The sequence below is a fragment of the Dermacentor andersoni genome, chromosome 10, assembly GCF_023375885.2.
Source record: "Dermacentor andersoni chromosome 10, qqDerAnde1_hic_scaffold, whole genome shotgun sequence".
Lineage (NCBI taxonomy): Eukaryota > Metazoa > Arthropoda > Arachnida > Ixodida > Ixodidae > Dermacentor > Dermacentor andersoni.
The window spans coordinates 27,750,916-27,823,004 of NC_092823.1; positions in this window are offsets into that span (position 1 = coordinate 27,750,916).

The window sequence follows — 72,089 nt, forward strand, 5'->3', positions numbered from 1 at the left end:
TGACTACTGGCGCGGCCCAAACGCAAGTAGGGCGCGGCGGAAATACTACGCAGTTTTCTAACTGCTTACATTTAGCTGTATTGTAACATATTGCAATTTAAGAATTGTAGCCGGCCAGCTTCAAAGACATGTCCACTTGAAATGAATTTCTGGGATGACACTACTTTCGAGAAAATATTTTCGAAAGTGTGAAACAACATATACAGCCACGCCAGGCCACATATGAAATTTTATTTACACGCTCGAAGTTGTTACGTGCCTTCTAGGGTGCGTTCTCGCGCAAGAATCTACTAAATTGGTTCAGTATTAGCCGATGTATAAACATTTCAGTGCCGCGAAACCATAATTTCAGGAGGCGAGCACCACTGCCAAGAGAAACACTGTCTGCACTTGCCCCGTCTAGCCTTCGCAAGCGAAATTCCTTCCCTGCTTTCTCTGATACGGGAGCTCGAGGATGGCGTGAAGCATAAGCCTTAATTTTTTCCCTCGCTTTCTTGTTGCGTGGCCCACTTCTGCTTACGGTGTCGCGCGCGAGCTCTTGTGCTTGTCTCGTTTCGCGCAGCGCACGATTTTGCACGCTGTGCACGAGAACGCCTCACTAGCGGTATAAGTCAGTGCTACGCGAATACTGAGGAAGACACAAGCGGATCCCAAAACATTATTTCGTGCTGGAACAAGCTACAAAAAATACGTAGTTTCGGTGTGGGCGCGCGCGACTGCACGACGTGGGAACCAGCAGACGAAGCGGAACTACATTTCTCCCGCTGCGGTGCGCCGTAAAAGGAAAACACGCGGACATTCGGTCTCTTTGTTTTATTAGTTCTGTCAACTTTTTTCGTTTATTGTAGCAACACACTACACAAATAGCAGATGTTGCCTCGAACAATTATCTAAGTGACGTGTCACTATGAGTGACGTCCCAGCAGAGGCACATGTGCGTAGGCGCACCTGCACATAAGTACACCTCAGCACTGAGGCTCGGAGCGCGGCGCCCTCGATGAGAAGGGCAAAAGGCGTTCGGTTTGAAATTTCAGCTCTTTGCGTGGCGTATATCCAAGTAATCCTTAGCAGACAGGAACGTTAGCGCGAATTATATACAAGGCACATGTCAGCTCAATATGGTCAGACCTGGTGAGAGGCCATTTATTGCCACCGCTATAGCGATAGCGCACGCCGTTGGAGCCCATTAAAGTCAGAAGTAACTGAACCGCAAGTTCAGGCGCAGCATCTTATTTTAGCGCGTCGTCGGCTCCGAAACCGGTAGTGGCGTCAGAGTGAACAGATATCCAAATGTAAACTACGCGGCCTCGTGACGTTCAGTGGACGTTTCTGTTCATGCATTTCTAGCACTTTAAAGCAATAGGAAAAATTGAGAGAAGATACAAGGATGACAAGGCAGGTACACGGATAAGAAGTGCCATATGATTGCTGAAGGTTTTTGCAGCGAAGCTGTTTACCTATACCCTCCAAGGAAATTTTCGTGTCGTAAGGAAAAAATTCCCAAATGTGGGCCAATACCGGAGGTAGGGCAATGCCTGGCCCACCCGCGGTGGAGGTGAAGCGGGCGTGAAGCATCCCCATACGTGGGGCTATCCCGAAGATAGTGCAATACGGGCCCGAGCAAAGGCGGAGGTGAAGCAGGCGTTAAGCACGAATCCCGCTATAGGTACATGTACTGTGTAATTTAGCCGTAAAAGAATATGTGTATCTATATTTTCAGTTCATGATAAATCTATGTGTATTACGACTCATAAAATATTAACGCCTTCTTGCTACGAATGAGTTCGTCTGTCCTCAATGCTTTCCATGTATCAGGGAGGTTCGGGTTCCCGTCAAGTGACTAATGTCGCTTTGATCCCGAGCCTGCCCTCATCATTGAGATGAAAATAAACTCATCTGATTTGATTTTATAGTGCAATTCCCGGTCGACCTGTAGAGGTGAAGCAAGCGTTAAGCCCTCCCCATAGGTGGGCCTATCCCGAACATAGTGCAAGGCCAGGACGATCCGTGGCGTAGGTGAAGCAAGCGTTAAGCACTCCCCATACGTGGGCCTATCCCGAAGATGGTGCTATGCCGGGCCGACCTGCGGCAGAGGTGAAGCAGGCGTCAAGCACTCCGCACGCATGGGAGAATCCCAGAGGTAGTGCTATGCCGGGCCGACCCGCGGCGGAAGTGAAGGAGGCGTCAAGCACTCCCTATACGTGGGCCAATCCCTAAGTTGCGCAATACCGGCGCGACCCGCGGTGTTTGTGCGCCTTCGGTGTACGCGAAGGAGCAAAAATACCCCGTAGTGTAATTTGTCTCTCAAGCGTGTGTGTAATAAAAAGAAATGTCTTTGCAATGTGGCTCAGTTGCGAAACATCACACTTCTGGGTTACATATCATAATACAGAAGCAGATTACACCGAAGGAGGGTAGACTGTTGAGAAGCTTCCAAACGTACACGTTGCATAGTCTTTAATCAAGAAACCGAAAGCAATATTGGAGCGTCGGTAAATGCAATGAAGGCAACCGACTTTCCATCTTTTCAATCAGCGATCATTCTGGTGAACCGCTGCCAGCGTCTGAATGCGCCTTGTCATTGAACAATATATTTTGCGTCAACTTTACGATAAAAAAAAACGCTGTGCATGTTGCACTCCTGCGCCGTGAATACCGCTCGATGCTTTCTATTATCTATAGACCTGCTGGAAATATAAAGTTAATTCCTGAATAACATCTCTATCATGTCGCACTCACAACATTAATTCGAATTCGTCTCCCTTGAACAAACATTTTAAGCACTCATATCCTGGCGGAATGTAACCACTGGAGTGGAAAGTCGGGAAAGTGGTCCAGCAAGAAGTCTTCCGATTTCAACTATGGACCGGTTTCGCTAACAAGCACCCCTGCAAACTTTTGGGACATACTTTGCATTCGCGTATACTAGCATATTTAGAATCCAATTAAATTTTTGCATCGGCTCAATACAGTTTTAGGCGTACATATTCCCGTTTAATTACAGTTGCTTCTATTTACTCATCATATGCATGACATGATAAACATTCTGAAGTCGACTGACTTTTTTGAACTTAACGAAAGCTTCTTTATAAATCAATCACGCCTCACTGATGCTTAAACTCTGCTCACTCAATTTTGGCCCTAACGTACAAGCATACCTTGAATACTTCGTAACAAAAACTTTCACTACTTTACAGTCGCAGGTAAGGACTAAACTCAAATTAACGTAGTGTCGGGAGTATCTAAAGTTTCAGTTTTAGGTCCGCTTTTGCTTTTATGCGTGATAATAATTTATCTGTCTGTCTCTCTTCTTCTGTATATATGTATGCCGACGACTTTGTGATGTACACCACGACTTTAAAGATTTATTGCAGGCGGAATCGAATAACGTCAGAACTTAGTGCGATAAATGGCTCATGGACCTAAATACTAACAAATCCAAACTAGTTACTGCCTTCCAGCAGCGTGAAAGCTTTTCAATGTATAAACGAGGTGACATGAAATATGAGCATCTTACATCAACGGATACCTTGGCTTACTATTAGCAACAATCTAACCTGAAGTACTTATGTTCGTGTGATCAGCAACAGTGCTAACCGTGAATTGCGGTACCTATGGCGTTTTTTCAATAAAGCCCCGCCTTCACTCAGATGGATTCTATACGAAACACTTGTGCGCTGAAAATGAGAAAACGCCGCCGCCATCTGGGATCTTCTTTACGCAACTCTAATTAAACACTTTAAGCATGGTAACCTCTATGTTAACCTATAATTGCAATAACCTTTAACATAAAGGCTACTCAAATACTAAAAGAACTTGGTCTTTGTGGTGTGGAACACCGTTTTCCACCGCTCTCATTTTACGAGTATTTTTGCGTTTTGGGAGTCATCACTCCCGAGACCTTCGACCAAGAAGGGGAGTCAGCTAGACGTCCGGAGGAGACAGACGTCACAAACTCAAGCACACCGAGGAAGCGCAATCATCTCATGGGCGACACAAGCAGCTAGGAGACGCTGCTGTACTACTCTGATTCAGAATAAGCTGTGTCTGGTTACGGTGTCTACTTGAGAGTTGTAAGACAAAAAGGAAAGAGGAAAATCGTCAGTGATTCCTCGTCTTCATCAAGGACGATGGCGATGGCAAAGAACAATGATACGGCTCATACGATCCTCTTCTTGCCCGACACGCCGACCGTCGACGTGAATCAGCTAAACAGGCAAGCAATATCTGTGACAATAGAAGCTCTTGTTCCGAATGATATTACAGATATGAAAATTAAGACCAGTTAGAACATCCCCGCCTTCGGGATTATCTGACTGAGCTATGGCGAATGCTCGGTGGCCATAGTCGGAAGTTTGAATTCTGGTATAAGTTTTTTTATGATGGTGAGCTTGAAATTCACCTGCTCCAGTGCACAACTTCTGCAGGCTTGGAGTGACGCCTGTCACTAGCAAGAGACGCCGAGAGTGAGTGGGGCTATATTAATCCAGGTACAACCAAATTAGGAAGGCCCACAAAGCTTCAACAAGACACTCCCTCACCAGATCAGCAACTGTCCTCCCTGGGACAGTATTTGGCCACCCCCTCCCAAGTGGCTCAATGAATTACCCAATGGCCCTCCGTCCCCAGCAGCTGCGGAGCACCTGACCAAGCATGCGGTCAGCTCTGTAACGCAGCAGAGGGAGCTAAGAATCTCTGGATGCGGACAGGCCACCAATGGAAACTGTCCTTTGCAACGTTTAGCACCCGAACCTTCTCGAGGGAGGCTAGCTTAGCAGGACTCTTTGAGGAATTATCAGACTGTTTGGGATAGGATCGGCCTTAGTGAGATTAAAAGAACAGCTGAGGCTTATCGAGAATATCGGACATGTCCTCTGCTATAGAGGTCTCCTAGATAAGAAGCAATACGGGGTAGGATTCATAATCCATAAGGACATAGCGGGCAACATTGACGATTTCTACAGCATTATTAAGAGGGTACCTGTGCTCGTAATAAAACAATAAGCGGTATAGACTAAAGGTAGTACAAGACTACCCTACAAAATCCAGTCACAATGATGAGGAAGTAGATCAGTTTTATGAAGATTTGAATTAGCGATTAGAAAAGTGCAAACTCAATATACTGTAGTAATGGACGACTTCAATGCAAAAGTGGGGAAAAGCAGGCTGGTGAACAAGCAATTGGCAACTACGGCATCAATTCTAGGAACACTAGAGCAGAGATGCTGGTGGAATTCACAGAAAGGAATAAGCTTCGAATAATAAACACCGTTTTCAGGAAGTGTAGCAACAAAAGGGACCTAGAAAAGCCCTAATGGTGAAACAAGAAATGAAATTGACTTAATACTTTCTGCTGGTCCCAGCAAAGTGCAGGATGTAGAAGTGATAGGTAGGGTAAAGTGCAGTGATCATAGGTTAGTGAGGGCTAGGATTCACCTCAACTTGAAGAGAGAAAGAGCAAAACTGGTCAAGAAGAAACAGGTCAATCTTGAGGCAGTAAGGTTAAAAGCAGGCAAATTGAGGCTGGTACATGCCAACAAATATGCAGCCTTAGAACAGAGGTGGTGATGACAAAGAGCTAATAAATGAAAGTGTAACTAGGTTGGTTTCGTCATCATCATCAGCCTATCCATGTCCACTGCAGGACGAAGGCGTCTTCCTTCGATCTCCAATTACCCCTGTCCTGCGCCAACCGATTCCAAATAGCACTCGCAAATTTCCTAATTTCTTCACTCGATCTACTCTTCTGCGGTCCTCTCCTGCACTTCCCTTCTCTTGGTACCCATTCTGTTACCCTAATGGCCCGATGGTTATCCAGTCTGCGCATTACATGACCTGCCCAGCGCCATTTTTTTCCCTTAATGTCTATTAGAATATCGTCTATGCCCGTTTTCTCTCTGATCCAAACTGCTCTCTTTCTGTCTCTTAATGTTATGACTAGCATTCTTCGTTCCATAGCCTTTTGCGGGGTGCTTAACTTGTTCTGAAGCTTGTTTGTCAGTGTTTGGCACAAGGAAAACGCAATCGAGGACGACAGAAGACTAGGTGGAGCGATGAAATTAGGAAATTCGCGGGCATAATGCGAATCGGTTGGCGCAGGACAGGGGTAATTGGAAATCGTAGGGAGAGGCCTTCGTCCTGCAGTGGACATAAAACATTATGATGATGATGATGATGAGAACGTTCTCGTGGTCCACAACAAGAACAGAGTAGCGCTCTATATATTGAGTAGAATGTGCTGCGAAAGACTGATGTTCGCAACATCTTACCATAGGACAGCGATACTTCATCAGGTGTGATTTATGATGTCGATGAGTCAATCAACTACAACGACCTGCCTATTTTGGTTGGAGCCGCCATACCAGATTTGTTTATTATCAAAATCTGTCACCTAGGGGGATCACGTTCTGTGAAGGTAACCTTCTAGGGAACAAGCTCTCCGTCACACGTGAAAGTTGGTTTTTTGCGTCATCCAGTGTGTCCTTTCTTTCCTAGACCATTTCAGTGCCATAACTGTTTGATGGTCGGGTGTGTCAGCGGTATATGCAAAAATGCGACAGTGTGCCCAAAATGCTTTGAGCAGCACAGCGCTGCTCAGAGCCGTGCGACTAACATCAAGTGTGCGAATTGCTCTGGACCCTATGAAGCATCGCCAAAGGACTACCCGAAACACAAGAAAAGCTGAAAGTTTTAAACCAAATGGTGAGAAACAACTCAATGCATAGGGAGGCCGCCGCCAAAGTACGACGGTGTAGTGCCCGCCGCAGACAATCTTGGTCTGCTATAAATACTGATACCGTCATAAAATAGACACTTCTTCCAGCGGCTGGTGCTCCCAAGGCGATCCACCACACTGACAACACGATGTCTGGAGAAACACTGAATTCCTGTACAGCAAACGTCTAGCCTGCGCTACCGACAATACGTTTTCCAGCAGAACAAAGATCGACGGTAGACTACCGACGCCAGAATAATGGCGCAGATCACGTGCGAGGTCAAGGCAAGCAAGTAATCGAAATAATCAAGCCTCTAATCAAAGTGATTCGCGTGTTGACCAATGAAATGCGGACGCCATCTTCTCGCGGTACACTACAAGTACGCGACGGTCTGGATGCGGTCCTTGCTAGTCTCGAATAGCAAGCACAATGGCTCTACCACCTCAGCCATTCCTCAGACAAGTGAAGGAAGCGTCTAATAGGCAATGAAATGCCCGAGAACTGAAATCCCGTGTTGCAGGTTTTCGCCATTACGTTTTTGCCAACCAATTCCCCACTATTGTCGTCTATGAACCGAGCCTACAGAAACCCTTCCGGCTCTCAGGATATAAAACTTATGTGTTATTGATTTGTAACGGCGTTAGCAAGGTGATAATCTACATAAGGCGAGAAGTGACTTATGTTGTTCATCCAGTGTGGTTTCAAGACAGTAATAAGTATGCCTGCTTGACCGTGAAAAAACACAAACGCGTTTAATCTTGCGGGCGCTTACCTCTTTCCATCAAGTCGTTTCGACAGACAGGCTGAGGGACATTTCATATACGAATCCTGCTGCAGTCTATGGATTGTTGTTGGGGTCTTTAACGCACATCATTCGGTTGGGGGAAGCATCAAGGTAAATTCCATTGATTGCTTTAAGGGCTACCATGAACGTTGATGTGCGAACGACAGCAGACCCTAATTTCTACGTGGCCCGACGTACAGTAGTTGTTCATACTTTGATTTTGTCTCGCGATGCCTCACTCGCTGCGACCATTGGTTCGCAGATACGAAACCCACGGAAGCGACCACATTGCTAGCCACCTGAAGATAAAGGGCCTAGCCAAACCGGTTTCATCGAACTTTAAGCAAACAATAAATTGGTCCGGGTTTACCTCACCTATGGAAGCCTATGCCACAAAGGCTTTTCTTCTACACCGGAAATTCAAATCACCAGGGGCATGCAGGATGCTATGCGTTGATTTCAGCCATTGGAAATATTGATGTGATATTTAGACGGAGATACAGAGCCTTCGCGCAATACGCCGGCGAGCAGATTGACGGTACGACGCACTAAATCTTTTTCCGACCCTTACAGAGGCAAGACACATTCAAAACAAAATTCAGCGTCGCCTTCCTGTAGAGCCAAATCAAAGCTGGAAATCATTTTGTGAGTCTGTAGATATGCGCAAACCTCTTTCGGTTGTCTGGAGAACAGTTAGCGGACTTCGAATAAGCTCCTGAAGAGCGCCCTCCATTTAAATATCTAGCCTTCCATCAAGGATGTTGGAAAGGCGCCGTAGCCGTAGATTACTGTGCAAGGGTAAAGGGCCCGACGTTGCAGCCTTGCACACCTATTCCTACTGTCCCTCTGGCTCCTGAGATCCACGTATAGACGCTCCTTTCTCCATGGAAGAACTGGAGGCCACACTCACTCGATGCATCTTCGTCACCAGGAGCCGACAGCATTACATACTCTGCGCTTGCAAACCTTGGCCAAGAGGTCAGAGATTCACTTCTTGGCCTGTACTAAACATCATGGCGTGACGGCCTGGTCTCTACAACGTGCAAATCCAGCCGCCTTGTTCCACGCCTCAAACCTGGCAAATCTCAATTAGAATTGTTATCTTACTCTCCGATAGCAATGGTCACTGTGTGGGCAAGGTAATGGAGATAGTAATCTTTGCATGGTAAGAATGGTGCTTGGGATTTTACAGCGTCTATCCAGAGATAACGGCTGGCTTTCGGCGCAGACGCTCTTGAATGGATAGGGTTATTGACCTTGTAACGCATGTACACCACCAGAAACATCTGAAACGGATCACTGCGGCCGTATTACTTGATGATAAAGGTACTTAGGACAATCTAGGTCATCATGCAATTCTAGATGGCTTAAACGCCGTAGAGATTGGTGGGCGCACCCTTCGCTATATACGCAACGATTTTAATGGAAGATTTTTCTTTATTTTGACTGAAGACGGACCAACGCTATCGAGCTATACCAGTCGTGGTTTACCGCAAGGCAGAGTACTCAGCCCTAACGTGTTCAACCTGGTGCTCGTTGGTCTCGCCGATTGATTACCGCGAACCGTAAAGCTCTCCGTATATGCAGACGACATTTGTATATGGGCTTCAAGACTGACACGTGTGGAAGTCCATGCACGAGTTCAGAAGGCTCCAACCGCCCTGTCAGCATAACCAGTTAGGCAAGACCTTAAGCATTCACAAGAAATATGAGCACTCATTGCTTTTACTCTCAAAGTGATGGTCCCATAATATGCTTTACGGATTAATGACGAAACTGTGGCACGCAGACGAACGCGCCTACTTCTTACCGCAGTCATTGATAGAGACTTGTCTTGGGACCCTCACGTCTCATACATGACCAAGCGTTTCGCTTCCATTGTGGACCTACTCACATTCTTCGGCGGGAAGTATTTGGCCGCAACAGTACCACCAATGTTACAACTACATAAAGCACTATTTGTGGGCTTCTTGTGGTACAGCTTAACTATACTAGGAACATTTTACACTATAAATATCCGCAGACTCCAGAGTGCTAGCCCAAGCACTCAGAACTGCTCTTGGTCTCCCAAAAACTACATCGTCGACTGCTACAGTGGCCATTGCCAGATACGCTTCTTTGACGTTCTAAACTGCTACAGATGTCCCGAAATCACACATCCGACACCTGATTCGCATTGCCTCAAACTATCTTGCTCGCTTGCCAGCAAAGAGGGCACATTCAACGTTTGAAAAAATATTGTAAGACATAACTCCTACTTGCTAGCACAATTCACAGCTGCTACATTATTATCAGACCCATTGTGGTGTCTGCACCGGCCGCAAATGCAGTTGACAATTCCGGGCATCAAAAATATAGCTGGGGCGCCGTTGCAAGCTTTGAAGCAAGCAACTATGGAACACATTAACAACGTGCACAAATTGCAAATCTGTTTATTCTACCCCATGCAAACCAAACCCAGTGGTTAGGTTTGCATGGGGCAGGCTTAGACAAGTAGGTTCAAGAGCGATGGTCGATAATATGCGAGAAAAAGGAAAGGGACGCGAAAAACGATCGTATTATAATATGAGGATTTATTATAAGGCACTATAGGCACAGTCTAGTTGCACCAGCAGTACACGAATCCTGATCGCGCGCACAACCGATCCAACAGCGCTTTCTTCGTTCTCCTCTTTCTTACAATGGCCCCCGGGAGAGAAGAGGAGCCATCCTGGCTACTTATGGCGTTGGTAGGATGAGGGGGTTATAGTAGGGCTTAAGTCGGTTTACATGAACCGTGTCGCGCCCGCGTTGTCTAAGGTGGGGTGATGGCGTCACAGGTTCTACAACGTAGGTGACAGCGGAGGTACGGTCTATGACGCGGTAAGGGCCATCATAGCGTGCAAGGAGTTTGGTCTAAAGGCGAGGGCTGTGAGGCGGGACCCATAACCGCAAAAGGAAACCAGCCGGGAAAACTGTTGTAAGCGCGCTTCTGGTCACGCCGCAGCTTTTGAAGACCTTGAGCAGTGGTCGTAAGGGTTCGCGCGAGCTGCCTTCAGTCCTCGGCGTAATTGGCAGCTTCAGACACGGGAGTGCATCAAAAGCGTCGGGTCGGTATGGCAGCACTGTGTCCATAGTACACGAGGGCTCTCGTCCATACAACAGAAAAAAGGGCGAAAAGCCAGTGGTAGCTTGTGTGGCCCTATTATAGGCATACGTGACGAACGGCAAAACACTGTCCCAGTTACTGTGCTCCGATGCGAGGTACATAGTCAAAATGTCACCGAGTGTGCGGTTGAACCTCTCTGTCAAGCCGTTCGTTTGCGGGCGGTAGGCTGTAGACTTGCGGTGAACGATGCTGCATGCAGCGAGAAGTGCTTGGATTACATCGGATAGGAATACACGTCCCCTGTCGCTGAGCTGTTCGCGTGGTGCGCCGTGTCGAAGAACGAAGCTCCGCAAGATGAAAAACGCAACTTCGCACGCAGAGGCAGCCGGGAGTGCGTACGCACTGGCGCACGAAGTAATACATGCCGTACCAGTAGAAACGCTGCCTTAGTCGAGTATACGTTATGAGGAGCAGTAAGAAAATAAGCGCATAAAATGAGAATGCATGTGTCGTGGTATCACAAGGAGCAATTTCCGACCATCGGGCAAATAATTTCTGCGGTGAAGGACGTTGTCGCGTACAGCAAAGTGAGCGGCTTGGCGACGAAGTGTTCGAGAAGAGGGTGTGACGGATGCGTCGTGGAGGAAATTCAGTACAGTTGAAAGCAGGGGATCCTTACACTGCTTGTCCGGCATATCAGTGACGTTGAAGGCTGACATGGATGCGAAGAGAGGGGAAACTGAAGCCACATCAGAAGGTAGCGGCGATCGGGAATGCGCATCGGCGTCACAGTGCTTTGTGCCCGGTCGGTAGAGAACGCTGATGTCATATTCTTGTAAGCGAAGTGCCCATTGGCCTAGGCAACCTGACGAATTCTTCAACGAGGACTGCTAGCAAAGGGAATGGTGGCCGGCGACAATGTCAAGAGGGCGACCATGTAGGTATCGGCGAAATTTGACGAAAGCCCAAATAATGACCAAGCACTCTTTTTCTGTAACAGAGTAGTTGGCTTTTGCCGTCTTTATGGTGCGGCTCGAATACGCGACGACGTGCTCGTCACAGCTGTCTTTCCGTTGTGCGAGGACTGCACCAAATCCGATACCGCTGGCGTCCGTGTGTACCTCTGTAGGCGCTGTGGGATCGTAGTGTCGATGAATCGGTGGCGAAGTAAGTAGGCGACGTAGTTGCTTGAAGGCTGCGTCACGCGAAGTTGACCACGCGGAGATGTCGTTGATAGCGGCAAGCAAATTGTTCAGTGGCGCGATGATAGTTGCAAAATTGTGCACAAAACGCCGACAGTAAGAGCAGAGCCTTATAACACTGCGGAGCGCCTTAAGAGTATTGGGCATCGGAATGTTGGGCATCGGTCAGGAAACGCACCGTCCTTCGATACAACGTGTCCCAATAGTGTTAACTTGCGAGCAGGAACACGGCACGTTGTGATGTTGAGTTGGAGGCCAGCAGAGATAAGGCAGGTCAGTACCTCACGCAAGCTAACGAGGTGCGTCGGGAAATCTGGCGAAAACACTCCGATATCGTCAAGGTAGCACAGACATGTTTTCCACTTGTAGTTACGAAGGATGGTGTCCATCATACGCTTCAAATTAGCGGGCGCGTTGCAGAGCCCCAATGGTATTACGTTAAATTCGTAGAGCCATCGGGCTTGATGAAAGCTGTCCCCTCAGAGTCATCATCTGCAATCGGCACTTGCCAATAGCCGAAGAGAAGATCCAAAGATGAGAAGTACTCCGCGCCTTGTGAGGAGTCGAAGGCCTCATCTATCCGAGGAAGCGGATAGGCATCTTTACGATTGATCTTATTGAGTGGATGGTAATCCACACAGAAGCGTATTGACCCGTCCTTCTTGCGTACTAATACTACAGGAGACGCTCAAGGACAGTGGGAAGGGCGAATGATGCCACGGTGGAGCATATCGTCGACTTGCTCGTTAATAATCTGTCGCTCGGCTGCCGACACGCGGTAGGGTCGCTGGCGTAAAGGAGGATGGGAACCACTGTGGACGCTGTGAGTGACGGTTGCCGTACGCCCCAGAGATGGTTGTTCGCAGTCAAACGGCGAGCGAAAATTCTGAACAAGCCCGAGGACTTTCTGGCGATATGGAAGCGTCAGATCGGCGTCTACAACAGATTCAAGGAAGTCTGACGACGACGACGACAATGATTATGATGACGTGCACAGCACGGGAGAAGTGAGGGAACTATAAATTCAAACAGCGCTTAAACGACAGGACCAGAATGAGGAGGAGACAAACGCGCCGTGTTTGTCTCCTCCTCATTCTGGTCCTGTCGTTTAAGCGCTGTTTGAATTTATAGTTACCATGCAACACCAACTCGCCCAATCCGCTGCCCTTCAGAAGTGAGGGAATCGAGCTCTTGACAGGCCGGGTCATCGGAAGCATCGAGAACGTGAAGCGAGTGAAGAGGCTAAACACGCCCTAGTGATTCGCTGCGCAGTAAGGTCACAGGGTAGTGAGACGGGTTACACACTAGGATAGAGGATAATCCAAATACAGTGGTGAGGACAGCAAATGGGAGAGGTAGGGCTTTGCGACGTAGAAAAATAGGCGACGATGTAAAACAACGCTGTAGCTTTTGGCGCTGTAGAGCAAGAGAATGGCACAAGCACAGACATTTCGGGTGGTATGTCCGTATCAGACACAACGTTGAGCTTGGAGGCTTTATCATCAGAAGGATCAGGCAGCGGGGCATCGGCAAGTGGGTAAAGCGTCACTTCGGCCCGGGCACAATCGATGATTGCACGATGGTGATACAAGAAGTCCTAGCCGACAATGATGTCATGTGAACACGAAGACAATACGAAAAATTAAACAACATAAACAATGCTGTCGATGACCACCCTTGCAGTACATTCAACAAGCGGGGCTGTATGCTGCGCAGTCGCAGTGCATATAAACATACCAGACAACGACGTTGTGACCTTGCGGAGGTTACGACAAAGCTTTTCGTCGATAACAGAAACCGTAGCCCCAGTATCGATAAGTGCGATTGCGGCGGTTCCTTCGACCAAAACGTCCGATAAATTGCTTGGCGACTGTGCAGGCCTTGTAGAAGTCGTGAAGCTTGCATTTCATGCCTGCGGAACTGTAGCAACTAGTTTCCCTCGCTTGGTGACTGGCGGCGACGTAAGGGGGAAAGCGAGCGACGACGTGGTGATGGCGAACGATGGGTGCCGACAGGGCGTCGAGGAGGCGGCGAGAACAATGGGTTGGGAAGCATCGCATGCCCGGTTGCATCGTGGGGAATAGCCATATACAGGCGTTGCGACAGCAGCATTAACAGGTGGCATGCGACGATGGCAGAAGCGCGCGACATGGCCGGCTACTCCCCAAGCGAAGTATATGGGCCGGTTGTGGCGTTTGCGCCAAGTGGTCTGAACCTCCTGTCCTGTATCGCATTTATATGAGCAATTCAGTGACATTTTGTAGACGTTTTAACGTGTTGTTTGTGACTGTTTTCTGAAGTAGACTGTCGACACACATCTCAATTTGATATTAGCCTCTGTCAAATCATGTCTTATTCTTTCCTACAATGATTACCTTGTTCTATTGCTGCTTCTTTTGTATAATACTGTAAACTGTGGATTTCGCGTAGTTGTTTATGATTTGTAATGTTTATTTGTTTGTTTGTTTTCGCTTATGTATTGTTTTGTCGGTTCTAAATTAGTGCCTGTGCCTTCTGCTGCTGCCCTCAGACCGGGTTTTAAGGCCAGTCAAGTTGCTGCGAGCAACTTTTTCCTTAAATCCCCCCATAAATTGTACGTTTATGGAAATAAAGGCATTTGTATATTTGTAACTGGGCGTCGAGAGGGAAGGCGGGAGGAGGTGCAGCTGCATTGGATTGGCGCAGGAAACGCGAATGTCGGCGGCGCAGGTCCCGCGGTGACTTCGGCATAGGTCAGAAGTGCAGCCACGGGAGGGAAGGGTTGAAATAAATGTAACGACTCGGCAAGATCCTCTTGAATGACGTGCAAAATGGGAGAAGCCAGAGATGCGTCAGGCTGGGGAGGTCTATACTTGAGGGGCAGCATAGATAGTCGGCGCACCACGTCCTCATGAAAGAAATTCTTAATCTCAACTGAAAACGATTATGCTGGCGTTGAGCTGGAGCGAAGCGTGAGGCACGAGAGAGAGTCGCCAGGTGCAACACTTGAGCGGTGAGCTCAAAGTCCTTTTGTCGACGCAGCTCATCCAAGCTCTGGCAAAAAGTCACGACAGCAGCGATAGAAGTGGGGTTTCGCGCCAGGAGCATTTGAAATGCGTCGTACTCAACGACCTTGAGGATATGATTCACCTTGTCCTCTTCACATATGGTGGAATCGACGCGGGCGGAAATATCTACGGCATCCTTTATGTAGCTGGTGTAAGTGTCGCCGAGCTGTTGTGCGTGCTGGTGGAGGCGCTGTTCAGCACGGAGTTTTTGCAAGGCCGAGCGACCGAAGACTTCCCCGAATGCTGTTTTCAAAGCGGAACAGGCTTGTAGTTCCCGTTGATGACGGTGGAACCAGAGGTTCGCAACGTCAGCAAGGTAGAAGATGATGGTGCGTGTTTCGTCCGGTAATCCCACTTGTGATCACTGACGCGCTCATAGGTAGAGAGCCAATCTTCCACGTCAGTCTCACCTGATCCGCTAACAACGGGAGGGTCCCGCTGCCGCTGGACGGCGCCGCACATGATTGGAGTGGCGGATACTGCAACCAAATTTTTGGGAGCCTCGTTCATGGTAGCGGCAGGAGCAGTTGTCAAAGTTCGGCTCCGAAGTTCCAGGGTGAGGATGATTATAAGACACTATAGGCACAGTCTATTTGCAAAGCAGTACACAAACGCTAATCGCGCACAAAGCCGAGAAAGGAGCGTTTCCTTCATCCTCCTCTTCACTACCGTATGAACGAGCAATTCAAAAACAGCTCAAGGAGAGCTTCGACAGGTACACCTTCGCATCAAATGGACAGGTCAAGCACTTACGCATACTTGCTCCGAAGGGACAAGCTCCATTGTTAGGGATGCAATACACCAGTGCAAATACGATCGTAAAGCTCTCTCCAACATAGCGTCAAAACTTCGCAAGCAGAAACTTTCTCACGCAAAGACAATTTGTAATTACCCCATCTTAGGCAAATATACTTTCTTTTTCTAAATATGTTTGCTCACGAAGCAAGCACCATATTGCTTCTGCAGGTCAGAAAGTCTTGTGCGAGCCCAGCACAGACGATGCCCACTCCGTACATGTGTCCGAGCTACGGCGCATCACGATTGTTAAACAGACGCAAGATGCAACTGAGTATCTCCTTGAATCCAAAGACAGTAAGTTGGAGGACTTGCAAGCTGTACACTCTAAACCTGGGGATGTGAAGGTTTCTGGGGAACCGTGTTTCGTTTCCATAAAAAGTATTGATGTGTCATTGCTGCATCCGTCGAATCCGACAAAAGCAATTGTTTGTAACATTAGGCGCACTTGGCCGGGCTCTGGCCTGCCTGACAGATCTACTGATGGCTTTAAGGACGCAGTAGGTCCTTAATGTTCTTGTGCGCTCATGTGTGGTTCGACCATTGGCAATGATGCTGCAACCACACATCACAATATTCGGGACATAAGAATGCAAGCAATGACTTGCTCAACGGCATGCAGTGCAATTACTCTAGCTTTATCTAAAAATGCCAGGGCCAGCCTACAGCCGACAACACTAGAGGGCTGATTTTATGCATATAAGGAGACATTACTTCCGGGGGCGATATGATCGCGGATTGGCCAGAGCACTCTAACGAAGAAGGTTGATGTCTAGTTCGATTGATGTGGGAACGGGTAACTTAAATAAACTATAACGCTGCATTATGGCTTCTGTCGCACGTTTGACATCCGATATGGTGACATATACACTTCATTGCATTTATTCAGATAAAAAGTGTGGTGACAGCCTATTGGGAACAGCGGCAGTCTTCTTTTTTTCTTTAAAAAACTTCTTACAAGGGAGCTTCTGTGATGTTTCAAGTCTGCGCGTCCCGTCATCGAAGTGGGTCAGCCGTGCGAGGAAGATGACGACCAGACGCTGCAGCGGTTGCACGAGCGCACCGAATAAGTAATTCGAAGAGCAAGAACAAGCCAGCAGAGCGAGAACGAGGAAAAAGAAACCGGGGAGACGTGGAACAACAAGCCTGCGTGGAGGAAGGACATTGGCAGTGCTCAAGGCGCAAGAGTCAAGTCGTCGAGCCTCAGGCCAGTACTTCGTGCCTTCTACTAGACCAGGACGAACTTCCAGGGACGTGTCGCTGTGTTCTTATGAACTCCGTTCTCCTGATCGCACACAGGGAGGTGCCGAGCGACGTCCGGATAAAGAAGCCCATGCACCAGGAGCAGAAGTGAAGCCATTGGACTTCCTGTCCGGCATAGACGCATCTACCGTGCCAAGACCACCTGCCTATGTTCCCAACGTAGCAACCGGACTTACTCCTGCATCACAGGCAGCTCCACTACAATCCGTGAAGCTGTGGCCCCTTCTGACTTTCATAATTTCGTTGGGGATTTAATTCTTTTTTGTTTGTTTGATTAGATTGTAGCGTCTCTTTTTATTCGTGTGCAGGACCTTCTTTAATGAACGCCACGCGGTGTGCTAACGAATGAGTTCGTCACAGCGTGCCGCGAGTACCGAATTATTAATTGAATGAAACTCATCACACAACCAATCAAGCCTGCTTGCCGACCGTTCCATCAAACCGGGATAGACTTATTTGGGCCGTTTCCCACGTCAACATCCCGTAATAAGTGGATCATCGTATTTACCGATTACATTAGCCGCTACGCCGAAACGAAAGTTCCTAAGGTAGCGAAGCCGAAGTTCCCAATTCTTCGTCGACAGTATCCAGCTACGACATGGTTCCCCGGACGTGCTTGTCATTAACCGAGGAACGGCTTTTACAGCATGTCTTTGTAGATTGCCGACAGCTTTGGACAGCGCACAAATGCCGACGATCGCATCCCCGCTTACGTTCCACGAGGAGGCATGCAGGAACACAATACTACAGTTGTTTCACCGGAAACGAGCTCACTAGATCGGCGAAAGGTCGGTGAGATCACAAGATCGCTTTGCAAAAAACATACTCACCAAAGAGCATTTCCAACACGAGGAGATCTCAAGACTTTGCTTTCGTTCGCGTCGAAAGCGCTGCTCGCACCAGCATCGCTTGCTTCTTCGAGAGGCCGGCTCTTCGCAGTCGGCTCGTACATGTAGGGAGTAACGCCGAACTCCTCAGAAAAATGCAGTCTCTCTAAATTTTCCATTACCGACTCAGAAAAACAGCACCAAACTACCTGGCACCGCGCTTCATGTGTAGCGGCAGCGGTCGGTTACTAGAGTTGACGTCACGAGGCGCCCGACCAATCACAGGCGGAAACGAGACGCGCGAGCTGGGCGTGTCCGCTGCTGCATTTTTCGTCGAAATAAAATATATTTGCGCTTTCTTTCGCTCAATTTCGATACGATATTCGAATTCGGAGGGTTGAAAACCATTGTGTACAGATGTTCACTCATTTTTTCTGGAAAACCTTTCAGCTTCCCTTTAATTGTCCTTTCTAACGGCGAGTCTCGGCTGCGGCTGCGTATCCGAGCGAACGAGCACAACAGCTAAAGATGAAAGAGAAAACGGAAAGGACAGATGAAAGATGCTAGCCGCGATTGGCTCGCATCTGCTATCATGCTTGCCCGCACAACCGATCGATACTTACTCGTATGTAATCTCAGCCGGACCGCTGGTTTTACTTTCGTTTGCTCACGTCTGCCAAGCGGCCCTTTCCATTACAATGGAACCGTCGACGGGTCATGTATAAAAGGCGACACCCTTGACCAGGAGATCAGATTTTCGGCATTTGCCGACTCTGCCACATGTTAAAAAATTATATTATGGGGTTTTACGTGCCAAAACCACTTTCTGATTATGAGGCACGCCCTAGTGGAGGACTCCAGAAATTTTGACCACCTGGGGTTCTTTAACGTGCACCTAAGTCTAAGTACACGGGTGTTTTCGCATTTCGCCCCCATCGGAATGCGGCCGCGACTCTGCTACATGTGCCTCTGAAATTCTTTGCCTAAATGTACTGCGAAATGCCAACACGTATAGAGCTGCCCTCAAATTTCGCACTAGGGAATACCGCAGTTGCCGGTGAGTTTCTTTTCGCTCTCGTGGTATGTTTCTTGCATCCGGACGCTTTTAAGAGGGGGGCATTGACGCGCGTACATGCTGATCTTTCTCCGGTCACCGCTTTAACCGGCAAAAAAATGTTTAAATTGATCATTTAGCGCAGGACGTGCCATTATGCATCCGAATTTTCTCAAATGTTTTATCCATTGTCACTTGTAACCGTGTAATCTGATTGTAAGGCGCGACGCGAATAGTCTAGTATATTTTTGAAGACACGTGGGCACCATTGATTACTCCAGACATGCGATGACTCTTTAAAATACCAACGCGGTTGACCCGCACATCAGATTTTAGACGATCGCCGACTGTGTTCGCTAAAAGTGTACTTTGACCTTCGTCATTCGCAGTTTGGCTACTGTCTTCTTGACTGACAATACAACGTGACAATGTACATATCAAATTGCTGAGGGAGAGTGGAGGGCACAGATATAGTTACACATGTGTTTCGCTCGCCGAGGTGCAGTTAATGAGATCTATAACCACTAATTTATTTATGTTGTATAGGTTTCGATTAATTTTCGGTTTGCGCTGCAGTCATGTAGATTCTGTAGCGTTTATAGGAAGTAAAATGGTGGGATGAATGTTCGATAAATACGTTGCTGCTACATGTTCTACTTCGAGTTTGAGAACATGAACTAATATTATGTCTGAAACTTTATTGCACAATTATGTTAAGATGATTTTCTAAGTACGCTAGTCTTCATTCGACGACCATCATTTCACTAATCTTAGCTATCGCTGCACAATTCAAGTGGTAGCGATGTGGCCATGCTTTCGTTGGTCTTCAGGCTATAGACTGATATTGTCACGCAGTAGGGACGGTGCGTAAAGCAGCAACACTGGTAATGACGAAACTAGCGTTTTATTGGGCGAACTTGTGCCCTAAAAACACCCTATACTCAACGAATGGCGACAGTGGCGAACACATTCGGCAGTCGTTGAAAATCTGATCAGCGGGTCAAGCGTCAGCTTTTACACATCAGTCGTGGAATGTTCCAGAGTAATAGCTGGGACCCGCGCGTCTTCCACAAGGTTCTACATTATTCGCGTCGCGCATACATACAATCAGAATACACAAGGCTCTGTCACAGACAGCGGATGCAACCATCGATAACATTGCAGAAACTTCCTATACATGCAGGAACGTCCGGCGCTGTGCGCTAACATTTGTTAGGCGGTGAAATATTGTCGCCCGATAACGATAAAAATGTACACGTGGCATTTACCCCCCTCTTAATAAAGCATCGTCCCGCTGGTACAAATGTAAGAGAGCGAAACACGAAAGGACACTTATTAAACAAAAGTATAACAAAACAACGAAAAGAAAAAAAGTCCAAAGATCAGTTACGCGAAGTCCCAAAGCTCATTAGCGCTAGTAGTAGGGCTTGGGTCGCACAACGTGGGCTATTTGAGGTCGTGATGGCGTGCACCACAAGGATTCCAAGGGATCGCTGAACCTCTTCGATGATTTCGGCGATTGGTGCCACTTGAGGCTGCGACCTTGGGTAAAACTTCTGCAGCTCTTCCCGTACGACCGCTCTGATAGTCTCGCGCAGATCGTCGGTGGCCAGTGATTGCATTCCGGCGTAGTTTGTTGAGTTCGTGCGGCGGTTGAATTGCCGGTTCCGCATCTCGAGTGTCTTTTCAAGGCCGGGATGAAGGAGGAAAGCTTGATTCGGCTTGTGCACTCCTTCGTAATCATCCACGTCATATACGTTGCAGCCTTCCACAACTGGATGCAGTATGAAAAGAATAAGATCAACGCCCTAATGCGCCGAGCTTACAAGGCGGCGCTCGGACTATTCGTGTGTACGAACACCAACAAGCTCCTGAGCCTGGGGGTACACAACACCTTCGAGGAAATTGCGGAAGCGCAACGGACCGCCCAGCTGGAGCGGCTCTCTATGACCGAAGCCGGCAGGCGCATACTTTCATACTTGGGCTTCACGTACGGGGCGAAAAAGGCGAGTAGCGACGTTTCTAACCCGGACAGGAGCCGGCGCTGGATTCGGGTAGACCTCATCCCGAGAAACATGAACCCGGAGTTTAACAAGGACAGAAGAGCGGCGAGGGCCAAGGCCCTCATCGACTTTCACGCCAAGGACGAGCACGCAAGGTTCGTGGATGCGGCAGAATACCAGGGAGACAGCGCGGCGTTCGTAGCTACCGTCATCGAGGCGTCGTCCGGCGCGGCCAGTGCAGCGGCGACCTTACGCGTCCGAGAGGCGTGTCAGGGGGAAGAGGTGGCCATTGCCCTGGCCATTGCCGACCCCGGGTGCCAGACGGTGTTGTGCGATTCGCCAAGTGCAGTGCGGAATTACGCCAAAGGCAAAGTGTGTGGTGAGGCTGTGCGCGTTCTGTGCTCAGCTCACCTGCAACGACAGAATAGGTATGTTAGAATCAAGTGGATCCTGGCTCACGCGGGCAACGATGCGTCGGAGAAGCACGATAACCGCAACGAGACGGCACACGCAGTGGCGTGAGCGCTAACGCACCGCGCCGCTGCAACCAACCGGCCAACATGGTGTAGTGCCAAAGACCACATGACGACGTTGAACGAACTTACGCAGTTTCACCGCCAGGCTCGAAGGACTTCCCACCCCCGCACCCGGGGCTGAGCCGAGTGGAGGCGGTGCTGTTCAGACAATTGCAAACTGGTTCCTTACCCATCCCAGTGGTAATGAATCATCTGTACCCGAAATTATATGCGAGTAATGTGTGCCGCGTGTGCCTGCGGGAGAGGGCCACCCTGACGCACATCCTATGGGATTGCGCCAAGTTCCCCGACTAAGCTTCGACAAGTACAACGATTCGGCCGCGACTCGCAGCTGCGGCGGAATGCTACGACCACGAAAGCCAAACCTGGGCCGTACACCAGGTCTTGCCGGCTCTTGAAAGACAAAGGCCGAGCGAAACCGACGGAACGTGGCCCCTCAGGGCAACCGACCGCTAGAGTAACACGCGCTGGAGTTGAGTAGAGACCACCCGCTGAGAAAACGTCAGGGCCCGCGTCGCGGCGCCATTTAGTTATGGTGTCGTTCTGCAGGCGACTAAATAAAGTTGTTTCTCTCTCTCTCTCTCTTCGATGCTGGTGGCCTCGCGAAGAAACTCGTAGACGGTCTTCGGTTGGCTTCGTAGTATTCCGGCGAAAAGCTCCTCCTTCACAACACGCATGAGAAGCGGTCTTTCTTTTCAGATATTTACGGGTCGGCGTGGCGGAATAGACCGCTCATTTCCTCCGTGAAGATCGGAGTGCTCTCATTAGGCAGCTGCACCCGGGTTTCTAATAGCGCTTGAGCTCGTTCTCGGCTTACGACGCTTGTGAATGATTGCAGGAAGCCGCTTCCGAACAGGTCCCACGTCATTAAGGTGGCTTCTCGGTTCTCGAATTACGTCCTGGCAGCGTCTTCCAATGCGAAAAAGACACGTCACAGTTTGTACTTGCTGTTGTAGCTGCTAAATGTAGCGACCTCCTCATACGTCTCAAGCCAGCATTCCGGGTCCTTGAACGTTGAATCGCCGAACGTCTAAGGATCCCTGGGCTGCTGCAGCACAATGGGAGACGCTGGCGTTGCCATTGAGGTTGACTTGATAACAATCTTCCTGCTCGTCTCAGGCAAACGTCCGTGTTCGTGGGGCAGTCCTTGTAGCCTGCGGCTGCCGCCCTGGTTCTTGTTGACGTTGGTGCTGTCTTCCGCGTTTGGGCTTGGGTCACGGCTTTGTGAGGGCGTCCGGTACATGAACGCAAAGCACCTCCACTAGATGTCACGTAGTATCGACAGTGAGGAAAGCAGCAATACTGGGAAGGATGAAACAAGCGTTTTATTGGGCGAACTTGTGCCCTCAAAAAACACTCTATACTTGAAGAACAGCGACTGCGGCGAACACAATCGGCGCTCGTAGAAAATCTGATCAGCTGGTCAAGCGCGTCAGCTTTTATACATCAGTCGTCACATATTCCAGAGTAATCGCTGGGACCCGCGTGTCTTTCACAAAGTCCTACGTTATTCGCGTCGCGCATACATGCAATCAGATTACACAAGGTTCGGTTACAGACAAGCGGATGGAACAATCGATAACATTCCAGAAACTTCCTCTGAATGCAGGCGCGTCCTGCGCTGTGCGCTAACATTTCCTAAGCGGTGAAATGTGGTCGCCCGATCAAAATAAAGAAGTACACGTGTCAATATTCTCCTATGTACGAGCAACTTATTCAGTGAATAATGTGCATTATAGTAAATGTAGAAGGTTTATTTCAATGACACTTCTTCGACTTTAATCATTGTGCAAAACAAAAGTATTCTTCATAACTGCAGTACTCTGTGCATGTTATGTTATAATAATGTCGCGATGCACCGAGCCCAATTATCAGTTTAAAATCGCGTCTATTAGGTAGACAAATCTAGCAATGGCATTGTGTTTCTTGTCCCCTTACTTCATCGAGAACCAATATCCTGATTTAGAGGCTTAGTGCAGTGAATTATGCCTATCTGGAGAACCGTGGCCCGTAAAGTGTTAATTGTGAGAATTATTTACGACTGCGGAAACCGATTAGAACAAGGGATTGGAATGACTGCTCAGAAAATTTAAGATTTTTGTAATATGCCGGGAATTCAGTGATAACAATCATTCCGTAAAACAACATGGGCGGATCCCACGCACTGTGTAAATCGATGCATGCGAAGCTCTGTATGCTGTTTGCTTTGACTGACGATAATTAGCGGTGATATTTGTGGAGAATGCGTAAATTCTTCCGAATTTAACCAATACGAGAGCTGCGAGTCGATGTGAAACGTCACCTTTCCTGCGCAACTGCTCTTTGTCTGCGTAGTCCTCAAAACACACAGGGAGACGTGTTTGCTTGGGGTGTTGTTTTGCGTCATTGCTCATAATCTCTCAGAGAGTTGAGCATTATCAGTGCCTGATTAAGCGCATCGCATTGTGGCAGAAGTGTGAAAGTTTAGCTGAATATTGGGGCTGTGCGCAATTCAATTAATTGTGTGCATTGTATAAATACTGCTACACTGGTGTGATATTTGATTGTTTGAACGAGGCGCGTGGGCGCCATCACTCGATAAAAGAGGAGACAGAACGAACTGGGCTCGCGCTGTGAATCTAACGGGTCAGCGCTGCAATCGCTGTTGTAAATATAACTTGCAAATAGTTGCTCGTCTTACTGACTCGTCCTTCGCGTAACGTGGTGGAGGGTGCCGTTCCTCGTCCTTGCCACGGAGCTTCGCAGCGGCCGCACCGTCCCGCTTTCCGCCATGTTTCCTGGCGACGACTCCTCGTCTCCTACTCCTGCGACCCCGACAACAACGTACGTTACGGTTACAAATCCCCACGATCCTGGCATATTCTCGGGCCAAAATAATGCCGACGTTGAGGACTGGCTCAACCTGTTTGAGCGTGTTCGCCAAAACAACCGCTGGAACCCTACCATTACGCTAGCCAATGTCCTATTCTACTTGGGCGGAATTCCTCGTGTCTGGTTCAGCACACACGAGGACGAGATCTCTAATTGGGGTGCTTTGAAAGAAAAGCTGGTCGACCTCTTTGAAAATCCCACCGGTCGGCAACTGGCTGCTAGAAAAGAGCTTTCTACCCGAGTTGAGCCTTCTACTGAATCCTATGTCTCGTACATACAAGACGCGCTCGCTCTTTACCTGAAAGTCGGCGAGGAAATGGCCCAGGTTGACGAAGTCGGCCACGTACTTAAAGGGATCGCGGACGACGCCTTCAAATTGTTGGTCTTCACAAATGTGTCCATCATCGACGTCACTGTCAAGGAGTGCTGCCGCTTTGAACTCGCCAAAAGCCGCAGCGTCATTCCACAGTTCACACGGCTCCCTAACACGGCTGCGACGTCGTCTTGCGTTGACCTTCCCGCATCGCCACCTTTTAATGAGCACGTAAAACGTATTGTTCGCCGCGAACTCGAGGCTACAAGTCCTGTGCCGCTCCATTGACGCTCATTTGAGCCCACCATTGACCAACCCGCCCGTGCGATCTCCTTCATTCAGGCAGTAGTTGTACGGCAAGAATTTGCAAACCTAGATTTTCGTGCTGCCTGCTTCGTCTCGCGACTTGACGCCCGACTGGTGCCGATTTCTCCACCTCACGGCGATCTGCATTCGCATACCAGATAACACAACCCTGCCGAGTGAAGAAATCCGGACGACAGGCCCATTTGCTTCCGTTGCCACCTATTGGCGACGTCGCTCGCCAATGCCGCACCTCCCGAACGTCGCCGTATTCGAGCTCCTTTTCCCCGTGTCCTCGCCCCTATGCCGACCCGTGCCGTTACTCGTCTCGCCGTATGCCTCCTACCTCTGACGTATCCGTCGATGTCAGTCGTCCTGCTCGCTCGCCGTCACCTCAGCTGCGTCGGTCTCGTCGCCGACCAATTATGGACCATCCTGGACAAAAAACTAGGCCATGCAGCTCTTGGAGATAGTGCTGCATCACGTTCGTCCTGTCCAAATCCTGCATTGACGCTCCTCACCAACACGAACCTAATTGAAGTAGACGTAGATGGTGATCCGTTGACGGCATTAATCCTAACGTTACACCTACCATTCTTCTTTCCATAGCTCGTTGCGTCGTCCTCAATTTAAGTAGAACCCTTTTTGTAAGCGTCCAGGTTTCTGCCCCGTAGAGTGAGTACTGGTAAGATACAGCTGTTATACACTTTTCTCTTGAGGGATAATGGCAACCTGCTGTTCATGATCTGAGAATGCCTGCCAAACGCACCCGAGCCCATTCTTATTCTTCTGATTAATTCAGTCTCATGATCCGGATGCGCGGTCACTACCTGTCCTAAGTAGATGTATTCCCTTGCCACTTCCAGTGCCTCGCTACCTATCGTAAACTGCTGTTCTCATCCGAGACTGTTATACATTGTGAACGCATTGTGATGCACCCTTTCTCCACGTTAGCAAAAGCTTTTGTTGACTTTTGCGCACTGTTCTCTTTGCGACAGCTGATAGCACTGTCCACCAGAATCACACCACAAGTTGATAGGACCCTTGACTTTCTGCTAACAACACGACCCAATTTCATTTCGAACATTACTTACTTACCGTCCTTAAGCGATCATTCTCTTAGCCATTGCAACTTCAACATATCACGTCCGAAATCAGAAAAAAGAGGTCAAGACAATTCACGGTTATAGGAAAGCTGACGTTGGATCAATTAACGATGAGCTCTGTATAATTTTTGACATTTTCCTGAGTGATTTTGATAAACGCAGTGTGCAGTCGGAGTGGAATATTTTTATTACTAAAATTAGTGAACTAACGGAAAGACATATCCCTACCTATACCCTTTCCTATAATGATAACGCGCCCTAGTACAACGCCCACATTAAGCGTCTTTGTAAAAAAAAAAAAAAAAAAAAAAAAAACCTTTGCGCAGATCAGCTAAAACATCTGTAAACGCTGAAAGATGGGCAGCCTACAAACGCGCTTCATATAAGTACATAACAGCGTTTAAGGAAGCTAAAGATAACTTTTTAAGGAGCACATTGCCATCCATGCTATCTAGTGATACGAAAAAGTTCTGGCGCACTATTAACCCAAAACATGACAACGCCATAACCTTTGTTGATAGCACTCATAACGCGATTACCCCTGCCGATTGTGCATCGTTTCAAATGACGTTTTTACGCGTACCTTTTATAAATGCGGCCATGTAACACGCCCAACTATGCTATCTTACGACTACGCCTCAACGTATCCTTTAATAATTGAACCCGTCGGTGCAGAAAAAACAATCGCATCATTGAAGCTTTCACCTGCTCCTGGATGTGACTTGTATAATGCAAAGTTTCTAAAAAACACTAACACATATTGTTCCGTTATTCTTGCAAAGATTTTCCAGCATTCACTTGACAAAGGTTCGCTGCCTGTTGGTTGGCTGGTGGGGAAGGCGATTCTACTCTACAAAACTGGTACTGAACCCACGCCATTGAACTATCGGCCTACTTCTTTAACTAGTATACCTTGTAAAATGATCGAGCATACACTGTTTTCTCACATAGCTAACTTCTTCGAAGAAAACTCTTTTTTTTTCTGACTTTCAACATTTCTTCCGCAAAACACATTTTTTTGACACTCAACTGGTATCATTCACGCATAAACTGAACCTATAGCTTGACCAGTCTTCAGTTGCAGGCCTAATTTTTTTTTACTTCGCAAAAGCCTTCGATATAGTGTGACATAGCTTATTAATTATTATCTTATTAGCTTATTAAACCTTCATCTTAAAATTTTGTGCTGCCTCAACGTTTTCTTCACTAACCGTTCACAGTTTCTTTCAAGTAAAGAAGAAACCCCTGATCTGAGTCCTCTTTATTCGGGTGTACCACAGGGCTCCGTGCTTGGACCGCTCCTATTTGCCCCCCTGTGTTTCATCTAAAATTCACCTATTTGCTGACGACTGTTTAATTTAAACCGAAATAACTTGCGATGAGGATGTAACCAGGCTTCAAGCTGAGCTTAACGCCGTTTTTGCATGGTGCAATTCATGGCTAATAGAAATAAATGTTAACAAATGTCAATTCATGCGTGTATCTAGCACTACCAGTGAACCACCTGTGTACTCCCTTAATAACACTCCACTACACTTGGCAACAACTTAAAAGTATCTTGGTCTTCACATTACATCCGATCTCACTTGGAATACCCACATCTCCCATATGGTAAGTAACGCTAACCGAATGCTTGGTTACTTACGACGCAACTTTTCCAAAGCACCTTCTTCCATAAAGGTATGCCGCTTTAAAACTGTAATACGAGCCAAACTTCAATATGCTGCTTCAACCTAGGATCGAGGCCAAATAAACCTAACACAATAAGTGTAGTCATATAATTCTTTCTAACTATAACAGAACGGCGAGTATTAATGCCACGAAATCTAGCCTTAACTTACCGTCCATGTCGTCACGTCGCAAAGTGTTCCATCTGCATTTTTCGTAAGTTATTTCATCATCCACTCTTACGCAACAGACTTATTTTCTTGCCTCCGTATGTATCGCCTATACTAGCTCACATTTATAACGTCTGCATTCCATTATGCATATCCAGCGCTTTCTTCTAGTCATTTGTAGCGCGCACTTCCAATGAGTGGAATCGCCTTGCCGCCTCGGCAGCCACCGTCACAGATTACCGATTATTCAAGAAGGTCAAAGCTAGCACTGTATAACTATCAACCTTTTTTCTTCACATTTTTCAACCTGTACTCACGAACGCCATTGCTAACTTTGTATACCTAGGTGACATTTGTTATTTATTATGTGTATATATATTTTCCTGCTTTAGTAACTCTTCTTTGTTGAATTTACCTGCTGTGCTTGTCACCACTCCCCTCTATTATGCCGTAATGGCCATGAGGGTATGCTAATAAATAATAAATAAATAAATAAATAAATAAATAAATAAATAAATAAAATGAGTGGCGGGATTCGGTCCCGCTGACGTGAAGATTCCTTAGGCTGGTGTGAGGAGCACCGCCAGTGGCGTTGCAGGCGACGTACATCGATGGTGCAAGAGTTGGTCCACACCAACGGGTAACCGTCAGCATTGTTCAGTGCCCAGTGGAATATTAAGTAACGTTACTTTGACGTTTACTGTCCATTCTCCTCATACCAGTATATACACATGCGCGTTCAGGAGGTAGACTTTTGTGGTTTTTTGTTTGTACAAAATACTTACGCACTCTGCAGGGTGGGCAATTTGTGGCGCTTTCCGTGTTCACTGTTCTAGGCTTATGAACAAATTTACCTCTTTAAGATAGTGTTGTTCATTCTCTTCAATTTGTTGAAACCACAAGCCCTGCCTTATGAACATTGTAACGTTTGCATCAGGCAAACGGTCCCCTTTATAAAATGAGGACGTCTATCTTTCTCTTTTTCAGGGCCTCCGTATCACAAGTGCAGTACTCGTAAGTGGTCTCTACGATTAGTTTTATCGCGACGTCGTTAAGTGCCGCGCGTCGCAGAAAGTCCGGCAACGGCGTCCGGCGACGTCGTGTCCGTGAGCGAAAATTCCTGTATATATTTAGGCATACGTATATGCCATGTCTTGCTATGTGACATGCCATATATGCGTGTTATATTGCCACATCATTCCATCACTACAGTTGCTCACACCTAGGCTTACATTCTTCTCAAATTTATTCCTCTGAACTTTGAGAATAGCAGCCCACAAACAATTGTCATCATTCAAAACACCGACAGCGCACGCCTTTTATGTTACATCTTCTCAGATTGAAATATTAAACGACCGAAACAAAAGTAGAAGCATTAAAACAATATAAATTTTAGGCGTGGCTGTGCACACTCTGCGGGACGGCCCATGCAAGAGGCCATAAAGATTACAGAAGCTGCAGTGGCCGGGACGCGCGAGAAGCAGCCAGGGATCTTTGAATGCCATCGGCTTCCGCTTTTAAAGGCGAAGCTTAAGCGTCCTGCAATTTAGCCTCTTGAACATTTCAAATCCATCGGCTCGATTTAATATCCTAAAGAAATACACGGGAATGGCGAGATGCTACACTTAAAGCATTGAAAGTAATTATCACATCTTTCAGTGCATTGACATGCACCAAGTGTTCCGCAAACAAGTGTTTTTATAGCCAGACTCCACGGGAATGTGGTCTCCATGGCTTGGGTGACATTATGTATACGGCGACCGCGTTCTTCTTGGCTTGACGACTAAACAACTTGCGAAGACCTGTCGTTTCTTGCTGGTTGCACAGATACACGATGGAAGGTAAACAAGAACGGGACGTCTAACATCCATCAGCAGTCATTGCGGCCCACGCACTGCACAAAACAAGGGACAGAAAACCAACAAATAAAGATGACACAGCGCAGTGTCTTCGTCACCTTCTTGGAAACTTCAGACAACAAAGCGCCTAAGTAGACATGTATGAAGATAATATCAAAATTATAATATTACTATGGATACAAAAGCTTTAAATGACCCCTTGAACGAAAAAGCGCGCGTCTGTAGCAGCGAAGCGGCACTTCAATTCCCATTAGATGCGACGCCCCGTCACTTGCGCGCCTGGACGAAGTAAGAGTGGCGAAATGGAACACTTGCTGAGAGGATAAATTGCCAGTTGCTGCATTAAGGGAGAGAGCATCGCCGTGACGCCTAAAACCCCTAAATTTTCCAAAAGTAGCGCCATTCTTAGACCTTTCCGCCACTCCGCTCTCCCCGGCGTTTCCTCCTCCATGCCTCTCATAGCCCCAGCTTCCTCCGCTCCTGCATTGGCCAATCTGTGTCACGTGGAAGCGCGCGTGGCGCTTTTGTATATATTTTTTTCTTGCCAGAGTGCTCCGACCGCCATTGCTGGCCAAGCGCGACGGAAGTGCGCGAAGACGGATTGATGGCGGGAGATTCACGAAAGTATTCAAATACGATGCATTGATAAGTCCAAAATATTTACATTGAGTCCACCGACTTGCTTACGTCACCTCATTATCCTTGCTTCAGACGACGTGTCGTGGATACGACGTCGTTGGGTCCGAAGTTCAGGCCACGGTTAACCTGGTCAGGCGGTCAGGGCGGAGGGTGACCGAGGCGCCTGGATTACCCGGCCAACTCCGTTGGTCTGCAGATCGTAGGTGCAGCGGGTCTTGTAGACGGTGCCGTCAGTCTGCAGCAGCGGCCTACGGTGGGGCACCCACTCAGCTCACGTGTTGCCGCCATAGCAGCTGAAGCGCGGCTTCCACTAGGTTGTCGCCGTCTCAATGAACCATCCCCTACGTTCGGCCGCCGGCTCCTTGCCGCCCGTCGTCCCAAGGCATGGCTTAGGTGGGCTGCTCTCTTCTGCTACATGCCTTGTTGTTCCATGGCCACGTAGCTCCGGGTGCATTTTTGCACTTCTTTCACCTATACGAATCTTTATATTCCGACAGTTTCTTTTTTTCTCACTTCTTTTTCCATTATTCTCCTCCTCTTTCCGTCTTCTCCCTCTCTTTTTTGGCTCAAGACATATGCTCACCTTTAAATTATGGGATTTTATGTGCCAAACCACTTTCTCACTATGAGGCTCGCCGTAGTGGAGGACTGCGGAAATTTCGACCACCTGGGGTTCTTTAACGTGCACCTAAATCTAAGTACCCGGATGTTTTCGCATTTTGCCTTCATCGAAATGCGGCAGCCATAACCGGGATTCGATCCCGCGACCTCGTGCTCAGCAGCGCAACACCTTAGCCACTGAGCAACCACAGCGGGCATATGCCCACCTTCAAGAGTTTTACGATAAGAAAAACTGCTTCTTCTCCCTTGTATGGGACGCCTCATGACCGATGCGTCCGATGCTGCAGTGGGAGCGGTGCGTGAACACTTCGCGGATAATGTCTGGCAGCCCCTAGTTTTCTTTTGTAGAAAGCTCTCATCCACGAAGACCCGCTAGATACGCATTCCGAAGAGAACTCCTCGGAATGTACATGTCTATACATCACTTCAGACATTTCCTGGAAGGTCGGGAATTCCACATTAAGACAAACCACAAATCTTTCGCCTCCGCGGTCCGGTCGAATTCTACCAAATTTTATCCACGCAGAACACGCAACCTGGCCTTCGTTGCGGAATTCACGACGGACATACGGCATGTGGACGGAAAGAAAAATGCCACAGTGGACGCGCTCTCGAACTGTGCATATTCTAGTGCTTGGGACAACAACCAGGCTAGCACCGACTTCTCCGCGATTGCTGACCAACATCAAGACGACACAGAGGCAATTGCGCTTCGTGGAAAACCTGGCGCCTCACATCTGTGTGAGGTCCACTTCCCACGTTGTGCCTCATCACTCTTTGTCGTGTCTACACGTGCACCCCGTATCCAATCGTTCCATTCAATTTCTGGCGCATCCTTTTCAATGCTCTTCATAAACTATCCCACCATGGAATCCGGGCCATGCAACATCTGACCACACAGCGGGCATCAGCAAGGACGTGCGTGCCTGGGCTCGTGGTTGTCTAGTATGCCAACAATCAAAGGTTCACCGACACACAAGGGCACCTTTCGGCTCGTTTACTCCCACATCTGAACGATTCGACAACGTACGCATAGGCATTTTGGAGCCATGGCCGCCATAGGACGGGAACACCTACCTCGTAACCTGCATAGATCGCTTTACCCGATGGCCACAATCTTTCCCTCTGCACGACATCCGTGCTGAAACCATCGCAAACGCGTTCGTCGTGGGATGGGTTTCGCGATACGGCGTACCATCTCCTATTATAACCGATAGAGGACACCAGTTTGAGTCGGCGCTATTCGTTAACCTGCTGACCCTCCTAGGCACTTCTCGCATACGCACCGCGGCATATCTGCCTATCGCGAATAGTCTTGTTGGATGTTTTTACCGCTCCATAAAGACCTCGCTCAGAGCGCAGCCTGACGCCACTCACTGATCCCCATCACTATCACTAGTTATGCTGAGTCTTCGGGCTACACTGAAGCAGGGTCTGCGCAGTATGCCTTCCAAGATGGTTTTGGGGCACCACTGCGGTTTCCAGGGGAGTCCTTCCCTCTTACCGTTTATTCGCCGCGCACAGCGACTACATCAACAGGCTGCGAGTTTCACTCCGAGCACTTCGTGCTCCTGAACCACGCTGCCGGCACCATACCGCATCTCACATTCCAAAAGAGCTGGCGACGTCCTCTTAGGATTTCGTCCGTTGTGACTTTGTACGCAAGCCCATGCTACGCCCTTACGACGGTCCATAGCGTGTCATTCATCCTGCCGACAAGCACTTGACTGTGGACTTAAATGGCCGCGAGGACACTCTCTCTATCGATCACCTCAAAACCGCCTTGGTTGAGGGTCCACTCCCTCAGGCACAGGATAAACGAATTAGCTGAGAGGTAGTTGGTAGTGGCCGTTCATCAAACACACTTCAACGCCCAGCACCCCGACCCAAACTGCTCAAATTATCGTTCCGGCTAGCTGCACAACTTCGTAAGTAGAGGGGGCGTTTCCTGTAGCAGCAACGACATCGAGGAAGATGAGGAGAACTGTAGCTGGCGAGGGATAGTCCATTGCCTAGGAAGCGACGCGCAGATCAAACGCGGCCGGTGGGAGGGCCGCGGATATTTATCTTCCGAGGAATGACCATCAGCTGGGGCCTTATGCTCAGTAAACATGTGCTTCTGTTTATTTTGGCTCATCCTCATTAATGATTTGCACGCCGCAGCTCCCGTGGTCGGGAACCTTCAAGTGACCTTCAGACAAAATCCAGAGCCGGAAAACCAGGCACTCGAGACGAGAACGGAGCGATAATAAAGTGGAACATCCGGGCATCGTTTGGAGAACAAAACGAAATCATCCGAGCAACCAGTCAAAACTTGAGAAAATGCGGTCTCTGGCTCTCAACCCTTTGTACAGTGCAGCATTACATACCATAGCTAGTGCCCAAAAAAGTTGCCAAAATAATGCTTCCGATTTCTCCTTCATGTTTGTTCACGAAACACCCGAACTTTAACTTTGGTACGCTAAAGTATAGTTTGTCATTTCCAGTAGCGACATTCAAAAGGTACATACAGCGCACCACACACTTGTCATCTTTTGGTGCTGATACAGGGTCGCCTTTGCTCTCTTCAACGCCATCAGTCCGTGAGTTCCACGGTGCGGATTTCGCGCCTACTCGAGAGATGACGCCATGCCGCGTGTTCAAGCCGGCAAGGTCTGGCGCGCCGATGATGATTGGTTGGCCGCGACGAGACTTGCAAGAAGGTTCCCTTAAAACATCTCATTTCTTCTCAGTAAGCTTTCAGACGTGCGTCGCCTCGTGGCTGCATGCGATTCTGCACAGTTCATTTCAATGACGTCGCCTTCGAAAGTGCTTAAGCCGAGCAACGCAACCCAATGAAAAGAGGTAGGAAGCGTTTTCCGTAAAGTGATTGCTTAGCGAGTTATACGCCAGAGAGGACGGCATAATACGCCAAGATTGTGCGGCAGTTCACGAAGGTGACAACACCGCCACTTACCACGGACCCTTACCTAAGGCCGCACATTTGCAGCCGACCAGTTCGACGCGACTAGAGGAAAAAGTAGGGATAGAGGCTTAGCGCGCTGCACTGTTTGAAGAAGAAAACGGTTGAAAGCGACGGCACATAGGCATAGAAAGACTCCGTATGGACGAAATTGTTTCCCGTCACTGTTTTTCACATGGAAGAGTTCTGTCCATACGGACCAATGCCTAGCATTGTGTGGTGCGGTGTGGTGCCAGGTGTTGAGTGGGGTGTGCGGTTGCGAACATGCCATATATCCATTTTAAGATTACGGCTAGCATCATTTCCGAGCAATTTGGTGTATCGATAGCCACTTCAATGAGGTGTGCGGCTGCGAACATGCCCTATATTCATTTTAGGATTATTTAAGTTTACGGCTAGCATCATTTACAACCACTCTGGTTTGCCGATAGCCATTTGATGATTTCCACTTACTCTCGAATTCGGGAGAGCCAGCATTATTTTAACAGATTATACACAGTTTGTAATTCTGTAGCTTCTGAAACATTTTCAGCGCGCTTTTTGTTTGGAATGCTACAAGCAAAATATAGATGCCCGTGTCTACACTGGAAAAGAAAACTCTCAGCTAATGACAACCCGTATTTCTCAACTACTTCTAGAAATTCAAGCTTCCGTATAACTTTAAAAATACAACAAAAGCCACCATCTGTTACCATTACAGGGGGAGCAGTTACAGGTAAGGCGTTTTCAGATTATCCATGCCTCTTCGATTGTGTCCCGCCATTTATCTCTTGCACTAAAACAAAAATTAGCATGCATGTCAGTAAATGACCTCTCCTCCAGCTTCTTCGAAAAATAGTCTTTTATGCTATGTTGAGAAGGCCTGATTGATGTCAAGGAGGAACATCTTAACAAAAGTGGTGACAGAATAATTTGGAACCCCATCACTGCAACATCTCACTCGGATCATTCTGGTATTTATTTCGAGTAGTGATGTGAATTTTTCTTCGATTCTCTAACGTTTGATGCACTGCTTAAACACTACCATATTACAAAGCTACCATGGTCATCCTTTAGGAAAAGGAAAGTGACGTTGAAGAACGAATTGAACGATTATATTCTGAATTCTTCTCATATCAATATTTATTTGTCACCAAAAGCGACTCACAGTAACTGATAATGATGAAGCTGTGCGGCAAGATCAACAAACGCACTACTACTGCAGCTTTTACGGGTATAAAGTTGCTGGCTCGCCAATGTTAAACCCCTTCTTTTAGAGATGACGATCAAGATTCTTATTGGCATCTCTTTTGAAACTGCGTGGCGAAATATAGTCAGCTAGCCTTCTTCATCTAATCAGATTTGAGTAAATCTATCGCAGACAAGCCTTTTGGCTGTCTCTATTTGATATTTTCTGTCTTCATTAAAGCGTCATTCTTTAGACTGCGCAGTTAGTAATGCCAGTAGCGACTGCTGTTTTATCGATGTACTCGTAGCCGTTTTGCACCAATACTGTAAATGTGTCCTACTTATCTCGACTGCTAATGAGTCAATGTTGTTGCCGAAAAAAGATTAAATTAAAAGAAATGATGAAGACTGTCCTTTTTAAATAAACCCTGTCAGCCAGTTAGAGAAGGCGCTGGAATACGTAGGTGCTACGCCATTGCCGCCGTCTAAGTTTTTCTAACACGTTGTCGTCTAAGCATCTATAATTCGTCCCAAAAACCACGTGCGGACTTGTGCCTCTTCTACGCCCGCCTGACCGGAATCTGCTCTCCCTTCGCGTTGTGGATGGCGAGGTATCGACTGATCGTGGATGTGAAGATTGGCGTGGAGGCTAGAACATCAGCCAGGTTCAATGCTATCCAGATGGATCGATCTAAAGGTGAGCCATCTGCAACACAGGCTCACAGCACTAAGATCATTCCGGAAGCGCTATCCTTGCTTGATTCTTCCAACACCGACATCGCGAAACTCTCAGCTGTCCAAGGTTGTCAGTGCGCTAGCAAAGACGAGGTTTCGCAGATTAACGCCCAGTTTGAGGATTATGTTCTAACCGAGCACCTGCAACAGGAGTATCAGCTGCAACAGGAACGATCAAGCAATGAGCACGCTTGTTGAGCTTCGCTTTCGAATCATCCAGATCGAACGAGCAAACACATGCAACCGCAAGCTGCGAGTGCAGAAGGCGTAGCCGTAACGCCCACCACACATGACACTCTAGCCAGATTTGTGGGACCCTGATTGCCACAGGTGCATATCAGAATGCTCAAGGAGGATCTGAATGAGTGGACAGGCTTCTGGGATCAATCTGACCAGCGCATTTACTTCAACGACGACTTGACGCCTTCCACAAATTTTTATTACCTCACAAGTTACATGGGGACGACGCAGTAGCAATCGCTGGTTTTCCCACGTCCGAATGATGCTACGCAGACGTCGTTGCGCTCTTGAAGGAATGGTTCGGCGATAAAGCGAGAATGGTTTACTAGTATTTAATGGCACTGCGACACCTTCCGTACGTAAAATCACCCAACAACATAACTCGTCATCGAATGTTATACGACGCGACACAGCTGAACGTCCGCTGTCTGGGTGCATTTAATGTCTCGCCTCTAAGATTCTCAGCACTGCTCATCAACACCCTTCAAAAGGCTGTACCGCACGAAATCATTCTCAGTTTTATACGAAAAAAACGAAGCCGTACTTTGAGGTCACAGTCACCTGACAGTGCCTCTGCAGAAGCCTCTCAGTCATTTTCATCGACAGCTACGTCAGGCGCTAAAATGAACGATTTGCTATGGTTTACGCGAGTGGAACTGCAAAGCAAAGAACAACGCGCGGCGCCACCTGTGTGACCTAGGCGGTATCCCTACGGCATCCGCTTTGTACGCTACAAGTGCTGCAACATGGGAATTTTTCTTCTGTCGAAATCATCAGCATTGGACGCGCAGCTGCAACGCAGGTATACCTCTTGCTGTCAGAAAAGGGCAGCTAACAAAAGACAACTGAAGCTTCCCCTGCATGATAAGAGGTCATCGAGCGAAAGACTGCCGAGACAAGCTCGCTTGCTGTTCTTGCCGCGGAAGACATACGCGAAATATTTGTGTTCACAATTTCAAGAGGGCGACGACGACTGCGCCGACAGCAAAGCTATCAGATACCAGCCCGGTGTGTGTTTTTTATGCCGATCTTTCCTCCTACGAGCATGCATCACGCACGAACGAACCCACTACGGACAACGCCGTGTATTTCGTAGGGTTCTGCACAGAGATCGTAGACAACGATAAAGGCAATATGTACGTGGCAGCCTGAATGGAGGTAGCGAAAGATATCTCATACGGGAAGACGTGGCCTTGAAGCTGAAGCGGCAGACGATTAGAAAGACACGACTAGCGGTAAACACATCCGGAAGTTCTTGCCCATGAGTAGCGAAAAAGCCCATAGTGGTAGAAGTGCGGCTTTGAAATCGGTATAGCAAAGTCATTTTCAGCACAGAGCTGTCACCGTCCCTGCAATCTGTCATGATGTAGCTGTGCCGGCACGGGGCCATACATTTGTGCAAACTTTGAGATCGCAAGTTAAGCTACTGGATAACGATAACTTAGTTTCTTAAGGTACGAATGACTATTATTGGCTTGCTAATAGGTTCAGAGTACCTTCGGCGAGTCATCAAAGGTGAAGTGATCCGCTGTCCAAATGTTCCAGGGCTCTTGATTAACACTATGTTCAGCTGGACAATCCAAGGTGCAGTGTGCCAAAACGTAATTTTGCACTGTGGCACTCATTTCATGATAGACATTTTACGAGTGAATACTATTCAAGAAGAATCAACAGCAGAAATTCTACAGTCTTTCTGGAAGATAGTCTATGGGCATTACTGACTCGAGTGAATATCCCTCCGATAATAACTTCATACAGCTCATGGAGAGGGTCAAATAGTCTAGTGGCAGATATACAATGGCACTGCCATGCAAAGACGACCAGAAGCAGCTCTTGGGGGACAGCCGGGATACAGCTGTCAACCGTCTTCAAAATCTTTTCAGAAGACTTGCTCACTACGATAGGCTACCGAAGAAGTATGACAGCACCATAAGACAATAATTATACTCGGGACACGTTCAAATGGCGTCCTAAGTGAGCTCTAACGATGAAACAGCATCTTACATGCCATATCGCGAGGTTATACGAGAAGGCTCTCTGACAACGAAGTTGCGAGTAGTGTTCGACGCGTTATCTCATGCAAAAGGATACGCGTCACTGAAGAAATTTTTAGAAAAGAGGTACACATTATTCCGGCTCTTTTTTGCTTCGTTTCAGACGGTATCCAATAACCATAAATATTGACGTCGAGAAACCGTTCATGCGGATAGAAGTACAGGGATCACATCGGGGAGGCTCATTTCGTTTTGTGTGGTTTGTCAATGTACCCTTTCGCGAAGCAACAGCATAGTCGAATGGCGTATGATACGTGTGTCATTTGGATCGACATTAAGCCCTCTAATTCATCATGCCAACAATACACCAGCATTTGGACAACGTAGGCGCAGAAGACAGTACACTCGCCGCAAATTTGAAGAAGTCTTTCACTCTTGACCATTTGCTGATAGCAGCCGAATGTTTTGATGAAAACTTGCATATGTAGAACAGGCCGAAGTTAATTATGAGTAAAGCCGGAATGAACCTTCGTAAATGGAGGGCGAACGACAGCCCACTGAAGGATGGTTTGGAGGAAAACGAAGAATGTTTAGAACGATTTGACTGCAGCTGTGCAGTAGTTCCTGCTACGCAACTCGTACACCGAAGACGACTACTCGATATGGTGTACAAAGTCAAACATGAATTTTTTAGCTTCGGTCAAGACGAATTGCAAAGGTACATTGTTTCGATCAGCATCCAGGATATTCGATCACCTTGGCATTTTCTCACCCTTCACCGTAACCGCCAAGCTGCTATTCCAAAAGTTATGTTCCTAGGAAATCCCACGGGATGCTGAACTGCCGAATGAAATTGAAGCAACACGGAAGGAGTGGTGTGGGGAAGTATTTAGTCTCAGATCCATCAAGATTCGAAGATGCGTCAGGAGTCAACTAAAAGTAGAAATCACAATGGTCTAAGTATACATCTTCGTTGGTGCTGGTCCCAGAGCTTACATAGCATGCGCATACCTCATAATAGTTTATATTGGTAGCTGCTGTTTCACGGCGCCCATTGCAGCAGACTAGCGTTGTACCTACAAATGCCTTGACAATGCCAAAGCTGGAACGGCTGGAATTCATGGGTGCTGTTGTAGGAACGCGATTACCGAAATACGTAAGAAAAATCATGGCACGCTATACATATGTTACATGTCACCTGATCGGACTCTGCAACTAGGTTGAGCTAAATTCACAGGCAACACGAGAAACTCAGTTCTTTCGCCAGAAACTGAGTGGCTGAGATAGCTGAAGGTATCAGTAGTGAGGCGTCACGTTATTGTGCTAGTGAGGAAACTCATCTCACTTGCTCCCATAGGCATTATCTGCAACATCGCTGCGAGAGAACCATCGAATATCGTGGAAGTTCTTCGTGCCCAACACGCCATGGTGCGGTGGCTGGCGGGAATGTCTAATTCGGTCGACTAACTCAGCCCTGCGCTAAATTCCCCTGAAGACGTCTGAAAAGCGAGAAGTCTCTACTCTAGGAAGTGGAAGCTGTGATCAACTCCCGCCCTTTGACTTATACGTACTCGCAAGCAGGAACACCCTCGCAGGTATATCCAGCCTAATACCTGCTTGGCAATCAAGTCATCGCAAATCCGGACCCCACCTTCTGCGGCATCTCGTCTTGACCACAGGCTACTCGAAAAAATGTTATCCGGAAGCTTTAGTGCCGTCAGAGGATCCTTATTCATCTATGAGAAAGATGGAAAAGACAGTATCTCCTGGAATTACGATCTCTGCATCAGTACCCGCAAAGCAGTACCCGCAAAGGAAGTGGACGAAGTCCTTTTGGTGGAAGGCGCCATAAGGAATCTATGTGTTTGGCCACTTGCTCGAGCACTACAATTATGCCGCCCGCGATTAATTGGTGCACGCTTTTTCCATGAACACGCAAGCCGGAAAAATACTTAAAAGGCCCGTTCATGTCCTGCACCGCCTAGAAATGCCCATTGCTTCTTGACCTGGGGAGAACGTAGAAAAATATTAAATTAAATAAACGCGGCCAGCTAGGGAGGAAAAAAAAATGAAGACGGTAGGACACGTAGGTGCAACGCTAAGGCTCCCGTGAGAGTTTTTTACCCGTTGCTGTGTAAGCAGGTATAGCTTCCATCTGCTTTAAATAAATCCCAGTGCTTCTAGAAGGTGGACATATTATATGGGTATTGGTGGGAGAATATATAGGCATTTAGATGTGGAAATCAGAATGTGCCCTGTTGACATTACAGCGAGCAGGAGACCTTTGGCGTAATAGCAGGTGAAGATGTATCCTGAATTATTGAAACCGAGCCAGCCGGCTAAACCGTTGAGATGTTATCGCTCATTTAAGATGTATTAAAGCAAAGCTCTTATTTCCTACCCTCACAGGCCACGGCTGAAGCTGTCTGCGGCTTTCATGCTGCTAGGTGCGTTGGTATCTGGCGTAATATATTTATGTATGTGTAGTAAACTGTATTTATGCAGTAAACAATTATAACACATTATATAATCAGCAATTATGAAATACTTAACCGAGCACAATCTTCTCTTTAACCAACACGGGTTCCAACAGGGTCGCTCATGTCAGACCGAGTTATTCGATCTAATCACTGACCCGCACCAAGCTATTAATGACTCATCACAAATAGATGCCATATATATATTGATTTTGCGAAGGCTTTCAATAAGGTAGCCGATAACCGTTTATTATTGAAACTTTGCTATATTAATATAAAAAATAGGACTACGCATTGGATTAGTAACTTTTAACTAACCGGTACCAATTTGTAACTACTAATAAATTTTCTTCTCTGTAATCACTAGTGTTATCCGGGGTGCCGCAAGGCTCTGTATCGGGACCAATTTTATTCCTGCTATAGGTCAACGATATCAGCCATAATATTAAATGTACAACAAGATTATTTGCAGATAATTGCGTAATTTATAGACGAATAATTACTCTTCCGACACTGACACTTTGCAATCTGACCTCGCGAATATTGCCGACTGGTGTAAAAATGCTAAATAGAAAGAAATGTTTCAAAAACTAAGGCTATAGCTTTCACTAGATCTAGTAACCCAAGGCTTATCTATTACTCGATGAACGGTATTAGTATTGCACATGCGTAAACAATAAAATACTTTCCAATTCATTTACCTTCAAGCGTTTCATGGACCCATCACATCGAAGCGATTACTAGCACCGGGTGTAAAACCCTTGGCTACATTAGGCGTAACCCTTACTCGGCAAATAAATACGGTGAAATATTAGCCTATACGACACCGGTTCATTCAAAAATGGAGCACTGTACTTTATTTGGAATCCATATCAGTCGTAACGCATAAAGAAGCTCGAGTGACTCCAAAACAAAGCAGCCCGCTTCATTACAAAAAATTACTCACGAACTTCTAGCATCAATACCATTGAAATATCTCTAAATCTCTCTTAGCTAGAAAATCGAAGACTGATAGGACTTCTTTCCCATTTTCACAAGCTTTATCATTGCAGGTCATGTTTCAGAGTATGCCTTATCAGACCCACCTATGGTATCTTCCTGCGCATTGATCATCCCCTTAAAGTGCACCCAGTTCTTGCGCGCACTAACTTCTTGAGTTACTCGTCCCCCTTTCTCGCGATATATAACTAGAAAATGTTACCAACTGAAATCATATGAGCTCTAAGTCATGATGATTTCCTAGCAAAACCTAAACACTATATTAACGTAGTCATGTCGGATTCTCTTGCTCATTCGTTTTAGGTATCACTGTCTTATTGTGCACATTTTCTTATTTCACTTTTTTTTTGCTCACCATATTTTGATCTTTCTTGCGCAAATGGCTTTGTTCTAGCTTAGCACCAAGCTCCTTGTACTGCAAAAAATTGTCTCGGGTGTGTTGTTTCATTGTTTCATGCAGTTCGCGCTTGTCTCCCTTTCTTTCTATCTCCCCCTTCTACTCTGTTTCTCCTTTTACCCCTCTTAACCCTTCCCCCTGCGCAGGGTAGCCAACCGGAACTACCTCTGGTTAACCTCCCTGCCTTTCTCTGCATTATTTTCTCTCTCTCTCTTCATGCAGTATCTGCTGGTATGTGTACCTTTTTAGCAAGTATTTGCCTTGTATGAAGTGACCAAGTTACGTTGATATTGTGTAACGCCCATTCTAACGCTATAGGTGTCTTCAACGTTTAGGATGCGCCGTTGTATTGCTCGTACTATTTTTCCGTATTCCTTGTTTTTCTGCTTGTGTTCTTTTTTTTTATTTTAGCGTGCATTCTCTTTAATTGCGTATACTGTATCTTTCCATGATTTATTCGAACACCCCTATGTAATACCTGTATGGGCCTTTAGTGTACTTAATATCTATAGATATATATGTACAAAGCTCATACAATATGTGCCAGCAAACACGGCTCAAGCTATTAGTAAATAGGGGGGGGGGGGGCTATAAGATACGGCAACGAGACTTAGTGTTTCGTGAGTATTTGACTGGCGCACACAGCCGAATTTTTGTTTTAGTCTTGAGTAACAAGTTAGTCAAAATTTAGTCAAATATAGTTACATCAATGAATGCACAATGGGAATGTTATGCGACCGCCTTTCGAACCGCAAGGAAAGGCTTCTTCACGATGCGCGCACATGGGGATGAGCGTCACGTTCTCTTAAATGCACAAATGCCGATTACCGAGCCCAATTGAAGCTAAGTTCACATTATTTAACCACGCGCTACCGGACATGCTACATCGTAACCCAAAGCAGTATCCGAACACCATGAGAAATGGGAACCTTTAACGTGTATCACTTGTAACATCTGACGAAAGCTTGTATCTTGACCATCAGTGTGCTACAACTATAAGCGGCACAGTTAATAACGTTTTCTCTTATTCATCAAATATTAAAGGGTTACCTACGTTCGCATCGTCTAACGTTGTGGGAATGGAGTGCATTATAATTACATCGGAGGGCGTCCGCGCTATCATTAAGGGACCGAAGGTATTCTGGTCTAGTGGTCCTGACGGAATAAACAGTAAGTTAATGTGAAACATGTAGAGTACTTCGCTATACTTCTATGCTGCAATTTTTTGCACTCACCGGAACCCTCAACTGCTTTTAGTGATTGGCTAAATTCTAGAATAGTACTCGTTCAGATTTACTCTTGAAACTCGCGATTATCGGCCTATTTCCCTGAACACCGGTCTCATGAAACAATATAGGGCATTATATACTCTCACACGTAGCAAATTTGATGTAAAATATTCAGTTTTTCACACTGGCAAAAGACACCTTTTCTGAGAAACGTTTGCTGTGAAACTAAGCTACTAATTCTCTCTAGTGATCTGCATCAGGCTCTAGATTGTGGAATCAGAATACACTGTATTTCTCTTGATTTCTCTAATGATGTCGATGAATTTAGTCACGCTTTACTTCTTTTCAGCAGAGCTGCCTTAATCTTGAGCGTAACCTCATTAACTGGATTAAAGCTAACGATACTCAGTCTATGCTAACGATTTTGACTCATTAATTGATCATGTTTTGTCAGGAGTGCCGCAGGACTCTGCACTAGAAGCGTTATTATTGCTGATATTCATTAATGAGTTAAAACTAATATTTCCAAAAATTCGCATATTTGCTGGTGACTGTGTGATACATCGGAGCATAACTACCGATAGTGATGTTGCTCTTCTGCGTGATTGAATAAAGGTCTTACTTGGTGCTATTCTTAAAAGACGGTAGTGAATGTTACTACATCGAAATATATGAGCGCTTCAGGTCGCCCAATATTCCGCCCAGACTACTTCCTAAGCAACCCCCTAATAGTGTCTTTGTTGTCTTACCGGTCCCTGGGAATACAGATTTGTATTAAGATACGTTGCAGACAATGTTCGATCTACCACGGCGAAAGCGAAGAATAAAACTTGGTTACTTTAAAAGGGATATTTAATGACTCCGCAGCTCTTAAGAAGGCGGCTTTATAACACTTATTATTCTCATTATCATCAGGGTATTTTATTCCCAGTTCAGGACGAAGGCCTCTCCCAGCGGTCTCCGATAACCCCGGCTACGCGCTAGCTGATTCCGGCTTGCGACTGCAAATCTTATAAATCATTCACACGACCTAATTTTCTGCCGTCCTTGTTTACTCTAATGATCCATTGGTTATCTACCCTGCGCTATAAATGGCCTGACTAATTTAATTTGCTTGTCCTATTGTCATCAGAATATACGTTATCCCCGTTGGCACTCTGACCCACACCGCTAATATTTTTCACATCAACACTGCTTAACATTTTTTTTCTTTAATTCCAATGGTGAATGAATAATCGCGCCGATCGACTGACTGTAATTATTGACGTCCCTGCACGACTGCTGAATTTTGCTGCGTGTTAACCAAGCTGGACGGTGCGCGGAGCTACGAAAGAAAGAACTTCATTTTGCGGCATTCCTATCGAGACTGGTTTATTATCGTGAGTGACTAGAGTGGGTAAGGAAAAGTGGAAAGAGAGAAGTTAACTAACACATTAAAGGGCGTGATAAAGGCCCCTGGAGTGCCGCGGGGAGCACGCAATGACCACTGTCAGGTCCTGACACGGGACACGGTGATATTCACGTTTCACTTCCTTGGACAATTTTGTTAGGCACCACCATCGGCTCTCGCTTCACAGCAGCGTCTTCACGTTTGTCAGCGAAGGTCTTAACGTCCGTCCCCGCAATGCCCGGGCAACATTGGTCACACAGGCTGGCAATTCGTTCAGTTTGAATGGGTACGCGGCATGTATGGGATACCGCAGCTCTTTTTGGCTCGGAAGAAAGATTTTGCAAGCGCGCATTCAGCACTCTCTTCCAGGAAAGGTTTCCAAAACACAACACAGTTTCCATATCTTGTGAGGAGAGCGATTGTCCCTGAGGAGAACAATGTCTACCTTACTGACGCCTCTTCCTTTGCCTGACCTTGTGACCTGCCCTGAGCGAAGGTGCAGGAGGTATTCGCGTCTCCGCCGTTGCCACATTGAGTCAACGAACTCGGCGCGGCACCTCCATTGGCGTTTTTGCTTCACACAATTTTATCACTGCATCTGACAAAATTTATTGAATTTTTTTCCCCTGTGACATTTTGAGTGACGTGGCGAATGCCTTTTCGTCGCTTACATCTGACGAGGTGAGGCCACGGGAAATAGTGCTTCATCACTGCTGCCGGACCACATCATGCAATGGACCGTCGGGTCATGCTTTCAGTATGCTTCTTGTGCCGTTCTTACATGCGCCATAGCACACTAGTAGATAGAGCGAAATGAACGTATTGTAGAAACACCAGAATAAAGGTAATTGCAGATATCACTCGATAGTGCGTTAGATGTAACTGTCAAGCGGTCGTAAGGATCTGTTTCTTGCTCTCATTTGTTATTTTCATATCTAAGTCGGAAATGTGTTTTCGCAGAGCAGGAACACTGGTAAAAAAATGAAGTTAGCAGAGAAAAGAAAAAACGAGCATATTGCGAGGGGAACTCGAACAATACACCGCTGCGTGCCAGGCAGACACGTTACCTCAATGACATTGCTTAATCGTGCCAAATTGCTTTTCCAGCTGTAATAACCATCGCCCGAAAATTGTTTAGATCACTTGCCACAAACCTTTAGCTGACTTCGGCGGTTGGGCGGCTAATTATTATGAGCTTTACAGACATTCTACTCTAAACTCTTATCTTATAACGTATCTAACGTCTAGAGCCACTTCTTCGGTTAGAATAGCGAGCTCTCTGACGATCTAGGACGGATTGCCGTTGAAATTCGCTAGGTCCAGTCGAAATTCACTACGGCACGTACACCTCGCTATTGCTGTGGCAGGTTGCTAGCTAGCACATATGTTGACGGGAAGGTGCACGTGTATGATGAGCCAGTCTGTACGTATTCTATCCACTATATTTTGAAGATAGTGCAAAGCTTCGCGTAAATCTTTCGCGGAAGAGTGCTCTCCGGACAGATTCGCCATTTCACCGCATGGTTAAAGCGACGAACTTTATTGTTCGGGCGTACGTCCAACGTAGCTTCTGGCACTTGTTTTTTTTTTTTTTTTTAAACCGCTTGGCCCGCGTTAGCTAGGACACACCGTAGGTGCGCTGAATCGAAGTGCCGACAAAGGGAGTCAGTTATATAGCCCTTGTATGCTGGCCGATCTAGTAGTGCCACTGAGGCCACCTTCGTCCTACGTAATAAGCAACATAGATTTTTACGTAAAAGCTTAACGTATCGTGTAATTTCGGCTCGTGGGTATGCTTGAGGCACACTGACCTAAATGAGTAGCGGGCTTTATTCAACGTTTTTTTAATAACTTCGTTTTGTATGATTTGACCTTTCCGTTCGTTCCATTTGGCATGCGGTTATCGCTGGACAACGCTACAGGCGTAACAAAAGAGGTACGGAATTTTTTAATGCAACCAGATATGCGTCGTACTCCTCTACACATAGACCTGTTAACTGCATTTTTCCCTCAAAAACGATTACAGCGCGCACATCTCACTCTGTGTATCCGCCTGGCTAGGTTTCTGCATTTCGGCATAGCTTGTTAACAATGTAATGCATGAGCATAATGCCTGCATAGTATTGCACATTCCCTATTATAAACGTAAACATGAATATGACACATCGCCATTAGTTGTAAATAGTTTAATTTAGCGCTTCACTTTAAATTCGCTCCCAGAAATTCTACGTCTTCGTTATATAAGCTTATATTTTTTTTCAAGGGATTGCAATCATGTTCTTCGATAAGAAAAGGGGCACATTAACGTCGTGTTAAACTTATGTCGAGAGAAACAGATGTACTTCAGGGATGCAGTGGCGAGAAAAGAAAATTGTCAAACGGACTTTCCAGCATGCAGTTCTTTCTAATCAGGTGAAATGCCATGTTGTGAAGATTGGCAAAAACCCAGAATGCAGAGCAAGGCAAGGTCAGGTACCTTGTCAATTTATTCACCGTGGACGCCGAACAATCTGGAGACCATGGATGATGTGATGAAGTATTGTCGGATTTTCGAAATCCTCAACCTCATCCTATAACACCTGTATGATCAATGTCACGACTGTAGGATGTATGGCGAGAGCCCTAGCCACACCAGTTATCACCACTGGCATGAAACGTATTACCATAGGCAACACGAAAGGCAACACAGCCGCCAGTGCTTGCAGCGGACTAGTGCTCCGAACGACGTAACACCACCCACTTTCCTCGTCAACGACAAATCTTCTCGACGGAAATCATTTGCCTCAGCTTACAGAATTGTTTGAGCTTCACGTCCGCACACGTGTCCTGCGATTCAGCTATGGGCGCTGTTCCGACCCGGCATTATCTAATAAACGACAGTGCACATTCATTTTTTTTCTGGAGCAGTCGCCATGTTGAAAAGAGTTGCGATTTGGTATATATTAGAAGCATTTAGCTCGGAACAACCCTACAAAACCTCTTAATACGCCTTACACAGCGAATCCCCAGAAGAGCCTCTGAACAGTGTTTGATGCCTCTGACTTCAGAAAAATGCACCTCACACTCATCAGGACGGCGCCTGAACTCACCGCCACTGGTAAGCTAACCGAAGCAGCTGATGGAAGTGAGGTCTCGGCTGTTGCGTTTGTGGCTCGTATAACGCTGTCATTCCTTAACGGATAATAAAATTTTGGTAGGAGCTCACAACATTGTTACGATACCTTTAGCGAACACTACAGCAGTGCTTTTGTGATGTGTCTGGGTACTAAAGCCACACTTTAACCCAAAATGATGTTTCGTTGGAAGCAGGCTGCTGAATTTGGTGCAGTCAGTGACGCACTACGGCGAGCTGTTGCTGGGGTACGCTGTGTGTGTGTTTTTGTTACTGTGAATGTTAGTTTTTAGCTTATGCTTGCCCAATCGACCTATCCGGGGACACGTACAAATATATCTTTCTTTCCTTTCTTTTTTGGTGGGGGAGGGGGAAAGTAGGCGTATTTGTGGTGGTATTGTTGACACCGTTAAAGTTGCAGTCACCAATTGCGTCGAAAGCGAAAATTTTGTATTTACAACGCTGCATCATTTCCACCACTGAGGAGTGAGTCGAATTTCCAGTGCTGAGGGGTTCCTCTGAGGCTGTTGGATTTCGTCGTTATGAATTGGTCTCTTCGACAATGGGGCCACTCTTTATTAGCACCATAAACGAAAATAATAAGCCTCTGGTCATTCGTAAGCTGATATTATCATAGGAAAGAAAAAAAGAACTAAGGCTTAAATTGATAATTTTCTGACATTATCAGGAAAGCTTGAGAAGAGATTTAGTGTATACCTTGTATTGTTATCATTCGTTTTGCCAGAAACTGTCTGGTATATTTTCTGAACAACGCAATGCCTTCTATAGAACCTGTGAATTATATTATGAATTCAATCGTTGCAGAACTAAAGCGTCTCAATATCCATACAGCTTCCAAATATGAAGTTATATACAGCGATAAAAAGTGCATTATATTGGGCCTCTCTGGAATACAAAATCGTGAGTACATTAGTATGAAAGAAGGTAAGGCATTAAATACTTAATTCGAACTTTCATTACAGGTAGAAGCGCGTATTTTTGCCAGGTTGAACGCAAGTGCTGAAAATGTTTGGTTGATTTTGCCAACATTATTTGTACATTATGGCTGTACAATGTTAAAACTTTTATTGTTCAACGAGTACGTTGCAAAACACGCAGGCACGCACATATATACATGGCATCGTGGAACTAAACAATCGATCCAATCTTCTCTAGGCTCTCCACCGGAAGCACTAAGCTAAATATATTTTACTTATTTGCTTACTAAATGTATTCCTCTGTCCTATAAGATCAGGGAATATGCGTTGCGCCACTGAACCTCACATTATTTTCCACATAATCATAAAGGATATTGCCGCTAGGTGTCACGACCCAGCGCTGAAAAAGAAGTTGTGACTGGAACGCGCGCTCAGCAAGAGACGGGCGCTGGAGTAGAAGTAGAAGCTGAGGATGCCGGCTTGAATTTATTGCACGCCATCTTGTACAACTGTCTGCCTCGCCGACGCCAGGCATATCTTACATTGTCTTTTTCGTGACAAAACTGGTGGAGGTGCGGGGTACGGTTCATCCGATGCCACAAACTCCTCCTGGTAGCAGTAGTACCAGCCCTATACTAGTGGATACCCCTGTTCACCGGGCAAGCAGGAAAATCCGAGGATTGCCTCCGGAGCTTGATCATCTCTCCGCAACAACATCGACGCCCCCACACACCGGTATAGAAGGAACATCGACGTCCCTACCGACCACTAGGCAAGGTACGGCCACAACGGCAACTCAGTATCTGCTGCAGAATCTCCAAGTGCCGAAAGTGTTCCACGGGGATATCTTCGAGGATGTAGAAGACTGGTTAGTCCAGTTTGAGCGCATTGCCGAGATAAACAAATGGAGCGACGCGGCGAAGTTAAGGAACGTCTGCTTCAGCTTGGAGGACGGTGCCCGCACTTGGTACGAGAACCGAGAAGGGCTCATCAAATCGTGGCTCGAGTTCCGTCGTGCCTTGCTGGAGACCTACACCAATGCTGATCGCCGCGAACGAGCCGAACGGGCGCTCCAATCCCGCATTCATCTGCCGAAGGAGAGCGTGACGTCGTACGTCGAGGATATGACGCGCCTCTTCCGTCGGGTGGACCCAACCATGTACGAGGAAAAGAAGCTGCGCCATCTAATGCGGGGAGTTAACGAACAGCTATTTGCTGGCCTTGTTCGAAGCCCGCCGAATACCGTGGCTGAATTCTTAACCGAAGCCACCACGATGGAAAAGATGTTACACCAGCGCTCAGCTTTCTATGAAAGGCAATTGCACGCAACTTCACCTTCGGACCAGCGCTCAGCTCCGTATGACAGGCACGTGAACGCTGTTTCACTGACGGACGCGATTGCCTTTGGAAACGCGGACGTTCTCCGAGACCTTATCCGCTCTGTGGTGCGTGATGAGCTTCAACGGCTCACCTGCCCGCCTCAGCCCACGCTAAGTTCCATTTCTGCCCTTGTGAGGAACGAATTGCAGCAAGCGATCCAAGGTCCCTTCCAAGCAGCAATGCGCCGCCTGTGACAGCACAGTTGCAGCGACCGTCGTATGCGGAAGTTTTGAGGCGAGTCCCTGTCCTCGCTCCGACCCATTTCGACCCCGCCACGTCTTACGCCGCGTCATACGTCCCGCCGCTCCCATCAGTGCAACCGATCCAACGTATGGAGAATCGGCGCCCGCTCGAAAGAAAATCTGACGTCTGGCGTACCCCGAACAGAAGGCCTCTGTGCTATCATTGTGGAGAAGCCGGTCACGTATACCGTGAGCGCACATACCGCCGCCTCGGACGGCAAAGTTTTGCCGCGGATTCACCAAGGCCCAGATATGACGAAAGGCCTAGGGCGATTGAAGAATACTTGACCCAGCAGAGTATGCCACTGTTCCCGCGGCGGCAGTCGCGCTCGCCGTCCCCCAGGCGTTCTTCCTCTGCTCCTAGAAGCCCTCCAATGGCAGCGCAAGGACGATCGCCAAGCCCTCACCGGGAAAACTAAGAACAGCGACCTTCGGGGGCGAGGCCGCTGATAATCGCCCTTCCGAAGACCTCCCATCGACGCGAGCACGGTCTATTCAGCACGATTCAACGACGACAGCAGCCGAACTCAGCGACAGACTCTCGCTAGACATACCTGTTGTGCTCGACGGCCGCCACGTTAGTGCGTTATTGGACACGGGGGCCGACTACTCAATCTTGTGCGGAAAACTAGCGACAGAAGTTAGAAAAGTCATCGCGCCTTAGTCTGGAACGCAAATTCGTACTGCTGGCGGGCACATCGTAACACCGTTGGGTATGTGCACGGTCAGAGTACAAATTCGTGGGTGTACATTTCCAGCCAGCTGCCTTATACTCCGCGATTGTTCTCGGGACCTCATCTTGGGCGTCGACTTTCTGCGAGAGTATGGTGCCATTATAGACCTCCGGGAGCGCACAGTGAATTTTTCGACAGAAAGAGCAGTGAACAACCGCGACAATTGCCAACGTAACGCGCTTAGAGTTTACGCCGACAGTGTAACTGTACCGCCACGCGCAAGTGTCCTGGTAATGGCCGTATGCGACGATCTGCGTGACGGCGAAGCTGTTGCAAAGAACAATTCCTCTCTTATGCTGACTCATGGTGTATGTGCAACCCGCAGTCCCATTATGCTTCGAGGTAGACTTTCGGCGCTCCTCGTGACAAATTTCAGCCCGGAGCATCGGCACATATTTCGTCGTACTACTATCGCTTTCGCTGAGCCCATAGCAGACGTTGCTGAATGCTTTGCGTCTATGACGAAGGAGAACCCAGCTCAGACACTCAGCAATTTTGACATCAATTCAGACCTTTCGGAGGAAAAGCAAAAAGCGCTGCGCGAGTTGCTACTGCGGTTCAAGGAGTGCTTCGCATCTTCTTCTGAGGTACGCCAGACGCCCATCACGAGACACCGAATAATCACTTATGACGATGCTCGTCCCATACGACAGCTGCCTTATCGCCTATCGGCGAAAGAGCGCAACGTGATTAATGCACAAGTGAAAGAAATGCTTGACGATGACGTCATACAACCATCCCAAAGCCCTTGGTCATCGCCGGTGGTCCTCGTCAAAAAGAAAGACGGAACGCTTAGGTTCTGCGTTGACTATAGAAAGTTGAATAACGTCACAAAAAAGACGTTTATCCGCTTCCGCGGATGGATGATTCGTTAGATCGACTGCGGCGAACCAGGTATTTTTCATCCATAGATCTGAAGAGCGGATATAGGCAAATCGAAGTTGACGAACGAGATCGCGAAAAAACTGCCTTTGTTACCCCGGATGGACTGTACGAATTTAAAGTACTTCCATTCGGCCTGTGTTCTGCACTGGCCACATTCCAGCGAATGATGGACACTGTTCTGACGGGTCTGAAGTGGCACAGCTGTTTAGTACACTTGGATGACATCGTCGTGTTTGCGGCGACCTTCGAAGAACATCTGAAGCGTTTAGAGGCGGTACTTGAGGCGCTCCGCTCCGCTAATCTCAAACTAAAGCCAGAAAAGTGTCACTTCGGTTACGAAGAGCTGAAGTTTCTCGGGCATGTCGTGAACGGCGATGGCGTCCAGCCTGACTCAGACAAAACATCTGCTGTTGCTGCTTTTCCGACTCCTCCTGACAAGAAAGCAGTACGCCGCTTTCTCGGTGTGTGTGCGTACTATCGTCGCTTCATCGCTAATTTCTCGCGCATCGCCGAACCACTCATACGCCTCACGCGATAAGACACACCCTTCGTTTGGACGGATGAGCAGGACGCAGCTTTCACCGATCTACGGCAACGCCTGCAGGAATCACCCGTCCTCGCTCACTTTGACGAGGACGCTGACACCGAGGTGCATACCGATGCAAGCAACATCGGTCTTGGCGCTGTACTCGTTCAACACCAGGAAGGCGTCGAGCAAGTCATCGCTTACGCCAGTCGCACCCTTTCACGCGCTGAAATCAACTACTCCATCTCCGAGAAAGAGTGTCTAGCGGTTGTGTGGGCCATCATGAAATTTCGGCCTTATCTCTACGGTCGCCCTTTCAAGGTGGTGACAGACCACCATTCCCTGTGTTGGTTAGCCAACTTACGAGACCCATCCGGGCGACTTGCTCGATGGAGTCTCCTTCTGCAGGAGTTCGATGTTACCATCGTCTACAAATCGGGCCGCAAACATGAAGATGCCGACGCGTTGTCGCGCGCTCCCGTCAAAACTTCTGATAAGGACATGGACGAAGACGGCGCATTCCTTGGGGCCCTCACCGCATCTGACTTCATCATACGGCAGCGCGAGGACGCCGAAATACGCCCTGTCATCGATCACCTAGAAGGCAAGAATGCTACAATCCCACGACACATTTCTCGCAGTCTTTCGACCTTCTGCCTGCGAAATGGTGTCCTCTACAAGAAAAACTCGAGTGCCAGCGACAAAGAGTATCTATTGGTCGTACCTGCCGCCCTTGGTGATGACATTCTTCTAGCCTGCCATGATGAGCCCACGTCTGGACACTTGGGATTTCCACGCACTCTTGCAAGAGTACGCCAGACGTACTACTGGCCCAGACTTTCTAGCACGGTGAAGCGTTACGTGCAAAGCTGCCGAGAGTGTCAACGTAGGAAGTTGCCGTCTTTGAAGCCCGGGAGGTTACTCTAACCCATCGCACCACCTAGCGCGCCGTTTGATCAAATCGGCATGGATTTTCTGGGACCCTTTCCCTTGTCAGCCAGCGGAAACAAGTGGATTATAGTCGCCACGGACTATCTAACACGGTACGCCGAGACGAAAGCTGTACAGCGTGCCACGGCCTACGAAGTTGCCCAGTTCTTTATCGATCACATAGTCCTCAGACATGGTGCCCCATCACATTTCATCACCGACAGAGGCACTGCCTTTACAGCCCAACTGATAGAGGACATATTCGAGCTGAGCTGTACACAGCATCGCAAGGCGACTGCCTATCATCCGCAGACCAACGGACTGACGGAACGGCTAAAAAAAACCATTGCTGACATGCTGTCTATGTATGTGGACGTCCAGCATAAAACATGGGATCGAGTCCTGCCGTACGTTACATTCGTGTACAACACCGACATTCAGGAAACCACACGATTTACACCGTTCCGTCTTGTCTACGGGCGCAAGGTCCAGACCACGCTAGATGCTATGCTCCCGCACGGCACCGACGCATCACTTACTGCCGACGCCGAACAACTTACTGAACACGCAGAGGAAGCTCGTCAACTTGCACGCATACACATCGCGAAGCAGCAGAGCACAGGCGCACGACGCTACAACCTTCGACATCGGCAAGTCGAGTACCAGCCAGGTGACCAAGTCTGGGTGTGGACTCCAGTCCGTCGCCAGGGGTTGTCTGAGAAGCTCCTTAGTAGATACTTTGGACCCTACAAAGTGATACGCCGCGTTAGTGAAGTGAACTATGAAGTCATTCCCGACGGTGCCACGTCGCCTCGGCGTCGACAGCACCACTCAGAGATAGTGCACGTCATTCGCCTCAAACCGTATTTCCCGCGTTAAGGCGACGCCAATCCGATCTCATAAGACTTCCACACTTCCACTTTCGAGTTTAGCAAGCATCGGGTCGATGCCTTTCTTTTGGCGGGAGAATAATGCCGCTAGGTGTCACGAGCCAGCGCTGAGTGTGAGTGAGTGAAAAACTTTATCAGCTCTAGATTCGCTGGTCTTCTGCGGTCTTCAGATGGAATCGTCCATCTTTTAGCACAACGGTCGGTTGCCCTTAGTCCAGGGCTCCGCTGGATGCTGCTGCCAGTTGTGCTCGCCGAATCAGACCTTCTTGGTCGACCTGGCGATCGCTGGAGAGCACTCCCTCCCATTGCTCCGCACTCGGGTTTGGTATAACGGGTACCACGTCTATCTTCTGGCATGCCCACGTTATGTGGTACAGCGTGGGTGTTTCGTGGCACCAGGGGCATTTGTCATTGTATAGTGTGGGATAAATTTTGCTGAGTACGTGTAGGTTCGGGTACGAGCCCGTTTTTAGCTGCCTCCACGCGACAGAGTCCTCTCTGCTAATCGAGTTGTGCGGTGGTGGATACCGCTTTCTGCAGCCCTTGTAGTAATTGATTATTGCCGAATAGTCTTGGGGTACAGGTTCGGTCTCCTCGAGGTCGCCTACGTTGGATGCTCGGTAATAAGTGTACCCTCGAGCTATCCTGTCCGCCTCTTGGTTCCCTGCCACTCCCGTGTGTCCCGGGGTCCATACTATCGTATGCCTAATTGGTTCTTCTTTTGTTTGTCGTTCTGTTATGTGGTCTCCGGAGCGGAGTATGCGGAGTGCTCCGTGCCCTATTCTGCCGCGTAGGTAGTTGCGGCACGCTGTTTGCGAGTCTGTAAGGATTGTTAGAGACCGTTTAGACCGATAGCCCTCCGCTGCCGCTAGAGCGACGGCCGCGTCTTCAGCCTCGACTATCGTACTGCCTTGTAGTGATGCGCTGGTGATCTCGCGTAGGTTCGAATCGATCACCGTTGCTACCTCGTTGCTGTTGCTCTGACCCGCTGCTCTGGCGTATGTGGCTGCGTCCACATATACCATCGTTTCTTGGGGTGCTAGGGTCTTTTGTAGGTATTCAGCTTTCGCTTCTCTGCGTGCTTTGTGTAGGTTGGGATCCATGTTCCGGGGTATGGGTGCTACTTTTAGTGTGTTGCGATACTCATCCGGAATTGTTTCGGTCCTCTGTATATCTTGAAGTTGATCGGCGCAGCCTAGTTTCTTCAGGAGCTCCCTGCCAGATGGGGTCTGCTGTAGTCTGCGTTGTTGGGAGACTAGGTGCGCCTCTTTCAATTCGTCGAAGGTGTTGTGTAGTCCTAAGGCTAGGAGCTTTTCGGTTGAGGTGTTGTGGGGAAGGTGGAGTGCGGTTTTGTAGGCTTTGCGTAGAATCGCGTCCGCCTGTTGTACCTCACTCTTGATGGGATTGTAGTATGGGAGGCTGTATGCCACTCGGCTGACGACCAAGCTTGTGACCAGCTTGAGTGTGTCCTCCTCTCGCATGCCGTGGCGTCTGTGTGAGATGCGCGTGATCATGCGGGCCACTTGTAGGGTGGATGCCTTGAGTAGGGCGAGGGTGTGGGTGCAGCGTTGGTTTGACTGTATCCACATCCCCAGGATTCTGATGAGCGTCTTTTCCGGTATCGGCTTCCCCTGGAGGTAGACGTTGAGCTTTAACTCGTTGCTGGTGGGGACTGTGCGGTTTTGCTTTCCTCTCCAAACTCTCAGGAGCTCGGACTTCTCAGTGGAGCAGGCTAGCCCTCTTGCTCTGACGTAGTCCTCTACGCAGGTGGCTGCCTCTTGTAACTTCTCTTCTGTCTGTCTGAGCGAGCCTGTGTTAACCCAGATGGTGATGTCGTCGGCATACATGGCATGGTGTATGTCGTCGATTTCATTTAATTGTTTTGCCAAGCCAATCATTGCTATGTTGAAAAGCGTGGGGGAGATGACCGACCCTTGAGGCGTCCCTTTGTTTGGAGTAAGGAACTTCTCTGATCGGAGCCCTCCGAGGCCAATCGTTGCCGTTGCCGTTGCCGGCAGAAACATATTGTCACGAAAAAGACAATGTAAGATGTGCTTGGCGTCGGCGAGGCAGACAGTTGTACAAGATGGCGTGCAATAAATTCAAGCCGGCGTCCTCAGCTTCTACTTCTTCTACTCCAGCGCCCGTCTCTTGCTGAGCGCACGTTCCAGTCCCAAATTCTTTTTCAGCGCTGGCTTTGACGTAGCCGTAGACTCTCCTCCCGCAGTCTACGGCTACGGCAGCGCTGGCTTTGACGTAGCCGTAGACTCTCCTCCCGCAGTCTACGGCTACGTCAAAGCCAGCGCTGAAAAAGAATTTGGGACTGGAACGTGCGCTCAGCAAGAGACGGGCGCTGGAGTAGAAGAAGTAGAAGCTGAGGACGCCGGCTTGAATTTATTGCACGCCATCTTGTACAACTGTCTGCCTCGCCGACGCCAGGCACATCTTACATTGTCTTTTTCGTGACAATATGTTTCTGCCACGCTTTATATGTCAGAAAGCAGCCTACCACGACAGCATGCGGGGACAGAAAGCTTGCCTGTCGAAAGTCGGGACAGCCTGCCATTCATAAGGCCTTTGCACACAGAACCTCTATAAAATGGTATACAATATCTAATCAGCCAATTTATTCATTACGAAATACAGGAATATGCTGTGTTTGGATATTTCCGGAAGGAATACATCGCAAAAATTAATATCGACAAAGATGGGTAGTTTTGCATATTGATCGTCTTCTTGTATTTATCAACGTCCTAGTTTTTTTCTTCGTGATCAAATCTTGTTATATGGACCTGCACTTCTCTTGACAAACGCATCTTTCCTTTTTTGTTTTCTTCCAATGTCCGTGCGAGCGCATCATGCGATGAGATATTGCTGTACAACCGATATGCTGTTTCTTTGCATAAATAGGTGTCACCTAAAAACCTGCAGTTGTGTACGCGAAAATGCTTTAGCGTCTCTTTAGATGACGATCATGGTGATATATTTGCAGTCTCTTCAAGATGGAGCGATCACAAATAGTCCCGCAGCCTGCTTCCGCCAATCGCGTGACATACATATATTTTATCAGTCTAGCGTTTTGTCTATGTGACCTTAATCTTTTGTCTCTTCAGTTAATCATCTATATCTACCTTGTGTTACCTATGCTCGTAAAGGTCGTGTTATACCGATTTGAATAGTGAAATTTCCTAATCCAGAGGCGCCTGGCTACAACAACAAGAATCCTCACTGCTACCAATACATCGTTGGGCAAAGCCACGACATTTGTGCACGCACGTGCTGCCGAACGGACATGCGCACGCGCGTCCACTTGAGTTGGCACTTGGCAATCGAGCAACCGCATCGAGCCCACCTGTCTCATGGTGTTGCTTGGTGACAGCGGCACACCGGCCCATTCCTGTGTGCCAAGTTGCAAGCAAAACAGGAGTTCACGACGAGGACGAGTCAAAGATAAGCAGGCATCCTATAGCGCTTGCACTTCCGACGCGGCTTTATGAATGTGCGCTTCACGTTGTCTGTGCCTAGTTTCTTTTGTAGGTCTCATTTTCATTTGCTAAAGGAATGTACCGCAGGAAAAAAATTAGAGTGATCGAATGCGACGAGAGACCTCTACTCACTGCCACGGTGTTCAAGGAAGTCTTCGGGACACTTCTCCGGCGAAAGCCACTTGCCAAACGTTGCTGGAAACCGGCGCTTCATGAAGCAGGATTCCGTGCCTAGCGTCTTCGCGTCACTTTTCCACTGGTAACACTCATGCTTTATGGCACATCAGAAAAAGTAACGTCAACGATTCGAACACCTCTTAGTGGATCTATTAACCCTTGCGCGTATTATTTCTATGCTGCAGCAATACGAGTGCCAAAGTGAAAAAAAAAAGTGTATGTGTGATACATATAGTGCAACTGCTCCGAATCGCCGTCAGTCACGCCTTGCTCCTGGAAGAGGCAGGACGTGTGTCGAGTGAGCTCCTCAAACAGCACTGTATTGAACGCTGTTTAAATCTTGAAATCGAAGATGTGCAACGTGATGCTAACGCATTTCTCTCCCATTTACCCAAGATCACCTCGGAATATTTTTTCACTGCATGTAGCCAGAGAGGGCACAGAGGAAATACAGAGGCACTACCCCCACCTTAGATATATCGCCACAGTGTTTTGTGACAGTTCATGGCACGACTTCTGATAGCCTTCATAATTCTGCAGCAAATGTAGCTTCAGTAGCTCCAGAGTGAGGAGGCAAATGCCGCCGTCCTCCTTCGTCGCGCATTCCGATCTGCAATTATTGATGCACCCACAGTGAGTAATGACGCGTTGATAGCAGAAGCTATGTAGCAAGGAGGTCTTTCTTTGACTACGATAACACAGCGCAAGTACATGAACCAGCGCTGAATCAGTGCTCGGCAAAAAAAAATTAAGCTTAAACTATTCGTCATCGTGGATTAAAAATAATCGAACTGCGAGGAGCATCATTACCTAAAAAAAAATCTCGTTTCGCAATGTGACAACAGCGAGCGCCATGATGTGCGTCACAAGAGGAGGTACGACAAACAGAAATCGCTAAACGCGCTGAAGCTTGTACTCGAAATCTGAAATAGATATTCCACAGACAGTTTAGTTGGGTGTCCACAAACACCCACGTACGCAGCGCGCTAGGTGATGCATACGTAGCCAAGTGCACGTGCACGAAACGGCAATAGTTGGCTGCAAGCAAAAGGTAAGAAGGGGATTGCCGACTGGCACGCGCAGCAGCCGGTAGTGTGTTACTCAGTGCTGCCATATGCCAGCTTCTGAAAGTGTGCAGCCAGTAGCAGTCGCCACGAAGTCAAACCACAAGCTGGAGTCATATCTTCGCTAAGAGCGACATCAAAAAATGCGCTCTCGTGGAAACAGGAGAACATCCTGCAAAGGCCGCACAGCCTGCAGTGGAAGCTAAGCAGCTTTGAAAAAGCTGCGGGCGCACGCAAGGGACCCTGCATTCATCTGTGTATTGCGCATGCCCATACACACTGTTGCCTCTGCGGGTCTCCTGCGTACACAGAGCTGTTGCAGAAGCCCTATTAAATCTATATAATATTAGAGTGGGCCGGCTTCACTGTGCTGCACTTGCACGGTACGGCAACGGAATTGGTGCACAAGTGCATTCACATCAAAGAGGCCTATTGTAACAGACAGTTTCTGACGTGAGGATGGAACAGCATCCTTCAGAATAGGGCCTCGCCTACTGTTCGTCGCGCCGAAGGTGCCCACTTGTCCGCGACTGCGCATTTGTGCATCTTCTGGAGGTGACAGGCTGCGTAGGCTAAGCAATAAATCATTCCTATATATTCTTAGTACAACAGTATGTTTAGTTTTATGTAAAATATCACGCGAGCAGCCACTCAATAAAGTTTCCCACCGAGCTGCGTAAGGTGTCGTTTCCGTGGAAGCGGACTGAATGTGGTTTTGCGCACCAGACTTGCGCCTGCGTTCATTCCATTTTCCGAGATTTTTTGAAAGTGCTGTATACATTCTAATTTCACGACCGCAAGCCTCTCTGACATCACTGCAAGGCTTTACCAACGCAACACCACCACGAAAATGGAGAGAGAGACGTAGGAAAGTCCACTTGACAATGCGAGTGGTACAGTCGTGAGTCGCCCAATTAATAGAGGACGGTGGAACGAACATCGTTGCCAGACTGAATTTGGAAAATCTTCTACCCTGTAAACTACTCCCACGCTGACAAATTGCTGCTGTGTTTGGTTAAGCTTCCTGCGTCCTCGCCTTCTGCGCTTTAGGTCAAGGTTGAAGCTGATAAACGTTCATTGTTTCTTCACCGACTTCACTAACCTTAAGGTTGCATCAGCCTCCCAAGCCGACGTTGGTGATACGAACAAGGCGCAGCGAGGCCCACGCGCTCACAAGCAGCACGTTTTGAAGGCAAGGAAGATGCCCACCCTTCCACGTGATCACCACAAAGTTTTTATGAGACCACAGGGTGGCTTGGACGTTGCAACAGTCGCCTCGCTTCGGCCCTATATAGGGCAGCAAGCGTATATCCAAAAGACGCCACGGAAGACATTGTCTGCCCAAATATGCAGCAAAACATCATCGTTGCGATTACCCCTCACTCTACTAATGCAGAACGGTACCGCCAACTCGACAGCTTTGAGGTGGACGAGCACCAGTTCGAGATTCGTGCTTATGAAACTGCGCCCGACTGCACAGTCAAGGGACTCGTCCGAGGCATTCCTCTCGAAAAAGACGCCAGGGCCATTCAACTCAATATCGTCAACAAAAGGATCCGAATGCCTTAGCGGCCAAAAGACTCAGCAAGAACACGTAGGTCATCATGGCCTTCGATGGTGGACGGGTACCAACGTGGGTATACAACGGGGGTGCAATGCTCAGGTGCACCTTGTACAGAAAGCAGATTGACGTGTGCCACCACTGCGGACGCGTCGGCCATCGCATGGACGTCTGCCCGAACCCCCAAGACCGTGTGTGTAGAGGCTGCAGAGTCTGGAACCCAGACCCCAATCACACATGCACGCCGAACTGTCATCTTTGTGCGGGAGCGTATCCCATGGCGGACAGGACCTGCAAGGCTCAATTCAATACCCCTATCTCGTTAAGAAACGACGCGGGAAGCGACAGACGGCTGCAGCTGAGGCCGCCCTCGGGCTACAGCAGCCGAACTACGACGAATATTTCCCACCTGACCCCGCTCCCGCTCTCGAGGCCGGGCGTGGTCTCGCTCGGCAGCGGGGCCTCCATCCCGCCAGCGGAGGAGGTCTCGGAGTCGGGCGCGCAGCAAAACCCGCGGACCAAGCCGCGGTCGTTCGAGCTCGCGGCGTCCGAAGCAAGCCAGCCGCCAAGACCCGGACCTACCTGACAAGGTGAGCTGGGCAGATGCGGTTAAGGGCTCGCTGAGACGCGAGGCTCAGGGCACTACCTCAGAACCCCGCAATAAGAGGGACCCTAGGGATGTGGCATTAGAAGCAGTACAGCGCGAAAATGCAGAGTTACGCACGGTCGTGCTACAGTTAACCCTAGAAATTTGCGAGATTAAACAGTCAATGGCGCGGCCCTCTATACCGAAACCTGTTTTAGTCCTGACTCCCGTCACGAACGCTAACAACAGTGTGGCGCCGCCCGCAAAGAAACGCCTGTTGGTGAGTTTCTAGTCTCAACAGCTCGACATGCTCGAATCAGCAGTAAGTGATTGGCGCAAAGCACATGTCATGATAAATGACTGGCGGAAAGAACAAGAAGTGAGCAAGCTGCTTTCTGCAATTGAAACCGGGATCCGCCACATCGGCGTTGTGGTCAATAACTTCACGGCTCGAACAGACAGGGTTAAAACCCATATACACAAAATGGAGACTCACATAGGCCTTCGCTCAGGCCTGGAAATTATGCTGACCATGGGCCCTAGTCTTTCACACTAGCCTTATCTCACGTAACGTACAGGTACAATACCACGACGGTCAGCCCCACCAACGAGCTCGTGGTGTGGCAGTGGAACGGTCGGGGCTTCACTAAGAAGCAACCACTGCCGCAACAATACGTCCGACACGGGAAACCCAAGCCCGAAGTCATAATGATACAGGAAACAGTAGGTACCGTACCAAAGCTTCCAGGTTACACTGCGCATGCCTTGCCGATTCCTGCGGACCGCGGACTCGCAATTTTAATTCGGAAAGGGAGAGTAGTGCAAGAACACAGCGTACGCAGCTCACATGCGGAACACATGCTTGTAGGACTCCTTCCCAATAGGACATGCAACCAAAGTGTATTTCCCCTCAACGTATACAGTAATCCGGCTCATTCACGGGACCGTTTCCTCTCTCTGTTCCGAGGGGCGCTTGCCTTGGCGTGCGGAAGCCCATTTGTGGAGGGGGAGACATTAACGCCCCGAATGAAACCTGGAGCTATGGCTACACAACTGCCAAAGGTCGAAGCCTGTGGCAGGACCTGCATGATGCCGAATTAACTCTTATCACCGATTCCACGGCGTCGACCCACACAGGTACATCAACGGCACGGGACACGACACCGAAGCTGACGGTGGTCCGAAACCCTCAAGATACGTGGTGCAATACCTTTGGAGATCTCGGTAGTGACCGCATGATCATAGAAACACGAATTCATCAGGCGAGCACGCCCCCTCCTCCTAAGCTTTTCAAATGGACGGACTGGGACGAGTTCAAAAAGCAGCGAGTCGACCAGGAAGGTGAGTAGAACATCGATGACATCGAGGCATTGATGGAGACGCTCAATGACGACATGAACAAGGCGACACAGACGGTCGCACCCGAAGTCCAGGTCGACAAGATCGACACCCGGCTAGCCCACCTGTGGGAAGCCAAGACATCACTACACGCAAGATCGAAGAAGATTGCACACATCAATCGCCAGCTAGAAGAACATTGCCGGACCTTAAGCCACCAACAGTGGTATGACATATGCAACGCAGTCGATGGGCAGCTCTACAATGCCAGCACGTGGCGTCTCCTTCGTCATCTCTTGGGGGAAACGCAGATCAAGTCTGCTCAGCAAGCAAACTTACACCGCCTTTTGCACAAGGAACGGGCTACCACGTGTGATCAACAGTTCGTGACACGCCTGCTAGACAAGTACTTCCCTCAACGACCCAATATTCAACACGGAGATTACACAGGAGAGACACATGTGGGACTCGATGAAGAATTTCACGAGTCAGAGATCCGTGCAGCTCTCCAGAACCTTAATGGCAAATCAGCACCTGGTCCCGACAAGCTTACGATCAAAACTCTACGAAACCTCGATGAAGCCTCGATAACCGCTCTTACGGCATACGTCAACAAATGATGGCAAGCAGGTCGCATCCCAGACGCGTAGAAACGCTCTAAGGCAGTCCTGATACTGAAGCCAGGTAAGCCGTCCAGCCTCAATCACTTGAGGCCCATTTCCATCACATCCTGCGTTGGCAAGGTGATGCAGCACGCGTTCCTCTCCTGTATCAACCGCCACCTTGAGGACACTGGAGCCTACCCCCCATTATGGTGGGCTTCCGGTCCCACCTCTCCACTCAAGATGTCATACTCCAACTCTACCACCATATTATCAATGCCCCAACTAGCGGCCCATGGGCCATCCTCGGCCTAGATCTGGAAAAGGCATTTGACAATGTAGCACATGCAGCAATCCTGAGCCGAATTAACAGGCTCAACATGGGCGAACGAAGCTACAACTACGTCAGAGACTTCCTGTCGCTCCGCACAGTCACCTTCGCAGTCGACAGCATGACATCCGGCGAACATGCACTAGGAAGCACCGGCACTCCTCAAGGGTCGGTCATATCCCCGCTCCTTTCAACCTCGTGATGCTGGGTCTCCCGGCCTTCCTCGACGAGATTGACAGCCTCCCTCACGCCTTGTATGCAGATGATATCACCCTGTGGGTCAAGGGCGGTGACGGTCAGATAGAATGCATTTTACAAGCAGCGGTCTCTGCAGTCGAAACCAACTTCAAGACACAGGTCTGTGACTATCTCCACTCCAAGCGGAGCTGCTCCTCTACCGCCCGGGCCGCCGGCACAAGCCTACAGGCAAATCACGCCAATGTGACGAAATAATCCTCTATACGCAAGACGGCTCCTGTATACCCCGAGTCCCGAAGATACGCATCCTCGGCATGCATAATAACAGCCATCAGGTCAAGCATAGAAGCTATCCCCAAAATCGAAGGCAAGGTTACAGCGGCTACCCGCCTGATCAAACGCATTATAAACAAGCACGCGGACATTAAGGAGGACAGCGTCTGGCGCCTCATACACTCTTTCGCAATCAATCACATTACTTATCTGGCTGCCTTCTACAAGTGGAATGTCAACGAAAGGGAGAAAATCAACACCCTTATACGCAAGACTTCCAAGATCGCCCTTGGCCTACCGGAGTCCACAAGCACTGCTCGTCTGCTATAGCTGGAGGTAAAGAACACGCTTGAGGAAATCGTGGATGCGCAAAGAGCCTCTAAACTCGAATGCATTTCGCTGACATCCATGGGCCGGTACATCCTGCAGAAATTCGGCTTAATTACCATGTCCAGCATGGTGAGAAACAGGTCATTCCACCAGACTTCAGCGACATGCTAATTGTCGCGCCTATCCATCGAAACGTGTACTCCGATTATAATCGGGGCCGACGGCAGGCCCCCACCAAGATACTGCTGCGCTTCTTGGGTGGAAAAAGGACTACGCACTTCGTAGACGCGGCAAAATACATATGTGAACACCGGTTCACGGCGGTAGCCGTAGACCTTAACTCCCGGCTTACGCATGCGTGTAGTGTCGCTACGGAATACCCCGAAACAGCGGAAGAGGTAGCGATTGCGCTTGCGCTTACCGGCCCCCTCTGCGAGGTACTTCTTAGTCATTCACAATCCTCAGTTCGCAACTACGCGCGGGGGCGCATTTTCTCCGAAGCCCTTTAGATCCTCAGGAGAGCTGGTCGACAGCACTCCTATAGCCCCGTGACCTTGTGGTTTCCAGCGCCCGTCACCACCCCCACCGATGACGACCCCCTTACTTGAACGAGGTAACACACCGCTCTGCGCGAGAACTGACCCGCCGCGCAGAATCGGAGACCGCTTCTTCGAGTTCGAAACTCCTGGTTCAAAACTCGCGAGAAGGCTTGGTCAGGTACAATGACAGCTAGGCACGTGGTTACTGCCCCCACCTCATCCCAAACTGAAACGTTGCCAGGCAGTCGTCTGGGGACAACCACAGACACAAACCTTCCGCAGTCCGGTGCGATTTCGGAACATTATCCCCGCGCAATACCCGAGTGTTCTTTGCAAATTTTGTCTGGAAACTAGAGCGACGCTCTCACACATGTTGTGGGAGTGTCGCTTTATATCAGCTACATTGGCAGTAGTTCCGCAGGCTCTTGCGTCGAAGCGGGCCGCCGCTCTGTACATCTCCAACCTCAAGACGCAAGATTGGGCTGTCGAGCCGGCCCGGGAGGCAGCGACGAGGCAAGGCCTCGATGTCCCCACATGGGGGACCTGAGCCCGGGTCGTCAAACATTGCCGGAATTAAAAATAGTTTCCATCCATCCCCATTTTCTTTCAATACATGTCCGCACAGCCATAAAAAACTCCCTGTGAGCCATAGATTAAAACAGCTCTTCAACATCAAATGAGAAAAAATACCCGACAAAGCGATTGCCCTCAAAGAACGCAATTACGTCACAGGAATTTTTTTACTAAGAGTACGTCGCCTAATACCAGGCTGTTAAACTGCTTCAACAAATACCGGCTCACCAGTACCTGCTAATATTTGTTTTCGCTTATTATGCTCCTGAACGGTATCTCAGGTTCATGATTTTTAGCATTAAAACATAGAAATAACAATGTCTTTGCACTCCCAGATGCTCTTTGCTGACCTAGGCAACTCATGATTATTGTACAAAAGAAGAGCCTGAGTTTTTACCTTGGGGGCTGACAGCCGCACACTTGCAAAATTCTTTCGTATAGCTTCCACAACCATGCGATCGAAGTGTCCTTTGACACTTTGTCCTTCGACATTGACCTCAACTTGTGAACCGCTTTTTTAAATGACAAGGTTTTGCAGATCTTTAGCTATGTAAATGACTTTTTGATTGTTTGGAACAAACAACAAGGTTTTACTTACACAGCGTGTGTTAAGGACGCATTAGAAACTTTTAAAATGCTTGGACAAGGGCGCATGTTTAACCATGAGCTGTCTACTTTTGACAAGCTGCAACCTTTTCACATTCATCTCACCCTCCATGAAAACCATGTATAGCTTAATATACCGCCCCCGTGCACAGAAAGAATTCTCGCCGTTTTATTCCGCCCAATCGAAAACACCAAACGAGCCATTGCCCCCCCCCCCCATACTAGCTTACAGTTCGCTCTAACTACGTTTTGTACCCACGTTACTCAGGGCAGCTTTAATTTGCACATGTCTAGGCTTGGTTCAGCAAGCTTCCCTGCTTCTTTGTTAGTTTCGGTGAACCAGTCTCTGTTGAAGAAGTTTTGGCGTGAGCCTAACAATGCTTCGGAAGAATGCGAAGAGAAACGAAAAACGCGCCCTATATACATAGAGTTGATCATTTTCTAAAGAATGAAAGCTTCTAGGTACGATGTGTTGGTAGTGTTCTTGGCTCCTCGGAAACTTTCTCGCATTTGTGCGTTCCTTTCTTGCGTAAAAAGGGCCGAGTGTGTAATGAACCACGTAAACTTCTTTTTAATGTTCCGCTGGCGTCGTGTATAATATTCCTTTAGACTGCAGCCAGGTATACATCGGCTGTACTAGGCGTTGTATAAATGATCGCCTGCAAGATTATGCTCTATCAATTAAGAATAGAACAAGTTAGCATTTTCTGTATCACTGCCAATTGTGCACGTGGGAACGTTTGCTGGAAAGCACATGCATACTACGGAAAAGTAAGGATCGGGTGGGACGGGAACTAGCAGAAGCGATATATATCAGAAAGTTTGGTGACTAGTGTATCAACATTCCGTCGTCGTCTCTTAACGAGAATGAGTTGAATTTCCTGGTTGATAGGATATGATTAGGTTAGATTTTAATCTCATGTGAACTCACCTTTGTATGTTCCTGTTCGCATGCCTGAGGATACATATGTGTCAAGTATCGGGGAAAATAATAACTTCCTAGTGTGCACGTGTCCATGCCTGTTTGTCTGCTGTCCGTGTTTGATTTTTTTCACCTAAAACCATTTCTAAAATGCGTGCAGATGTTCTTGTGTATACGTTGTCTACTGCTTTACTTGAGTTACCGATAGAATCTGTACTTATGCAGTTATCGGCTTCTTGTATGAAAAGGCCTCGTAATCAGCGGACATTTTTCAGACCTATATATAACCAGGAAAATAGTGGTATGAATTAGAGAGAAAGCGATGGTAATCAGATTTCTGGCGGATAAACCGTTTTCATTGGGCAAGGGGAAAAGGGTGTTCCGCAAGCCTTTCCTCCACTTCGGCTTGTGGGAGCAGACACTTTGACTTGTGGGAGCACTGCTTTAATTTGTTGCTGTCGCGTGATACGGAACAAGTTTTTCCTCGTTCTCTAAAAAGTCTACGCCACATAAGTTCATCCAAGGCAATCGGGCAGCCACCGTGTAGCCTTTGGGTGCAGCAGTAACTGCGGTAAGCGGAAATTCCTTTGGCTACACAAAGAGGAGATGTGCATCATCAGCAGCGGTCATTGTACGTGTTGTGAACTATTTGTCTTTAATATCTCTACTCAAGGAAGACGAGCGCCGAAAGTGAATTGCATGCGTGACTTGAGAAATCATCTCACTATCTGGTCGCTTGGCGCGAGAATTGAAACATGAGTCCTTTTGCGAGTCCTGCAGGACCATAATGAAGTTTTCCAATCCAGTCCAGTGCTCTTTCACGGCCAACCCTATGCAACCCCGAAACATGCATGTAAGCGACAACGGATATTGAATATTTGCATCAGCCCACGGCATCGTTCTCACGCATTTCTATTCTAATTTGCTGTCTACGTGAGCATCCTATATAAGGCTCAGTTTGTGGCACAACATAGCGCTCACTGCGGATGGTAAAGCAGCGCGACAACACTAACTTTGTGTTTCGCCATTGACTCTCTGTCCTGTAAAGCAGTAATATACAATGGGTATCGCACCAAAAGAATCCAACAGTTATTTGTGAAGACACATTCATTGTGAAACGGGTGAGCACTTCGCAGAGGACGAGCCTGTCAAGACTGAACATAAAAAGCAATTTTCCAGTTGCGGGTTGTGCAGTTTGAAGCAAGCTTGTCTAGAGTGGTCAGTCGGCCAATCTTATCAGCATCTTTCACCTAACATAAAACACAGGCTAAAGCACAATAAGACAGCATGATCGTGCCGCATTGTCGTCCCATGCGTTATATATCGAACATCTACAACCAGCAGCTACCATCTTTTCACACACTAGCACCGTCCACAGTCGGCCGCTCTACAAATCGTCAAGTGCGATTCACTATCTAGCGTATGTAGCTATCACTAACCAAATCAATTTTCCTTGTCGGCGGAAACTGCGATAAACACACCAGGAACTAACGCAATGTGTCTCCGATAGCACGTTTAAGGTTTGTCAAAGTAAATAGCGCAACTTATTCTATGGCAGAATGACACCTACGCTATTACTATCGTCGCATATGGTTCTTAGCTACGTATTGATGTTAACTCACACCTTAACATTACTGTGAAAACATTCCAGCAAAGGCACAACTGATCACAGATGCTCATTGTAATGTCAAACATGCACGCAGACATTGCACTGAGTGCTCGGCCCACCTTTTCATCAACTGAAACTGTGACCCCGCAAAGTTAAATGGTATGAATACGTATCACAGAAGCGTCTTCAGCGTAGAAAATGGCGTGCCTTAGTAAGCAGACCCGCTGATCCTGAAAACAACTGCCAGCAACTGCCCCCGAGTGTTCATAGAAAACAGCGCGTCACCGAAGCCTGCATAGCGAATGCTAAAAAATTGGAGGACGTTTAAGCTTCGCCTTCGAAAGTGGAACGCGATAGCGTTATCGCACCCCGTTCGCACCGCCCACTGGTTCGCTCGTCATGCTCTTGAGTCACACAAAGACGAAACGTGCGCCTGAGCAAGCGGAACGAACCAAAGAACTCTGTGTCTCGGAGGGAGAAACGATCTACGCGAGCCAAACGTCGTGATCGGCACGGACGGCCGGGCCACGACGCGCCATGAAGGTGGACGCGATCATGGGGCTGACGCCAAGATGGGATCGTCCTCTAGAAGTGGGCGAGTGGCGCGCCAGCTGTCGGGGCAGCGCCGTACATTGCGAGGAGGGGGTCTTCTGTGTTTGCCGCAAGATGGCTCTGCGTTTGCGCCAAGCGCAGAAGAAGTGTAGCAGAAACGTACTTCGCTACGTGTTTAATTGCGACTCTGTAATATACATGCTCATAGTTACCAATATACACCGCAGTATAACTTTCTACTCCACGTTTCTGTACCGCATTCACTAGAGGCGCTTTTGTCCCGCTTTGAAGCATCGAACTCATGCCTGAGTGGTAGCGTCTCCGTCTCACACTCCGGAGACCCTGGTTCGATTCGCACCTAACCCAGCTTGCAAGTTGTTTTATTTATGAATTGGCCTTCCCCCATTTTTCGCTCAGGGCCAACGCCGCCGACACCGACGACACCGGCTTTTCTGCGACACGAGCTTCTTAACGCTGTCGCGTTAATACACGGCGCCACTCCCTACGCAATATGGCGTCGACCATGGAAAAAAGATCTGTGAAAGTAGGAAAATGCAGATGGGCAGTTCTGGCGTAAGGAAGATAACCTGTGGTGCATTAGGCCCCCATATTACAATTCAATTTTTGAGTTCTGTACGTCTAATAGAGCAGCGGATATCTTCCGTACGGATCTGACGCCGCGAAAGAAGTGCGGTCGAGGACGGCAGAGAATTAAGGAGTCATGAAATTTGGAAATTTCAGGACATGAAATGGTCTTGAAATAAGGGGATAACTTGAGATGGCTCAAGGGACAAAGCTTTGATCGTTCTGCATTACGTGGTCCGGTGTTACGGCACCAAAATTCAATAGCGCCAAAGTTGGCGGTCGAATCCTCGACCTTTGATGGGAGCCGAACGGACGGTCTTTGATGTTAAGGCAAAGTGAATTATGGCACAGTTCATCACGATATAGTTAATTAAAGCACACGAACTCATGACCATTGTTGGGAGTTGGACCCACAACATTTGGTGTTAATAGCATTGATAACTAAGCCACAGGCAAATGTGGTTAATTAAGGCGATCGAACCCACGAACTTTGGTGTGAGTCGATCCCACTTCGAGGTATGGGTGAGGCACCGATATCTCCAAGTCGGATTCCAAATGACATCGTGAAAGTCGAGAGTCGAAGCCGCTACCGATGGAATTAACTAAGGCGAAGGAAATGAAGGCAAAGTTAATTCAGATAGCGGTAATTAAGGCACTCGAGCCCGCGACCTTTCGTGGGAGTCGAACCCGCGACCTTTGCGCTAATTAGAGCTAACTTAAAGGGCAGCTGAAACACTTTTCGAAAAAAATGAGTTCTCTGCGGCATTCTACAGTTTTGAGTCCCCTGAACACGAATATCTGGTTCAAAAAGGGCGGAAACGAACGCAAGCGGCTGTTTTTTCAAGAAAACGTGCACCAGTGCCTCAGGGCATCGCGCGAACGCCGCTGTTGCCCGTGATTGGTCGGGGCCGCTGTGACGTCATTCGCGGCAGTCGCCGGTCAGCGCCGCCGTTTCGGAGCGTAGCACGCTGTTATGTTCTGGCTTCATAGCTGAGTTGTAAGCATTACGGAACGTTCTCGCGGTCTCGGACAGCTTGTATTTTCGCCGTACATGTTCGAACCGACAGCCGATACGGAAAACGATGGCGGCAACGGCGGCAAAGACGATGTTGAGTGTGCCAACAGCGAGAGCGATGTGTGTACATTCTCGCGCGTTGGAAATCTTAGCTGGTACTTGCGTTCTTTTTTTTTTTTCATGTAGCTGCACGTTCCAATGACGGGAGAAAAATGCGCTAAAGTGTCACTGGGAACTTGCTGCTGGAAGAATGCCGAAGCACTAACTTCTCATTAGATTGTAAACACGGATGCAATTCCGCGATGTCAAGCACCTTGATGCTGCTTGTCTAAAGTCCCGTGGTTTTTTGAGTGCCGATACACGATCGCGAACATAAGTGCCGCGTTTCAAAGCGCGCACATGCAGTGCTGCGAGGTACAGTCATGGACGTTGCTTATCATACACACCCAGAGATGGCCAGAGGTATTATATGTGCAATATTCATACTATGGTTCGACGACTTTGCGATTGTGGCTCAATCAAGAATCGGCATGCGTGCTCCATGCTAGTGTTGACTTAAAGATATTAGGCAGTTTTAGCACCGCCGTGTGGTAAACACGATAACTGCAACCGTACGTCGAATGTCACTAGGCAAGCCTACTCCATTTCATAGCTCAGGTGCAACGCTGTGGAAGCTACGCACGAAGTCCGGTCACCAAAATTTATTACTGCGCGCGTTTCCGTCTATGCTTCGCAGCGTGCCAGCGGCGTTTGCTCGCGCGAGCATGCACGTGAAGCTGCCGCGACGGGATGCAGTTAAAAAATACCGAAAAGAAAATTGATATAAAAGAACGTGTTAACAGCCGTATAAGTACATGGTTTGTTTCCATGGGTAAATTGTTTTTTTTTTTTCATTCATAACTGAGCTTATATATGGAAAATTTTCTCAAAAATCGGGTCAAGAAACACCGAACTTTTTTCTAAGTGCGAACGCAGCCACTGCAAGAAGTATCTTAAGCGGAACAACGGAACAACGCCGGGCTTCAGTCGCGCCGATTTAACTGGAATACCGATTGCCCGCATCATTGTCAAGCTCCGATGATAGTCACTCTCGCGGAAATGGTCCGACCACAGCACAGTTGATTTCGTCGGCACGAACTTATCTCTCCTCACCGCACGGACCCACTGCGCTGCAAGCTTCTTGTCCTTCGGGAACCTGTGAAACACCACATCGTCTCACCCGCCTGTGTTCGCGCATCCGAATGCTGCACAGAACGAGGCCATGTTGGGCGCCCTTGGCTGTAGGCACTCACGCACCAAAGAAGGAAAGAACAGCTTACGAAAATCGCAAAAGAAAACAAACGTGAGCGGCGGCGGCGGCAGATCTCTCGTAGCGTCGTTCAGTAAAGCGCAGGTCGGAAAGAGGCATGCCAGCACATGCCAGCACGCCGGTCAGGCAGCTCGGTCGCCGCGAATGACGTCACTCTCGCCGGTTCTCTCCTCTGGCAACCACCTCATCCGGCGCTCCGGGAAGCGATGGGGGCGTGTCCGCGGGGTGATGTAGAAAGCGATTTCCGCCCCTTATATTAACAAAACGAAGAAAAAAATTTCGGAACCGTAAATTATTAGGCCTGTTCTTCCCAATCCCAGCAATTCATGGAAATTGAAAACC